At 43.1% G+C, this 71061-nt stretch overlaps 4 protein-coding genes, 7 non-coding genes and 1 pseudogene across 11 annotated transcripts; 10 read left to right on the top strand and 2 right to left on the bottom strand.

Moving 5' to 3' along the window:
- The first annotated feature begins 92 nt into the window (after nucleotides 1–92).
- Nucleotides 93–210, top strand: LOC125586475. The gene has a single exon (XR_007323005.1). It is a non-coding gene; the product is annotated as a 5S ribosomal RNA (ribosomal RNA).
- Nucleotides 211–584: 374 nt separating this feature from the next.
- On the top strand, nucleotides 585–703 carry LOC125586464. Its single transcript, XR_007322991.1, has one exon. It is a non-coding gene; the product is annotated as a 5S ribosomal RNA (ribosomal RNA).
- A 377-nt stretch (nucleotides 704–1080) lies between these two features.
- LOC125586473 lies at nucleotides 1081–1199 on the top strand. Its single transcript, XR_007323002.1, has one exon. It is a non-coding gene; the product is annotated as a 5S ribosomal RNA (ribosomal RNA).
- A 377-nt stretch (nucleotides 1200–1576) lies between these two features.
- LOC125586479 lies at nucleotides 1577–1695 on the top strand. The gene has a single exon (XR_007323009.1). It is a non-coding gene; the product is annotated as a 5S ribosomal RNA (ribosomal RNA).
- An 815-nt stretch (nucleotides 1696–2510) lies between these two features.
- LOC125586454 lies at nucleotides 2511–2629 on the top strand. Its single transcript, XR_007322981.1, has one exon. It is a non-coding gene; the product is annotated as a 5S ribosomal RNA (ribosomal RNA).
- A 377-nt stretch (nucleotides 2630–3006) lies between these two features.
- LOC125586459 lies at nucleotides 3007–3125 on the top strand. Its single transcript, XR_007322986.1, has one exon. It is a non-coding gene; the product is annotated as a 5S ribosomal RNA (ribosomal RNA).
- A 376-nt stretch (nucleotides 3126–3501) lies between these two features.
- Nucleotides 3502–3619, top strand: LOC125586488 (annotated as a pseudogene).
- A 376-nt stretch (nucleotides 3620–3995) lies between these two features.
- LOC125586471 lies at nucleotides 3996–4114 on the top strand. Its single transcript, XR_007323000.1, has one exon. It is a non-coding gene; the product is annotated as a 5S ribosomal RNA (ribosomal RNA).
- Nucleotides 4115–41656: 37542 nt separating this feature from the next.
- LOC106371486 lies at nucleotides 41657–43304 on the top strand. Its single transcript, XM_048755363.1, has 3 exons — nucleotides 41657–42137; nucleotides 42415–42617; nucleotides 42933–43304. Exons 1-3 carry the CDS (start codon nucleotides 42048–42050, stop codon nucleotides 43180–43182), a joined length of 543 nt encoding a protein of 180 aa, XP_048611320.1. The 5' UTR covers nucleotides 41657–42047; the 3' UTR covers nucleotides 43183–43304.
- A 144-nt stretch (nucleotides 43305–43448) lies between these two features.
- LOC125585731 (lactosylceramide 4-alpha-galactosyltransferase-like) lies at nucleotides 43449–45534 on the bottom strand. Its single transcript, XM_048755362.1, has one exon. It carries the CDS (start codon nucleotides 45526–45528, stop codon nucleotides 44212–44214), a length of 1317 nt encoding a protein of 438 aa, XP_048611319.1. The 5' UTR covers nucleotides 45529–45534; the 3' UTR covers nucleotides 43449–44211.
- A 2271-nt stretch (nucleotides 45535–47805) lies between these two features.
- LOC111205238 (protein RTF1 homolog) lies at nucleotides 47806–50545 on the bottom strand. Its single transcript, XM_022700761.2, has 2 exons — nucleotides 50330–50545; nucleotides 47806–49979 (listed from the first exon to the last, which is right to left on the bottom strand). Exon 2 carries the CDS (start codon nucleotides 49917–49919, stop codon nucleotides 47982–47984), a length of 1938 nt encoding a protein of 645 aa, XP_022556482.2. The 5' UTR covers nucleotides 49920–49979; nucleotides 50330–50545; the 3' UTR covers nucleotides 47806–47981.
- An 11169-nt stretch (nucleotides 50546–61714) lies between these two features.
- Nucleotides 61715–70768, top strand: LOC125585917. Its single transcript, XM_048755638.1, has 2 exons — nucleotides 61715–62283; nucleotides 70255–70768. The coding sequence occupies exons 1-2, from the start codon at nucleotides 61715–61717 to the stop codon at nucleotides 70766–70768; spliced, it is 1083 nt and encodes a 360-aa protein (XP_048611595.1).
- The last annotated feature ends 293 nt before the right edge of the window (nucleotides 70769–71061 follow it).

The raw sequence follows: 71061 nt of genomic DNA, 5'->3' as shown, positions 1-71061 counted from the left end.
TGTAAAAAATCTGAAAATCATGTGGGCCCCATGGCCTTACACTTGGATTGGCCGAAACAAAGGATATATGGAAACACGAGTGATGTACTAACGGGTGCGATCATACTAGCACTAATGCACCGGATCCCATCAGAACTCCGTAATTAAGCGTGCTTGGGCGAGAGTAATACTAGGATGGGTGACCTCCCGGGAAGTCCTTGGTTGCACCCCTTTTTATTTTTCTTTTATTTTTCGGCCTAAAACGAGTCTAAACTTTGAAACCTCATAACTTTTGAACCGTGAGGAACTACGTCGCCATAGAACCATTTCGGAAAGGCTCCAAAACCATAAAGGGCGGAGAATAGACGGCGCAATTTTTCAGGCCCAAATTCAGCCGTTTTGACCCTCAATAGAGCTGCAGAAAGTTATGGGACTTAAAAAAGGATCCGAGTCGGATTTTCAGGGTGTTTTTTATGCTTTCTTAACACCATTAACCTCGATGCACTCTTTCGCTGGAAAAAATTAGAAAATCATGTGGGCCCCATGGCCTTTAAATTGGATTGGCCGAAACAAAAGATATATGGAAACGCGAGTGATGTACTAACGGGTGCGATCATACCAGCACTAATGCACCGGATCCCATTAGAAATCCGCAGTTAAGCGTGCTTGGGCGAGAGTAATACTGGGATGGGTGACCTACTGAGAAGTCCTCTTATTGCACCCCTTTTTATTTTTTATTTTTTATTTTTCGGCCTAAAACGAGTTTAAACTTGGAAACCTCATAACTTTGAACCGTGAGGTACTACGTCGCCCATAGCACCATTTCGGAAAGGCCCTGAAACCCTAAAGGGCGGGGAATAGACGGCGATATTTTTCGGGCTCAAATTCAGCCGTTTTGACCCTTAAAAAGGCTGCAGAAAGTTACGGGCCGTAAACAAGGATCCCAGTCGGATTTTAAGGGTGTTTTTGATGGTTTCTTAACGCCATTAACCTCGACGCACTCTTTTGCTGAAAAAAATCAGAAAATTATGTGGGCCCCACGGCCTTACACTTGGATTGGCCGAAACAAAGGATATATGGAAACGCGAGAGATGTATTGACGGGTGCGATCATACAATCACTAATGCACCGGATCCCATCTGAACTCCACAGTTAAGCGTGCTTGAGCGAGAGTAGTACTAGGATGGGTGACCTACCGGGAAGTCCTCGTGTTGCACCCCTTTTTATCTTCTATTTTTTATTTTTCTACCTAAAACGAGTCTAAACTTGGAAACCTCATAACTTTTAAACCGTGAGGAACTACGTCGCGCATAGCAACATTTCGGAAAAGCCCAAAACCATAAAGGGCGGGGAATAGACGGCGCAAGTTTTCGGGCCCAAATTCAGCCGTTTTGACCCTCAAAAGATTTGCAGAAAGTTACGGGCAGTAAAAAAGGTCCACAGTCGGATTTTCAGGGTGTTTTTGATGCTTTCTTAACGCCATTAACCTCGATGCACTCTTTCGCTGGAAAAAATCAGAAAATCATGTGGGCCCCACGACCTTACACTTGGATTGGCCGAAACAAAGGATATATGGAAACGCGAGTGATGTACTAACGGGTGCGATCATACCAGCACTAATGCACCGGATCCCATTAGAACTCTGCCGCTAAGCGTACGTGGGCGAGAGTAATACTGGGATGGGTGACCTCCCGGGAATTCCTCTTGTTGCACCCCTATTTATTTTTTATTTCCATTTTTCGACATAAAACGAGTCTAAACTTGGAAACATCATAACTTTTGAACTGTAAGGAACTACGTCGCCTATAGCACCATTTCGGAAAGGCCCAAAAACCATAAAGGGCGGTCAATAGAAGGCGAAATGTTTCGGGTCCAAATTCAGCTGTTTTGACCCTTAAAAGGGCTGCAAAAAGTTACGGGCGGTAAAAAAGAATCCCAGTCGGATTTTCATGGTCTTTTTGATGCTTTCTTAGCGCAATTAACCTCGATGCACTCTTTCGCTGGAAAAAATCAGAAAATCATGTGGGCCCCATGGCCTTACACTTGGATTGGCCAAAACAAAGGATATATGGAAAGGCGAGTGATGTACTAACGGGTGCGATCGTACCAACACTAATGCACCGGATCCCATCAGGACTCCTCGTGTTGCACCCTTTTTTATTTTGTATTTTTTTATTTTTCTGCCTAAAACGAGTCTAAACTTGGAAACCTCATAACTTTTGAACCATGAGGAACTACGTCCCCCATAGCACCATTTCGGAAAAGCTCAAAACCATAAAGGGCGGGGAATAGACGGCGCAATTTTTCGGGCCAAAATTCAGCCGTTTTGACCCTCGATAGGGCTGCAGAAAGTTACGGGCCGTAAAAAGGTTCACAGTCGGATTTTCAGGGTGTTTTTGATGCTTTCTTAACGCCATTAACCTCGATGCACTCTTTCCCTGGAAAAAATCAGAAAATCATGTGGGCCCCACGGCCTTACACTTAGATTGGCCGAAATAAAGGATATATGGAAACGCGAGTGATGTACTAACGGGTGCGATTATACCAGCACTAATGCACCGGATCCCATTAGAACTCCGCAGTTAAGCGTGCTTGGGCGAGAGTAATACTGGGATGGGTGACCTCCCGGGAAGTCCTCTTGTTGCACCCCTTTTTATTTTTTATTTTTTATTTTTCGGCATATAACGAGTCTAAACTTGGAAACATCATAACTTTTGAACTGTGAGGAACTACGTCGCCTATAGCACCATTTCGGAAAGGCCTAAAAACCATAAAGGGCGGTTAATAGAAGGCGAATTGTTTCGGGCCCAAATTCAGCCGTTTTGACCCTCAAAAGGGCTGCAGAAAGTTACGGGACTTAAAAAAGGATCCCAGTCGGATTTTTAGGGTGTTTTTTATGCTTTCTTAACGCCATTAACCTCCATGCACTCTTTCGCTGGAAAAATCAGAAAATCATGTGGGCCCCACGGCCTTACACTTGGATTGGCCGAAACAAAGGATATATGAAAACGCGAGTGATGTACTAACGGGTGTGATCATACCAGCACTAATGCACCGGATCCCATCAGGACTCCGCAGTTAAGTGTGCATGGGGGAAAGTAGTACTAGGATGGGTGACCTCCCGGGAAGTCTTCGTGTTGCACCCCTTTTGATTTTTGATTTTTTATTTTTCTGCCTAAAACGAGTCTAAACTTGGAAACATCATAACTTTTGAACCGTGAGGAACTACGTCCCCCATAGTACCATTTCGGGAAAGTTCAAAACCATAAAGGGCGGAGAAGAGACGACGCAATTTTTCGAGCCCAAATTCAGCCGTTTTAACCCTCAAAAGGGCTGCAAAAAGTTACGGGCCGTAAAAAAGGTTCACAGTCGGATTTTCAAGGTGTTTTTGATGCTTTCTTAACGCCATTAACCTTGATGCACTCTTTCGCTGGAAAAATCAGAAAATCATGTGGGACCCACTGCCTTACTCTTGGATTGGCCGAAACAAAGGATATATTGAAACGCGAGTGATGTACTAACGGATGCGATCATACCAGCACTAATGTAATGGATCCCATCATAACTCTGCAGTTAAGCGTGCTTGGGCGAGAGTAGTACTATGATGGGTGACCTCCCGGGAAGTCCTCGGTTGCACCCCTTTTTATTTTTTATTTTTTATCTTTCGGCCTAAATCGAGTCTAAAATTGGAATCCTCATAACTTTTAAACCGTGAGGAACTACGTCGCCCATAGACCCATTTCGGAAAAGCCCAAAATCATAAAGGGCGGGGAATAGACGGCGTAATTTTTTGTGCCCAAATTCAGCCGTTTTGGCCCTCAATAGGGCTGCAGAAAATTACGGACCGTAAAAAGGTTCACAGCCGGATTTTCAGGGTGTTTTTGATGCTTTCTTAACGCCATTAACCTCGATGCACTCTTTCCCTGGAAAAAATCAAAAAATCATGTGGGCCCCACGGCCTTACACTTGGATTGGCCGAAACAAAGGATATATGGAAACGCCAGTGATGTACTAACGGGTGCGATCATACCAGCACTAATGCACCGGATCCCATCAGAACTCCGCAGGTAAGTGTGCTTGGGCGAGAGTAATACTGGGATGGGTTACCTACCGAGAAGACCCCTTATTGCACCCCTTTTTATTTTTTATTTTTTATTTTTCGGCCTAAAACGAGTTTATACTTGGAAACCTCATAACCTTTAAACCGTGAGGTACTACGTCGCCCATAGCACCATTTCGGAAAGGCCCAGAAACCCTAAAGGGCGGGGAATAGACGGCGCAATTTTTCGGGCTCAAATTCAGCCGTTTTGACCCTCAAAAGGGCTGCAGAAAGTTACGGGACTTAAAAAAGGATCCCAGTCTAATTTTCGGGGTGTTTTTTATGCTTTCTTAACACCATTAACCTCGATGCACTCTTTTGCTGGAAAAAAATCTGAAAATCATGTGGGCCCCACGGCCTTTCACTTGGATTGGCCGAAACAAAGGATATATGGAAACGCGAGTGATGTACTAACGGGTGCGATCATACCAACACTAATGGAGTATGCATACTAAGAATTTTGCTTCATGGCTAAAAGAACAGGTACATGATTTGTTATCTGGTTTTGGTAATATGATATAGGTGTTTTACTAGTCTTAACTTTTGTAGGTGCCTCTTGATTCTAAAGAACATGACGAAACACTCAAGTGGCTAGCTTATGGTCCACGTTCCTCACCAAAGTCATATACGGGCTATATAGTTAACGGTCAGAGGTTTCACACCGCATCAATTGATTGGAAAAGTCAGAATTCTGGGGTTTACTATGAGGCTACAGCAGTTTGTAGATCTAGTGTGAAAGATACATCACAGGTGGTTGATTGGGTTTCCTACTACGGCAGAGTAACTGACATTATTCTGATAGACTATAATTTCTTCTATGTTCCTCTGCTCCGGTGTCAGTGGGCTGTAAAGGGTAACGGAGTGAAGATTGAAGATGGTTTTACACTTGTTAACATGAATCATAGTTAAGCCTCTTTCACAAGTGACCCGTACATAATGGCTTCTCAAGTGAAGCAAGTCTTTTACTCAAGGGAAAATGAGTCTTCTAATTGGTATATTGTCATGAGAGGTCCTTCAGGAAGATATAGTAAAGAAGATATTCAAGAGGGAAATGCTGAAATTGGGCCACTGCCTACAAATATTGACATGGAAGTTGACAATGATGAAGCCGATAATGTCAGAACAGATTGTGAAGGCATATATGTCTGAAACGTATCCTCACTTTGTGTGCTTGTTATGTGCTTGTGTGCTTCTGTGTGTGCTTGTTATGTGCTTGGTTGTTTTTTTGTCTAGAGTTAACTTTTTCCTGCTCACAATTTGATGCAGGTAAATTGAGATGAAACGTGGAAGAAAGAAAGGAGTCAAGAAGTCAACAAAGAAAGTAGTATAAGAAGATACATAAATTGAGTTTGTCTATACTTTACATGTGAAGGGGCAGACCAACATGAAGTTGTTCAAGAGAAGGAAGGAGCTGAAGTTGTTCAAGAGCAGGAAGGACCTTGACTTGATCCAGAACAACAAAACCCTGAACAGAGAAACAATGAACAACAACAGACAGAAGAGCAGCATAACACAGACGAGCCTGAAGGTGAAGTCGAACTATCTACTAATGAAGAGCCTGAAGTTGGAACCAACCGTAAGATAAAGCGTGGACCAACAAGAACGAAAGACCTAGCCAAAGACCCAAATACCAGAGTTCATGTTGATTTCAATGCCTTGGGAGAAGCGTATGGTGAAGGTTCAGTGAAGTTGTCTTCATATCTAGGTCCATTGGTAAGGGAGCATGTTCCTGAAGACAGTTCTCTAGAAATCGGTGCAGGTAAAAACTTCTATACTATGAGAACAACTAGATGTTATGCAACTAGAGATAGATTACTGAATTGTTTTCTACATGAGTGCAGGAAAGGTTTGAAATTGATGAAGACTACCATAGGGATGCAGTGCTTAAGCAGATGGGAGCATTGTGGAGATCATCGAAGTCACGTCTTGTTACCCAAATCAATGAAGCAGATAATAACCAACAAAGGATGAAGCTCAGACCGAATAAATGTTCCTCCGGTTGAATGGCGCAAATTTGTGAAGTTGAAAACAAGCCAAGAATTCAAGGTATTAATTTTGAGTTGAGTAAGATATTTGTTGAAAGTAGATAACATATTAACAATCAGAGGTTATGATAGGTTGTGAGTGATAGCTACAAGGACAGAAGACACAAACAGATACCTCACACTTGTAGTCGGAAGGGAATGGTTAGACTAGCAGAAGACATGGTAAGTATTCTTTCTTCCCGTTGTTTCCTTTTAAATTGGTACGTTGGTATATTAACATACAATGTTTCCATAGAAAAACAGTTCTGATGACCCATCTCAAGTGACAAGACTTAAAATTTGGGTCAAGTCTCGTACCCGGAAAGATGGAACTCCTATAAACACAAATGCGGCTGAAAATATTGTAAGTGAAAAACATAAATTCTGGTTTGTTATATCAAATGCTTTTCATGTTAATCGTTTGTTGTCTGATGTACAGAAAAAGGCAGCTGAGCTTGGTAGTGGTGCCAATCCATTGTCTGCTAAAAATCAAGATGAGGATACACTCGTCAAACAGTTAGGACCTGATAATCCTGGTTGTATGAGAGTAATGGGCAGAAATATGAGTAAGAACAAGTTAGCTTGCTTCCAAGTTAAGCACAAGACTATTTCTCAAATGCAAGAGAAGCAATATGAACTCTAGGAAACGGTTAATCAGTTAAAGGCTGAACTTGCAGCAGTGAAAAACCAGGTCATATAATATTTCTGTTTATAAATTGAGATAGTAGGTGATAACAAAATAATAAGAATTGTTTTGGTTTTACTTACAAAGAGAAGAATATGAAGATGGCAACGTTGGTGAGGGCCGTATTCTCTCTTCAGACCCAAATGATATAGTCAATGACTGTCGTTTAGGACCTACAGATGTTAAAGTATTGGTTGACGCTGCTACTGAACCAGAAGCTTTCCTCTGGAGACCTACGAAGAACATGTGCACGATTCCGGAAGCTATTGGCCATATTATTGCATGTCCTAAGAGTAAATGTGTTGAACTAGGCCAGGGCCTCCAACCAGAAGACATTGCCCCACTGGTAAAGTATTTTGGTCCATTCTCTTATTAGTTATTGTACTAAGTAGTTAATGTACTGAGTAGGCTTTTACTGATATTGTATTGACATTGTCTGATAGGGCTCAAGATGAAATTCTCTCGACAAATGAAAACTATTGGATTTATCCGATGATAATGTAGTTGTTGGTGAAGGACGTTGGCAGACGCAAGAACCAAAAGCTTTGGTGAATGGACTTCCTCTCGGACCAAAGGCTGTAAAAGTTTTTCTGGATATTGTACATGAACTTGAAACATTTTTATGGAGGCCTATGTTGGAAGTGGCATACCTTGAGGACAGCGTAATGACTTTTCTATCATGGCCCGCTCACAAAGTTGTATTCGAAAACCCAGTAGAAGCAAGAAGAAAAGTGTCTCCGACTCCAAATACTACAGGTCTTAAAGTTCCTTCTCCTGGTTCTACTGGAAGCAGCGTAAAAAAAAGTGGAAAATCAAGAGCAACAGCATCAACTACTCCTACTCAGAAGTCTCCCTCAATGCCGGTAACATTTTCTTCCTTACGTTGTAAATAATAATATTTGTCTTACTATCTGAGTATTACAATGTTTTGTATTGTAAACATGACATCTAAATGATGGATCCCAAGCTATAAAAGTGAATCAGAAGTGCAAATTGATGGACATCAGTGAGAGGAAACAAGTCGTTGCCGAAGGACGTGTGCATTCAACAGACCCAGATCAGATGGTTCACTTTGTACGATTGGGTACGAACGCAGCTAGAGTGTGGGTAGAAGAAATGTTGGTAGATGATGCAGCCGTTTGGAGGAAATCTGATGAAATAGAGAGCTTGAAGGAGGCACATGGTTCTTCTATCACATGGCCAGTTGATAAATTGGTCATATTTTAAGAGGAACAAGTAAGTGTTGTGCTTTCTCTTTACAATCTTTCCTATACTGATTAGAGGTTTTGATTGTAGCAACTTGGGGAATAAAGAACTCTGGTCCAACCATTAAACAAGGCTACTGAACTTATAATTATCTTATGTCTAAGACTTTGTTTTCTGTTTTCAATCGGCTGTGTAAACTTTATGACTTATGTATTACCTACATATTCTATGAATGCTCTATGAATGCTTTCGTTGTTGTTTATGAGGGGTTTTTTCTGAAATCAATTCTGGGCAACAACATATCATAGCATAACCAACAAACCAGCAATAACAAAAAACGCTTGTTATAGTTGAAAATCATAGCATTTAAATTAAACTACAAATTAGACAAACAAATCTACAATAGCAAAAACAAAAAAGTTATAGTAAAATATAATAGCGTTTTAAATTACCTACGAATTGGACAATGATAACATATTACGAAGCTATACAAAAATAAAATGTTGGGGTCGAAAACGGTTACGACGAAGTTAATTTCCAAACCTCCGACAAAAATGAGTGTGAGCATCCTTTAACGAAAGTTATACTTCGTAAAAATATGTCTTTACAAATAACCTTGCAGTAAAATCTTGTTCTAATCTCGATCGAGCCAAGTACCGATTATCTCAAGGCAACGGACACGTATGCTAATCAGCCGCGGACAAACCGGACCACGGACAAGCTAAGGTCGGTCGCTACGCAGCGACCAAGCATGCACACGGCTCGGTCGCTACGTAGTCGAGCCAAGATTGGTCGCTATGCAGCGACCGAACACGCACACGGCTCAGTCGCTACGTAGCGACCGAGCACGCGTACGGCTCGGTCGCTATGTAGCGACCGAGCTTGGAACCAAGCTTGGTCGCTAGGTAGTGACAGAGCACGTGCACGTTTTGATTGTTACAAAGCGATCGAGTTTTCTCAAAACGTCGATACGACGCGAATCGATGCATTCTCATCTACTCTTTAATGCTATCTTCCGAAGACCGTAGCTGAACCATTTCATGTTTCTCGTCATTCGAAGTCATCAATCAAACTTTACGATAAAAACCGCAGAAAGTTCGTTTTTATCGAAGAAACCATAATAAATATTTTGAGTCAAAAGACGGCCCAAATAGACCTAAGACGTGACTCGAAGCCCACTTACGATTTCTTAACCAAAAGCCCATGAGCCGTATGACGGTTTATGCTTGGTTTGTAAGGAACGATAAATGTCAAGTTTCCGTGGATAAATGTGAAGTTTTCGAAGATAATCACGAAGATCGGGAAAAACAGAATATCTCCATTTTTGAGCTATGACGGCTTAAGGGCAGAAGGGGAAAATCGTAAACCAACCTAGGAGCGAGTATATAAGGAGTCCAAGGCGAGAGGCAAAGAGAGAGAACTTTTTTCAGAGCAAACTTAGCACTTAGAGCGATTTTAGGCAATTTTCCGTTTTTGTTATTCGAGCTGCGACTCGATTAGGTTTTTGCCGTCTTAGGGTTTTAGAACTAGGAATCTCGCCGAAATCTCTCGTAGCCCAGGCTTTTCCCTTGTTGTAAATGCTCAAACGCAGATTCGGAATAAGAACTATCTTGCTCTCTTTTACGATTTCTTATTTTATTACTATTCTTGCTTCATGTTCTGATTGCTTGGCGTGTGATATTAGCAGATATCCGAGACCTCTGGGAAACTAGGGTTCTCCTACTTTCCTAATTTAAACAGAAATCGACAGTGCGAATTTTGGTTCCCACAGTTTGGCACTAGAAGGAGGGGGTGCAGATCAATCTAACTCTCAGCCACAACACGCTCAACCAGACATGTCAACTTACGACGCAAACAACATGCAAACTCCTCTCAACGGAGGAAGCGACACCAATCTCCACAATCCAGCAGAGGATGTCTCCGCGGCCAATGCAGCAGCCAACGCCGCAACACTCGAGGAGTTTAAAAAGATGATCGCCACCTACGAAAAGAAGTCGGAAGAACAGGATAAGCTTGTGAACACCTTGACCAAACAGTTCGAAACCTTAACGGCAAGGACTCGAGTAATCCGTCCCCGCGGAACTATGAAGGTTTACGGGAAAAGACTCGACTTCGCAACCCCACTCGATAGGCCTGGAACATCGCGGGAATGACCTTCGGGCCAAAACCCTAGCGAAACGTCCCCTGCCAAGAAAAGGAACTCTGAGAGCCCTCCACCTCCCGCAAAGGGCTCGGAGGTCAATGAAGTCGAGCACGTCGACTTGGATCCCAGCGACGTCTCCAACGACACCGAGGAGGACGCCGACAGACATCCAAGAAGAACCAAAAGTCGATCAGCTCGGGAAAGCTCCCCGTTCGTTAAGCCAATGACGGAAGAGGAAGAAAACCTCTACTGGGTCGAACAGGAGGAGCTGGCTGAAAAACAAACTGAGATCACTCGCAACAGACCCAGACAAGCTCGGAATTCTGTTGACAAGACATCGGACATCCGCGACCTTCGTGATTACATCACCAAACCTGCGGCGGAAGTAAGGGCCGTGAAATTCCAGATCCATCATGCTACCAGCTGTGGAGATCGATAGACTGCTCGAGGGGGCTCGGAAGACGCCCTTCACTGCTCGCATCTCTGATACGAGGGTATTTGACCCGGGAAAAATAAATGTACCAAAGTATGATGGTACGACTGATCCTAAAGCGCACCTTCAGGCTTTCCACATCACAATGGGGAGGGCTAGACTGAAGGATAGCGAAAAATACGCCGGCTACTGCCGTCTATTCGTCGAGAATCTGGAAGGAGCGACGCTCAAATGGTTTGCACGCCTTATGCGAAACTCTATCAGAAGTTTCCGACAGCTCGCATCGGAATTTCTCAAGCAATACTCTACGTTCATAGATAGAGAAACATCCGATGTCGACCTGTGGAGTCTGTCCCAGAGGGAAGACGAAACCCTCCGCGAGTTCATATACCGGTTCAAGCTGGTAATGTCAAGGGTTAGCGGGATAAGCGACAAGGTGGCCATTGACGCACTCAGAAAAAAGCTCTGGTACAAGTCAAAATTCAGAAAATGGATAACCCTCGACAAACTGCGGACGATCCAAGACGCCCTCCACAAGGCAACGGACTACATCATAATTGAAGAGGAAACAAAAGTTTTGTTGCAAAAGCATAAACCGATAAAGCCGGCCTCGAAAGATGTAGACCAAAAAACGAAAAAGAAAAACTCGTAACGACAAGTAATCACGAGGGGGAAGAACTAAACGGGGAGTATAACAACGCGATCAATTCGGATCAAGGCCGAACCACGGGTAATACATGGACTCGCAACCAAGGATACGACAAAAACACCTTCTGCGAGTTCCACCAGTCCCGAGGTCACTCCACGACTAACTGCAAAGTCTTGGTGGCGAGGTTGGCCGCGAAGCTATTAGCTGGAGAGCTCTCCGAGGTGAACAGCGTAAAAGATCTCAACCTAGAGACCAACCGCCCTCCGAAGACGGACAGGAATCCGTTAGCGGAGAACTCCCCTCAAAAAAATCACTGGGGATAAACGCGGAAGGAGACCAGGCGATAAAGGAAACGATAACAATCGTCGCAGAGTCAACATGATCATCGGAGGATCACAGTATTGCAAAGACACGGTCTTGGCCATCAAAGCTTACCAGCGAAAGGCTGAATCAAGTGCAAACTGGCCTACGTGGTCTCCTCCCCGAGATGGTCAAAGCAACTCGATAACTTTCACGAAAGACGAAGCTGGCGGAATCGATCAACCTCACTGCGATCCACTCGTCATAGACCTTGTCATACGAGATCTGGAAGTCGCGAGAGTCCTCATCGACACGGGAAACATGGTTAATGTAATCTTCCGTGATACTCTCAAACGAATGAACATCAAACTCGGGGAAGTTACCCCGACGCCAGAACCACTGACGGGTTTTTCAGCCGAAGTATCGATGACTCTCGGATCGATCCAGCTACCAGTCATGGCCAAGGAAATCACAAAGATCATCGATTTCGCGGTAGTCGATCATCCTGCCATCTACAATGTGATCATGGGAACCCCATGGCTCAGCGCCATGAAAGCTGTTCCGTCTACATATCACCTAGGCATCAAATTCCCGACCCAGAGCGGGATCGCAGCCATCTGGGATTGTCAGAAACAGTCACGGCTTTGTTTTCTCGCAGAGCATAAGTTAAGACAAATCACGACTACCCCGATGGCAACCCGCAAGCACACGAAGTTAGCTCAGCCTTCGGCCAAAAACGCTTCGAAGAAAGACGATTCGACATCATCTACTGAAGCAAACGCTTCGGACGTCGAAACTCAGCGCGATTCCAAAGTCAACGCTATGACTCAACCGGAAGACCCGGACGTCGTCCCTGCCCCTATCACCACGATTAAGGCGGTCAGCACGGGTACAACCACCGAGTAAAAACACTCGCGGCATAAAACAGAACTACGAGATGGCTTGATCCTCGAAAGAGGTACGTAGGCAGCTCGTCGAAAAACGAGTTCAGCTATCCCCCTCTCTAAAAAGGGGGGGGGGGGGGGATTGGGTACATATACTCGTATACTCCTACATTTTAAAAGATGCATCATTGTAATCGAGCTTTTTTAAAACTGAAAACTTTTACTACAATACGCATTTATAAACTCTTACGCTTCAACTACGCAAAAAGTCTCAGGACACACTTAAAAATAAAAATGTCTACAAACTTTACACTCTTGTCAACGGCCTTATCTGGCCCAAATCGCAAAGCCTCCATTCTTCATCACCTGAAATATACGCAGAGTCTTCGAAACAACTGCGAGACGTCGCCAAGTTAAATTCGAAACTCTGCAAACAACTGTCTGAACGCGAGCATAAAATCTCAACAAATATTTACACCCGTTCGTCGATTGGCCCCGATGAACACGCCAGCCATCTTAAACAAACGCAACCTGATAATTCTTTTGATCCTCGAACATCCAACACAAGGATAATAGCGCGCTACAAAAAAAATCCAAAATTTTGGTCTAGCACTTCCAGTTGGCTTAAAAATTGACTCTGGAGAGACGCTCGATTCGTGCCATACAAGTCGTATAAGCCGAGAACCTATCGCGGACTTTAAATCGGTACGAATCAGGTAGAAATCGCAAAAGGAAAATTGATAGCTGGCTAGTCACCGCACAAACCTTAAAACCGAGAGTAAACCTAGGTCTTGCCCTAAACCCATCGCATTGGTCTCTAACATCTCAAGACATGATATCTAAAAAATACGAGATCCTAAAACATGTCTCTCCGTTCATATCTTGACTTTCTCGAAAGTTCGTAAGAAAAATATTTTTTACGAAAATTTACGTCTCGAGCAAACCAACAGATTGAACGTCTCAACATAATTAAATATGAGACGATAACTCATGTTTACTTCAAACACACTCGAAACAGAGTAGCTACAACAGACACCCGTTATATATATAAAAACCGCATAGCGGTAGGGATTCAAAGCCACCAACGGCCAGTCCCGATAAAGATAAAAGCGGCCAAAACAGGCCCGTACAAAGTTTAAAGGCCACACTCGGCCGGACATAGATAAACAAAGGCCACACTCGGCCAAAACTACAAGATAATGGGAAATCCTCTTCCCGACGAACGCACACTACACCTCTCACGGATCGAAGTAATAGTTCCCAGACATGGAAGCACCAAATATATCCGCGGGACGGTCCACTTCCTTGCCATCACCAGCAAACTCGGTCGTAGTCTCTACGATATCGGGAGAGACCGGGACGGGATCCCAGAATCCCTGGATCCTCCCGTCGATCGCGGGAATAAGCGTGTCAACATGGGCATGGTCTTTCATGCCATCTTTCATGTCCCTCATCTCCTCATCGAAAACGTAGTCGTCCGCCTGCGTCTTCCAAAGAGTCCCAACAAAACCGCGACACTCACGGTAATCGTCCACTAAGGAGTAAGCGTCCTTAAGGTTCCTGATATCACTCAAATTACCCTAAGGAGTGAATTACTCTCTCAAATAAGAGGTTCAGATGTAGTTCTTAGGGATCGAATCCACAAGGACTCTAGGATTACTCAACAGATCTAAGGGATTAGAAATAAAGATAGACTACGAGGTTTATTTGTTTAAAAGCAGTAAATGATGAGTCGATCAAGGTAATTGTTCGGCGGTTTAAGTTGAAGTTGATTTAAGGATGGGAAAACATCTAGACTTAGGCAAATTCTCAGGTATGAAAAGCATGCAACTTAGTTTAGACTAAAGGGTTTGATGGTTTTTGAACTCAAACAATGGTAAACCAGATAGGTTTTCTCTACTAGATCTCGGATCTCAACTATCGTCTATTGATCGCGAGAAAGAGTCGATCGATGTGACTTAATGCACATCATTCGATACACCTTTCAAACAATAGATCGACACAACGATAGTCGCGTCGATCGACTGTTCTTCTTGCAAGCTTTGCGAGCGGGTTTGAAGCAGTTCTCTAACCTTCTAGACCAACTCTCGTTGTTATCTATTCAGTTAGATCATGCTGGCTATTTCAGGTATTGAAGTTAATGGTTGGTTATCTCAATTGATCCTAAGATCTAAAATGACGGTGATCAATCCTAATTTTAGCATTAAGCTCAACAAGCATGAAAGAACTATCAAAACACCTTTCTAACAGTCTTATTAGCAACACATATTTTCAACCTTTATGAGAAACCTAAATCTAACAATTGGGTTTACTCAGACATAATCATGAGAGACAAAGTCATGATGGTTTGAATAAAACTCAAATGAAATATTGAACACCGAAAGTAAGAGTAATAGAAATAAAGGAGTTCAAGATCTTCTCTGTTATGCAGTCTCAGATCTATCTCTCCAATCCTAAGCTCTCCTAATAGTAGCCAAAATGCTTCTTCTCCAAACTAGGTCTTTAGGCAAGTCTGCCTCTAAAATGATACAAAACCCTAGTACATATAGCCTCACAGGCGGCTAAGGGCTTAGGTTGCAATTAATAAACTCTTAGGAAATGAAATCTTCTAATTTCGTGATTAATCCTCGGGTGATTCAACATCGATCGATGGCGCTCAACGGTTGTCGATCGATTTTAATTGGCTCTGGTCGATCGATATTGCTCTTCAAGCGTCGATCGATGCTGTACGGGTAAAAGTACTCCAAAGCGTCCTAAAAGCATCATTTCCTTCTATCAAGTAACTGAACCTGTACTTGCTTTGAAAAGACTCTAAAAAATAGTAAATAGATCTTAAAATACTTATATACCATGACTAAAAATGGGTGAAATCCATGGTATATCAACTCCCCCAGCCTTATCATTTTGCTTGTCCTCAAGCAAAACAAACGGACAGTCTCTCTGAAAGAGCTTTGAAAACATCAGGGACTCACATATTTAAAACATAGAAGTCATCACCTCTGCAATATTGCAATCCACATCTAAAAGGTCCTAATCACAAAGCACATCATGCAATATCCTAGTTTAGCAACCAAATTCATCTAGCCACAACTTAGTAAATCTTATCTGACATTCCCCTTGACTAACCTCATTTCTTAGCATAAATAAAAGTGTTGGTTTTACCTTGGGAGTATCGATCATAGGATGCAAGGATTCTCAAACAAGTATCTGGATCTGCAAGTAAAAGTTAGTTCCTATCTTTTCTCTTTACTAATTTCTATCTTTAGTCAAAGTCTGCTTATATTGCAAGATCATTGACCAAGATTGGACAAGCTTCCATGAATCAAGACTTAATGGTGGTTGCCACCAAGTCATGTTCACTTCTTTTTGATCTATATCCAAGAATTCATATGAATCGAGCCTTGAAGATTGCCGCCACCAAGTCTCGTTCGAATTCTTTTTGTTGGAATCCTTACGAAGCAAGCCTTAATGGTTGTAGCCACCAAGTCATGTTCGGACTCCTCCTAACTAATCACCTATTATAATTTATTTTTTTTTATTTTTTTTTTAATATATATTTCTACTTATAAATCTAGGGTCGAAATAGAGAGAGAAAATGTGATAAATCTACACAAGGCTTTACCTTCCAGACTTGTTTGAAGAATCCGATCCCATGTATACCAAGCCCCAAAACAAGCAGTAGTGTCACGTTAGTCTTGGCGGTTAGCTTTGGTTCTTTCAAACAAGCTAGGCAAGTGTGTATAGTTGACAAGTTGATCCACTTTAGCATCTTTAGTACTATCTGCAATCAGTAAATCTAGAATGGTGCTAAAAAGTGGTTAGACATTCAAGTAAAAATAATAAGTTCATAGTCCCCTTCTTGACTCAATAAAATTATTTTTGAAAAGATTTTGACAAAACTCAAGAAGATGGTGTTAGTACTACCTCCCCCAGACTTAAATTACACCGTCTCGGTGTAAAGTGTCCAAAGGTGGTGATAAGCAAAGTTAGATGTTTGAGATGTCAGAGCAAAGTTAGATGTTTGAGATGTTAGAGCAAAGTGTCGTACCTTTCTGTCCCGCACATCGATCGATACCATCCTCTCCGTATCGATCGATGGCGTAGAACAGAAAATTCTGCGTCATGTCTGGAATCTAACTCATATGATCTGTCAGTGTGGTTAGCTCTGTTTGACACTCCAAACATAAGAAATAAGCAAACAGTCTCAAACATAAAGCATAGATATGTCTAAAATATAAATCCTACAAGTTCAAAAAATAGAAAAACAAGTGCATAAGGGAAAGAGATAGAAATGGGAGGACTAGTCGGTGTCCTCGCTGGTCTCATCGTCGTCCTCGGACGAAGGGTCTCTGCGCTGCGTAGAACGTCCTGCTGCTGCTGGTGAGTGAGCTCTGACGGTCCTCCTGCTCGTGCAAGATACTCTAGCCCATATGGCACGAAGAGCATCCACAACTACCCTCTGGTGGTCCCTGTGTAGCTCTGGCTCGACGCACTCCGGGAGGTCTGCGCGGGATGGCCAGAAGATCGCGGAGGAGCTGGGCATCGGGCATGAACCGGAGTCTCTCGACATTGTAATCGAAGTCTGTGATCGTCATGTTCGGCATCTGCAGTAAACGGTGCTGGTTCCCGATCCTGAAAATCCAGAGAAGTTCCTCCTTGAGCCAAACTGAGTTCATCAGGTGTGGCTCGTCCAAGAAGCGGTGGGAGCGGTCAGCTGTGCTCGGGTCTAGACGGATGCCTAGATACTCAAAAATCGGTGTCAGCAAACTCCCAACCGTCTCCTTCTTCCTGCCTTTGCCCGTGAAGGGCTTTTTCTTCAACTCCACCAAGTGCGCAGCAAAAATGGCTCCAAGGTTTGGTGTCACCACTGCGTTGTTCTCATTGAGATGAGTCAGGTCCACCAAGCCGTTTACTCCACAGAAGAGTAGTGTAAGCTCCTGTATCCTTACCTTGTTGGGCTCCATCTTGCAAACCAACGTGTTTACAAGAGCCCGTAGAAAGTACCGGAGGGTAGGGTGACGGATGTCTGTCTGTGTAGCGGAGTTGGAGTCCCATGCTCCCGTGCCGATTATCTCCCAGAAACTGTTGAGGCCTAGGAAGGGTGGAAGCTTGCTCGCAGTTGCAGTCTCATCGAAACCGTAGATGCGGTAGAGCTCAGGGATGGAGATCCTGTATCGAATCCCCCATGCGAAAAAGGTCAGTGTACCATCTCCTGCTACCCTCACCCTCGAGGTGCTGTGGGTGAACTCGACGGTGGCCATAAACTGTCTGACCAAGTCGACGTGGAGATCGTATGAGCGAGTGGCCATGGTGCCAAGTCCGAGCTGCGTGATCATCTCTTCAATGTCTGTCTTGATCTGTAGCTTCCGTAAGATGTATGGATCGATGAACCGTGTGGGCTCGATAGAGACGCCAAGCCAAGCATTGTAGAACAAGCTGTCGTAGTCGTCCCACTCGTCTTTGAGCAAATGGTTGATGCACTCTCTGCTGTTGACCGCTTTCTTCGGGTCAGCGAACTCCTCGACTGTGTTGATGGGTGTTTTGTCGTCACGAGGCCAAGGGTCGCGGTGCTGTACGGAGGTGCTAGCTTCGTCGAATCTCCTCTTCGTCCTCCTCTCACGTCTCTCTGCGTCTGCGTCTGAGCTCATCTGAAAACAAACAGAAAAGAGAGTAGAAGTGAGATAGTGTTGTCGATATATTGTGATATCGATTGATGAAGTATGTGAGACATCGATCGATATGTCGCTAAGAATTAGTCGACAATAAAGATATCGATCGACAATATAGAGTTCTCGTCGATCAACGTCGAATCGCGAAACCTGCAAAGATCACTCAATTCCAAATCGTACTTTCAAGGTATTAACAGCATAAGATTCACAATCCTAACACTAGATAATCGTTAGAAACTTCAAAACCATCCCAAATTCATGCCTAATCTTAGGTTCTAGTTCATCTCAAAACTCAACTCTAAAAATTCCTATCAAAAGAGAATTTCGAAGTCAAACCTTGTAGATCAGATGAGTGAATGAACTAAACAGATAGAGAATGAGAAATCGAGTGGATTAGGGCGAGAAACAGAAGAAATCCGTCAAGGATCGAGAGAGAAAAGAGAGGTTTTGATTTCGTTAGGGTTTTGCGAATGAGAGGAGAAAGAGGCGGATGTCGAGTTAAACGCGGTTAACCCTCGATATGTCTGCATCGATCGATGGCAATACAGCAACATCGGTCGATATTTCTCCAAATAAACTACTCCTAATTCTTATTACTCTTAATATTTTACTAATAATAAGATATAGATATAAATAAAACGACAAGAAAATAAATTAATAATTTTAAATTTTTTTTTTTTTTGAGAAAATGAAAATGGGTTTCCTCCCATTCAGCGCTTAAATTTAAACTCTTTAGCTCGACTTCCTGAATAAACTAGTTATCAGGGGTTCTTAGAATAATGGGCTGATTCGCTGGCCGTTTTGCCCAATAATGTTTCACTCGTTGGCCGTTCACTGTAAACACGTCCCCTTTATCACTTTTTAGAGTTATGGCTCCGGAGGGTTTTACGTCTGTTACTGTGAATGGTCCGGACCAACGAGATCTAAGCTTTCCAAGAAATAACGTTAGCCGAGAGTTATAAAGAACGACTTGATCATCCGGTTCAAAGTGTCGGGATAAGATCTTCTTATCGTGGTACGCTTTAGTCCTTTCTTTATATAGTTTCGAATTCTCATAGGCTAAAGGTCTGATTTCATCAAGCTCGTTAAGCTGGATGAGTCTCCTTTCAGCAGCAGGCTTTATATCAAAATTCAGAAGTTTAGTGGCCCAAGCTGCTTTGTGCTCCAGTTCAACCGGTAAATGACAGGATTTGCCATAAAGGAGGTGGAATGGTGTTGTTCCCAATGGTGTTTTATAAGCGGTCCTGTAGGCCCAAAGTGCATTATCTAGTTTCCTAGACCAATCCCTTCTGAAAATTCCTACAGTTTTCTCTAGAATTTATTTGATTTGCCAATTAGAGACTTCTACTTGTCCACTGGTTTGTGGGTGGTAGGCCGTAGCTACTCTATGTTGAACACCGTTCTTTTTAAGCAATCCATCAAAGACCTTATTGATGAAATGGGTTCCACTGTCACTGATGACTATTCTAGGAACTCCAAACCGTGGAAAGATTATGCTTTTGAAAAGCTTAATAACAACAGATGCGTCATTAGTTGGGAAGCTACTACTTCAACCCATTTGGATACGTAGTCTACAGCGACTAGTATATACTTCTTTCCGTATGAGGATGGGAAAGGACCCATGAAATCTATCCCCCAGCAATCAAAGGCTTCTACTTCCACAATGAACTTCTGTTCCATTTCGTGTCTTTTGCTGATTTTTCCTCGTCTTTGGCATCTGTCTTATTGTGTTATAAATGCATGGACATCGCGAAAAGTCGTCGGCCACCAGAATCCTGCTTGAAGGATTTTCGAAACCGTTTTGTAGGTGGCAAAATGTCCTGCATAGTCAGATCCATGACATTGGTATATAATGTCCGGAATTTCAGCTTCGGATACGCATCGTCTGTATATCCCATCAGAGCAATGCCTGTAGAGGTATGGTTCATCCCAATGATATCTTCTAACATCTCTGGAGAATTTCTTCCTCATATATCCCTTGAGTTCTTCAGGCTCGACTTCGGCTGCCAAATAGTTGACTATATCAGCATACCAGGGTCGATCTTTTTAGTTTCTAGCAATTGTGTGCACCTCGTGTTACGATTCTTCATCAGGTGTGAGATTTATCTTATCACCCGCAATGTTAACCGTTATGTCAATATTTATTTTTATAGACGAGGTGCTGTGAATGTGGCTATTGGGGAATTGAGGTGTTGTGATACTGTCATTATCGATCGATGTATCACTACTTAAATCGATCGATATGTTTTCTTTCGCATCGATCGATGTCTCATCGGAAGTGAGAGATATTTGACCTACGAAAGCTGTGCCTATGTGTGCAACGTTCTCTGTTGGGAAGAAATCGTCTATTGGGACGTTATCCTCTATTCTGATTCGAGAAAGATGGTCAGCGACTCCATTATCTACTCCTCGTTTTTCTTTAATTTCATTATCAACCTCTTGGAGTAGTAAAATTCAGCGTATGAGTCGAGGTTTTGCATCAAAAATTTAATGGCAGCGTGGTCAGTGTGAACTATCACATGTGTGCCAATTAAACATTGACGGAATTTTTCAAATGCATAAACTACGGCGAGTAGTTCTTTTTCTGTTGTTGCATAATTCCGTTGTGCTTCATCAAGCGTACGACTGGCATAGTAGATGGCATGCAGCTTTTTATCTTTCCTTTGGCCCAAAACTGCTCCTATCGCAAAATCACTCGCATTGCACATGATCTCGAAAGGGAGATTCCAGTCGGGGGCTTGAACGACGGGGGCAGTTATAAGGGATTTTTTAAATCATTGAAATCTTTCATGCATTCTGGGGTAAAGTCAAACTTCACTTCCTTGCACAAGAGGTTATTTAAACCTCCTATAAAATCCGACGTGTCCGAGAAAACTTCGCACGTCTTTTACATTATTGGGTACTGGTAGACCGGTCATCACCTCGATTTTAGCTCTATCTACCTCTATACCAGTGGCGGAAACCTTATGTCCTAATACGATGCCATCGTTAACCATAAAATGGCATTTTTTCCAATTTAGGACAAGGTTCTTTTCTTCGCATCTTTCCAATACCTTGCATAAATTATCGAGACAACTCTTAAAATTTGATCTGTAGACTGAAAAGTCATCCATAAATACTTCCATAAAGTCCTCGATCATGTCTATAAAGATTGACATCATGCAACATTGGAAGGTGGCGGGAGCATTACAAAGACCAAATGGCATTCTGCGATACGCAAATGTTCCATAGGGGCCAATAAAGGTCGTCTTTTCTTGATCATCCGGATGTATTGGAATTTGAAAGAATCCGGAATATCCATTAAGAAAATAGTAATACTGGTGATTGGCTAAACACTCCAGAATTTGATCAATAAAGGGCAGGGGAAAGTGATCTTTCCTAGTAGCGGCATTTAATTTCTTATAGTCGATACACATCCTATGTCCAGTAACAGTAGGGTCGGGATGAGTTCATCGTTTTCGTTCTTCACTACTGTAATACCTCTCCTTTTGGGTACAACATGTACGGGGCTTACCCATTTACTATCCAAAATAGGATAGATAACTCCAGCATCTTGGAGTTTAATGATTTCCTTTTTGACTACTTCTTTTAGATTCGGGTTTAATCTCCTTTGTTGTTCTACCGACGTTTTTGCGTCGTCTTCCAAATGAATACGGTGCATGCCAAGATCAGGAGAAATACCAGGAATATCATCGAGAGAATACCTGATTGCTTTCATGTACTTACGTAGTTTATTTAATAATAACGCAAGTTCTCCGCTAGTGAGATTGGCATTGACAATAACAGGATAGGATTGGTCATAAAGAAATCCATATTTAAGACCACTGGGGAGGGGTTTTAATTCAACTTTTGGTGCTTTGTCTTTAGACCAATTAGATAATGAAGATGGTTGTCGATCGACGGCCTCTCTGAGGTATCGATCGACGATAATGTATGAGTCATCATCTTCTTCGATGTTCGCAACCTCGATACTTGCATCCATCAGTTGCACGTAATCGTCTGTTCTGTTATCCATGCTGAAGATCTCCCTTTCTACATGGGTAAGAGCATTTTCTAAGGGGTCGTCTGAGCACATGTCTATGAAAGATTCCTTTTCCAGATCAGAAACTTCTTCCACATAGAAGGCTTGGTCATCTATCAAGGGTCGCTTGATTAGCTTTTCCATATCAAAGATCATCGAGATGTCCCCGATGTTCAAATTTATTCGTCCTTCTTTCACATCAATGATCGCTCCAGCTGTGGCTAGGAATGGCCGACGCAGAATGAGGGGGTCTTTTGGTTCCTGTCTGTATTTTAACACAACAAAATCCGTAGGCACGAAGCAATTATTAATTTTCACGGGAACGTCTTCGAGAATCCCTTCAGGTACCCTGATAGATCGATCAGCTAGAACCAAGGTTACTGTGACGGAGTAAGGCATAAGATTTACGCTAGAGCCAAGATCACATAGTGATCGAGGAAAACGTGTGTTCTGTATATTGCAATCCAGGACGAAACTACCAGGATCAGGTCTCTTAGTTGGAGTTTCTCCTTGAATCATTGCACTTACTTCTTCTGACACCATCATCACGCTTTGTTCCGCAGTTGGATAGTTTGGAGACGTCATATCCTTCACATACTTCTTTATCGAATGTGCTATTTTCATAGCATCACTAAGGGACATCGCCACAGTAATTTTATCTAATGCTTCTTGCAGATAGCATATTCTAATGATTTCTTAGTCTGCGATTTAGGAGGATAAGGGGGTAGGTTTCTATAGACTCTTTCAATCGTTGGTTCGGGTTGAGTAGAACGTCGATCGATAGGGTTATTCGAATGTTGATCGACGACAGGCTCCACCGGTCGATCGACGTGGGTACCATACTGTCGATCGATTTCGGCCTCAATTTCCGAATCGTCTTCTACTTCTAAGTCTATAGTCTTTTCCTTATTATTTTCAGCGGTAGACTTCCCGTTTTCGCGAGAACGTTTTGGGTCAGGGTCATGAAGAAGTATAGGCTGAGAATTGCTCTTGCCTGTCTCATCAGCATTGGCAGAATTGCCAATTCCGGTCTTGTTCTTCGTATTTGTCGCGAGATGTTTTCCGCTACGCAACATTACGGCACTGACTTGACGTCTCGGGTTTAAATCAGTTCTCCCGGGAAGACGTCATGTTTCTCTTTAGATGGCAGTCGCGATTTCAGCTACTTGACTTTCTAATTTTCGGATAAGTTCACCCAAAGAATCTGCTTTCTCCATTAACTTTCCCTAAACCATATTTATTTTTCCGTAAAAATCTGACTTTGCTTTACGGTTGCCAGTAAGTGGTTGTCTGATATTGAACTTTTCTTTTCCAATGCGTGATTTCACAGCAATGTCATAGGTTTGGGTGAAACTATCAATGTTAAACACAGAATAGGGGTCTGAATAGCTTGTCTCTTCTTCTAATTGATTTTCCATATCAGACAAGGCATCATCTTTGATATGGGCTATATCAGATCAGTGTTGATTCTGAAGAAAAGAGTGGAGCGAAATGAGGGAATTTTTGATCTCTTCCAAATCTGAATTATCTTTTGAATTTATCGAATTTCCTATTTCTTCATCCATCTTTTCATAGGATTTTCCCGTCGCTACATTTTCGATGAGGCGTCTAGCATCTTCGGGGCTCCTAGTGACGAAATTTCCTTCACTCGCCGTGTCGAGTGTGGTTTTGTAGCTCAAGTTAACACCTCCATAGAAGATGTTAAAGAGTTGTGGTTTTGAATAACCTTGATGGGGACATTCAAGTTCATAGCTCATGAATCTTCCCCAAGCGTTTTTAAACGATTCACGTGGATCTTGGCGGAATGTAAAGATTTGTCTCCTTACTTCCCAATAGCGATCATCATCGAAAAATTTCTTAATGAAGGCGTTTCTAATCTCTTCCCAACAAGTAAGGGATCATGTTGTTAAACAGTTTAGCCATCTGAGAGCTTCTCCCTCTAGGGAAAATGAGAATAGTTTGCAACGATTGTATTCATCTGGGATTAATTCTTCCAAACCTTCGATGTGATCTTGTGGATGCTCAGAGAGAGATCCACGGAATGGGTTTCGACGAACCATACAGTAGTAATCTGCGTTAAACCTAGATTTCTTGGTATCGTCTCCTGGTATTTTAATAGCGGACCTATTGGAATAGGTTCTACCAAGGTCTAGGTAGTCTTGCAAAGGCAATTTTATCTCTTCACCTTTTATCAAGGTGGGATTTATCTTAACAGGGATTTCAGTCCCCTGTTTAGTTTGGCTAGTTTCATTGCTCAATTGACCTATTGGTTCAGTTTGGACTACTTCCTCATTAATAAGCTCGGTAAGAGAAGACTTACCTGCTTCCGGCTGGGCGGTGTCGATCGATGTCGGGAGCTCTGTGTCAGTCGATTATTCGGTCTCCACGTCGCTCGATAACATTACATCTTCGTCGATCGATGCTTGGCCGAGTTCTATGTTCTCCATTCTTAGTGTCTATGTAGACAGAGAAATAAAGAAAACTTAGCAAGTTTTTCGTAACTAGTCTATACTAAATTCTAAATTAAATCTAATGGTAATAAGAAAGAGTCCCCGGCAGCGCCGCCAAATTTGATATCACTCAAATTACCATAAGGAGTGAATTACTCTCTCAAATAAGAGGTTCAGATGTAGTACTTAGGGATCAAATCCACAAGGACTCTAGGATTACTCAACAGATCTAAGGGATTAGAAATAAAGATAGACTAAGAGGTTTATTTGTTTAAAAGCAGTAAATGATGAGTTGAACAAGGTAATTGTTCGGCGGTTTAAGTTGAAGTTGATTTAAGGATGGGAAAACAGCTAGACTTAGGCAAATTCTCAGGTATTAAAAGCATGCAACTTAGTTTAGACTAAAGGGATTGATGGTTTTTGAACTCAAACAATGGTAAACCAGATAGGTTTTCTCTACTAGATCTCGGATCTCAACTGTCGTCTATTGATCACGAGAAAGAGTCGATCGATGTGACTTAATGCACATCGTTCGATACACCTTTTAAACAATAGATCGACACAACGATAGTCGCGTCGATCGACTGTTCTTCTAGCAAGCTTTGCGAGCGGGTTTGAAGCAGTTCTCTAACCTTCTAGACCAACTCTCGTTGTTATCTAGTCAGTTAGATCACGCTGGCTATTTCAGGTATTGAAGTTAACGGTTTGTTATCTCAATTGATCCTAAGATCTAAAATGAGGGTGATCAATCCTAATTTTAGCATTAAGCTCAACAAGCATGAAAGAACTATCAAAACACCTTTTTAACAGTCTTATTAGCAACACATATTTTCAACCTTTATGAGAAACCTAAATCTAGCAATTGGGTTTACTCATACATATTCATGAGAGACAAAGTCATGATGGTTTAAATAAAACTCAAATGAAATATTGAACACATAAAGTAAGATGAATAGAAATAAAGGAGTTCAAGATCTTTTCTGTTATGCAGTCTCAGATCTATCTCTCCAATCCTAAGCTCTCCTAATGGTAGCCAAAATGCTTCTTCTCCAAACTAGGTCTTTAGGCAAGTCTGCCTCTAAAATGATACAAAACCCTAGTACATATAGCCTCACAGGCGGCTAAGGGCTTAGGTTGCAATTAATAAACTTTTAGGAAATGAGATCTTCTAATTTCGTGATTAATCCTCGGGTGATTCAACATTGATCAATGGCGCTCAACGGCTGTCGATCGATTTTAATTGGCGCTGGTCGATCGATATTGCTCTTCAAGCGTCGATCGATGCTGTACGCGTAAAAGTACTCACAAGCGTCCCAAAAGCATCATTTCCTTCTATCAAGTAACTGAACCTGTAATTGCTATGAAAAGACTCTAAAACATAGTAAATAGATCTTAAAACTCTTATATACCATTACTAAAAATGGATGAAATCCATGGTATATCAGTTCTCATACTCAGTCTGGAACTGAAAGGCACGACTTCTCATCACCTCGACGATCTCCCTCTTGCCCTTCTGATCCGCTCGACGAACAGCCCTCTCATGATCTCTAGCGAGTTTTAGATCTCGCTCCAAAATCTCTTTTTGCATACGAGCAAGGTCCTTCTCCGCCTTCTCCGCTTTAAAGCGATAGACCATGGCCTCCCTATGACTCGCCTCAAGGGCAGATCCGAGCAAGTTCAGGCCCTACGAAAGCGACCAACGTGTAAAAAAGAAAAAGAAGAAACGCACGATCATATTCACAAAGTCCTTAAAAGAAAGAAACTAACCCCATTGATGATGCGAGATCCTTCCGCGACAACTTTCGACCTTCCCGATTCATCCACGGGCGGGGGAGGATCGAAACTCGAGGGTAGACCGGCGAAGAAATCATCGAAATCTGGGATATGGACCTCGCTCGTGCCGCTTCCATCACCATAAGCAAGGTCCGGGTCCCATCATGGGAGGATGGAATCGTCCACGGAAGACTCTATGTCGCCAAGGTCGATGTCCTTACCCTTCGAGGACCTCACGTTCGCCTTCCCCGCAGGAACAGCACAAGGATCAGGACCATCGGGCTCAGACAGCTGTCCGTGTCCACGCCCACTTCGGGACAGGGATGCGCAAGCCTCAACGCCTTCCGAACTCTCTTCGGCGTAAAGGAGGTCCAGAAAAACGGACCGTTCTTGAGAAGATCCCTCACTTTGATCGTGTCTTCAGGAAACGGAGGGATCGGATTAATGAAGGGACCGTCGTTCGGCTTACTTCAGAACAATGGAATGCAACTTTCTTCAACGGACGCCGCGCTTATGCGGACAAACAAGAAAAACTTCTTCGACGAATTGAAGTTGGAGACACTTGACCACCGACATGAAGGTCCGAGGAACCAACCGGAAATTGTCCGGCTTCGAGACAAGCTGCAATCTGAAGAGGGCTTCAAAGTGGTCAGCGGTAAGGGAGAGACCGTGCTCGTAACTCAAGATCACGACTCCTATGAGGTGCTGGATACCGATGGGGTTCAACTGGCTTATCGATACCTCAAAACGATCCACCACGCGGACAATGACTTCGGGGATCGGAAACCACAAACGGCAACGCACTACGAATGCCTCGTAACAAGTAAAGTAACCCTCTGGGGGACTGTCGGCGCTTTCTCCACAATGAGGAATCTGAAATTCCACCGTGTCCGGAATTCGGTAGAATAACCTGATTGTCTGAAGAAAGTCGCTAGTGCTTCTGCTCGGCGCGCCTCCTTCGACCGAACAATGGATCATGACAGGAAACGATTTATCGTTAGGAGGTGTGATCGAACCGTATCTCGCTGTCCACCACGCCTCATTTCAGTTGGATCTATCGAGTGAGGCACAAACTTGATCTTCGGCACGAGGAGCTCGTCGTGAACACCTTCGGAAGAGGAACCACGGGAGGTACCTCTTTTCGAAGTCTTCTTTCTACTTGACATCTCGTAAACTTCAAGGAAAAACAAGAAAGAGAAGATAGAGAGGGAAGAGAAATTTTTTAAAAGAACTTCTTATGAAAGTAAGCAAGTGAAAAATTATGAAGAAGTTACCTTCCTTCTTATAGGCATGAGAAGTTACTATTAACCCGCAGACTTTTGGATATGAACTTCGTCCAAATACGCCAATCTCGTCTAACTTGCCATACCGCACGCTAGAATCTCGTCAAAAGTCCACGATTCTAACGGGCTGGGGGGCTAACTGTTGGGGTCGAAAATGGTTGCGACGAAGTCAATGTCCAACCTCCGACAAAAATGAGCGTTAGCATCCTTTAACAAAAGTTATACTTCGTAAAAAGATGTCTTTACAAATAACCTTGCGATAAAATCTTGTTCTAATCTCGATCGAGCCAAGTACCGATTATCTCAAGGCAACGGATACGTATCCTAATCATCCGCGGACAAATCGGACCACAGACAAGCCAAGCTTGGTCGCTACGCAGTGACCAAGCATGCACACGGCTCAGTCGCTACGTACTCGAGCCAAGCTCAGCCGCTACGCAGCGACCGAACACGCACACGGCTCGGTCGCTACATAGCGACCGAGCTCGAGCCAAGCTCGGTCACTACGTAGGCCTCGGTCGCCACGTAGCAACCAAACCCGAACCAAGCTCGGTCGCTACGTAGCGACCGAGCAAGTGTATGGCTCGGTCGCTACGTAGTGACCGACCACGTGCACGTTTCGATCGTTACGAAGCGATCGAGCTTTCCCAAAACGTCGATACGACGCGAATCCATGTATTCTCATCTACTCTTTAATGCTATCTTCCGAAGACCGTAACTGAACCATTTCATGTTTCTCGTCATTCGAAGTAATCGATCAAACTTTACGATAAAAACCACGGAAAGTTCGTTTTTATCGAAGAAGCCGTAATAAACGTTTCGACTCAAAAGACGGCCCAAAGAGACCTAAGACGTGGCTCAAAGTCCACTTACGATTTCTTAACCAAAAGACCATGAGCCGTATGACGGTTTATGCTTAGTTCGAAAGGAAAGATAAATGTCAAGTTTCCGCGGATAAATGTGAAGTTTTCTAAGATAATCACGAAGATCGGGAAAAATGGAATATCTCCATTTTTGAGCTATGATGGCATAAGGGCAGAAGGGGAAAAGTGTAAACTGACCTAGGAGCGAGTATATAAGGAGTCCTAGGCGAGAGGCAAAGAGCGAACTTTTTTCAGAGCAAACTTAGCACTTAGAGCGATTTTAGGAAATTTTCCGTTTTTGTTATTCGAGCTGCGACTCAATTAGGTCTTTGCCGTCTTAGGGTTTTAGAACTAGGAATCTCGCCGACACCTCTCGTAGCCCAGGCTTTTACCTTCTTGTAAACGCTCAAACGCAGATTCGGAATAAGAACTATCTTGCTCTCTTTTACGATTTCTTATTTTATTACTATTCTTGCTTCGTGTTCTGATTGGTTGGCGTGTGGTATTAGTAGATATCCGGAACCTATGGGAAACTAGGGTTCTCCTACTTTCCTAACTTAAACGGAAATCGACAATGCGAATTTCGGTTCCCACATTAAATATAAGAATTCTGAACAGATATTGTAGAAGGACATATCATAACTCGAATTATGAATCGTAAACAATTTGTGACAAAATTAAAACGTGTTATAGTTACGTTAATAATGGCATTCATTTATTGCTATCGTATCGGAATATTAGTAGCGTCAAAGAAAACCGCTATCATAGAGAAGGGACCTACGATGGTTGCTGATGACATAACATATGAGAAAATGCTATGAAACCCCTATAATAGCGTTTATCGTGAGCTAAGAATGTACATATTTGTTGTAGTACCAAGGTTCCCCAAACAATTCCGGTGCTATGCATAAAATCTAAGGAAGAACCTCCGGGTTCCCCTATAGCCTTCGGGTTCCCCTATAGCCTCCGGGTTCCAATCAAAGATCTCAGGGTCTAAGGAAGAACCTCCGGGTTCCTATATGGCCTCAGGGTTCCAAAGATAAAAAAGAAGCTAGAACCCCTGTGCAGCCTAGGACGCATCGGGGTCATTACAATTTCAAAGAACCTTCGGGTTCCAAACAGTGATCTCCGGATCCAAACCTCCGGGTTCCAACACGGCCTCAAAGGCCTAATACGATTTTCGAAAAAAGGGCAGAACCCCTGTGCAGCCTAGGGCGCATCGGGGTCACTACATCCCTAAAGAACCTCCGGGTTCTCATGCGACCTCAGGGTCCAAATACACCAGGGTCCCGATACAACCACGATCTCCGGATCTATCATAGAATCTCCGGATTCCTACACCGCCTCCAGGCTCCAGTCTCGGTCCCAGGATATAGAGAAAAGACCTCATGGTCCCGAACGAACACCTCATGGTCAAGGGGAACCTCCGGGCTCCTCCACGACCTCCGGGTCCCCAGATGACCCCTGGGTCCTCATGCAACCACCGGGTTACGAGATAATTCTCCAGACTCCAAGAGTCCGTATGTTAGCCCAAAAACCCCAGGATCAGAGCCCATATCTTCGGGTCCACTAGTGATCTTTGTGCCCCCAATGACAACCCCATGATCCTCACGGAATTTACGGGTCTGGCGCAACCTCTATATCTAAACAAAGGTCTGGATCAATTCCTCAGGGTTCTAATTCCTGAGCCCACAATTCTAAAAGACGCACCCTGCTACCTCTCGAGAAAGAGATCATCGGCGAAAAATCTTACTTCAGAAGTGAGTCTAATACGCAAGTAAAAATCCGAAGGCGTACTTAAAAAAGAAAGGGGGCCACAGCAGGGCCATCGTCTTACAAAATAAAAGGGCACGAAGGCCGAAAAGAGTTTTAAACCCTCGCAGAGGGCAGGTACAACAAAAGAAACCCCGACAAGGGGTTAAGGGTTCAGAAAGAAAGACTAGGGCTCAGACGGAGTCTTCTTTGTTGCAGCCTTGCTTGGAATCGCTGGCTCTCCCTCAAAGGAAGGAGCTGGGTGACCCCGATACTCAGCCTCGGAGGTCTTCACCATCTTGTATCACTCTAACGCACCTTCAAGATCCCATCTATCGGTCTGATGGTTGAGCCATTCCCTCATGAACTCCCAGCGAGCCACCACTATGGCGCCGCTCACCGCCATAGTCTTCTCAGCATCAAATGTCTCTGTGGCGCATCTCAAGTCGCATACCTCCTCCTCCCGCGGCTCCAACTGCTCCCTCAGAGACACGTTCTCCGCTGCAGCCAGCGCCCCAGCCTCATCTTGGTTCCTCACCTTAAGCTTCAGGGCCTTGATCTCCTTCTCCTTGGCCAAGACGTTATCCTTCTCTTCACGCAGCTGGGAAGTCAACTCAGCTAGGTCAGCCTTAAGTGAAGCATGATCACCCATCCTCTCACCAAGATGGAACAGCTGGGACATCGCCTGCAAAAACGAATTGATCGTTAGTAAAAAACGAGATACCAAAAGAAGTAAAAAGGAGGATAACGTATTACCTGGAGGAGATCACCCTGGATGAAGTGGATGGAGGCTGAAGAATCCCCCTCGGGAAGAACCACCGGAGTCAATGGAAACACCTTAGTGTTGAGATTAGCCAAAACCGTGGCTGGATCGCTCGACGATGACGGAGAAACCTTCGGGGTAGATCCCGAAGCCCTAGACTTCTTTTTATAAGAAGAAGCTAGAGCAGTCGCGGCCTGGCGTTTGTTGCTCTTGATGAACTGAACCTCATCGTCATTCTCACTAAGGGTAGCCTTCTTAGGAGCAGCTTTCTTCGCCGACATGACTTCCAAAGCCCTCTTATACTCTGCCAACGCCTCTTCACCTTTGGATCCTGACATATTACCTGAAGCATGGCACTAATACATCTCAGCGAGCAGTTCGCAGTAAACAAATTGAGAGATCAGAGCTTACCCAGATGCTGCAATGCTCCAAGGCTTCTTTTCTCACAAGAAAAGGGACCTGACGACGTTCGATGGGGAGCTCCAATACCTGCTTGATTGTCTTCTTTCCCAAAGAAGGATCCACACTCGGAATATCTGCAAAAGGAAACAAGAATCGTTAATCTCATATGACAATAACAACCCTCACGACTTTTATTACCCACCAGCTGTGCACCAAACAATGGAGAAACCCGGGAGGTACATAAAAGCAAACTTCTCAGTCCAGTGACCGTCGAAAACCGGGAGACGTTTTCTCTCCTTCTTCGCGTCCTCCTGAACAGGAAGCTCTCCGCCGCGAGGGTGCAAATGGTATCTCTGTTCCCCACCATTCGAGGGGGTAATAGCATGTGAGTACATAACCTCGGCAACCCCAATGGTGAGACCTTCGAGATCACCTAGGTTTTGCAGGGCTATCAGAATTCCCGGGAATATCTCCAACGCTTCCGACAGCTTCGCCACCAGCGAAGGAACTCGATCTCTGAAGCCTGACTCAAAGAATCCCTCGTACACAGGGACCTCATATGCCTCGAAGTCCGAGACCCTATCTATGGGACCCGGGATTCTGATGAGGACATCGTCGGGAAGGTGATACTTCACCCGCCAGCTTGCGACTTCTTCTACTCCTACTGACGAAAGAGAGCCCACCGGGAGAAACCTGTTTGTCCTCGGAGACGGCGAAGCAACGCCGGTGACTGCGCGGCTCGGGTTTTCAACCTCCGCGGTAAGATCTAGCGAAGAACCAGAGGAGTCCATCGATTCTGACGGACCAGCACCAGATCTCTGCTTCTTTGACCTAACCCTACCGCCTATAGAAAAAGAGTCTATGGCAAAATCGGGCTTGGATTTCGTCCAAGAGATCTAAAAGGAGAATCTGGAGGAAAAAAGTCGAGAGAAAAGAGAGTGTGAAAGAGAGATAATACCTGTAATGGAGAACTGAGCTTGAACGAACGAAGATCACGGAGAAATGCTAAGAGAGAGAAAGAAAATAGGAAAGTTGGAAAGCCGCTAGGCGGCAAGAGCAGAAAGAAGGGTAGTAAACCCTAGGAAGATTCCCACGCACCACAAAGAGGACGCCACGCAAGGGAGCGAATTTTGAGGCTTCATCATGGCCGTTCCCTTTTTCATCACAAACGAGGACCTAAAGACTCTAGGGAACCCGTAATTCATCCGAAATCTCTCCACAATAGCTACGACAGCATCAAGGCCTGCTTCTACACCAGCTCCTCCTCAGGAAAGATCAGAGCTCCAGGCTCCACCGTCTCCAAGACGCCATCAGAGGCCCAGAGCTTCCCATCTCCGACAAGAAACCAGCAGTTCAGTAGCGCCAGACCCCGGTCTAGAGAAAGGGAACCGGTCCTCCCCCGGGTTCAGAGAGTGGTTCCGGCCTGAGTGGAACCCGGGATCGCAGGATTACTGGAGCGATATCCTGCCTAAGGGAAGCCTGCTGAGAATGAGCAACTCCGGTTGACTTGAGTTCACAGGTTATTCCCCGAGTTCGATGACGAAATCGAGCAATAAGGGGAAAATTGTTTGGGAAAAATACTCAGGTATTGAATTCCTCGAGACCCCAGGCAGGACACCGGCCTTTGGGTCCCCGCTAAGAGGAACCCCGGTTCCCCACTATGGAGTTCTCCGGGTCCGGTCCCCAGGACCTCCCCCTTCCCCCGGAAAAAGGAAAACTTCCGATAAGGATAACCTTTCATATTTCCGAATATGGAAGAGTTTAACCTACTCTAACCGACTAAGGCCCGCCTTAAGGAGATTATATAAAGGGAACCTAAACCCTAGATCAAGGGATCGACACTTCGAGACTTAGAGATTATAACTAGGCGGCTAGAACTAGGGTTTATACGCCAATCATTGTAGTTCCAGCTTGTTCTATCTAATAAAACATCTCTTCAAGTCTATTTCTCTCAAACACATACGAAATCAATACAAACACAAGCCTTGTCCATCGTTCCATGGTACTCACAAAAGTCCTACACAAAAATCCCCTAACAACTTTTATGGTAGGAATCGAGCATCTCTTCGAGGACAATTTTTAATTCTCCCGAAAGTGCTGACCGAAATTTCGGATTTCTTTTAAAGCGCGCTATTTATCCTAGTCGGAAGCAAGAGGATTTATCCTTAGGATGGATCTAAATGCGTTTGTTTAGGACGGCTAACGTGCTCACCGGGGCCAATCGACGAGAGTTTGTAATTTATAGTCGCAAACGGATTGAGAACATGTTTTCGAAGATCTAGGCGATGTCTCACTTTATTGTTTCGAAAACATACTATTCATGATATTTTGAGTATCTGAGATCGGGGTCTCGTGTTCCGGTCGGGAGTCGAAATTGACGGTGCGACCGAGATATGTTTGTGAAAGAGTATTTCGGGTTGGCGGAATCTGTTGATTCCGTAAATGCTTTAGTTGATGCGACGAAGTTTCTTTGTTGGATAAGCTAGTGTGGAGTTGATATGTTTTGAGGTGGGACGATTTTTCGCGAGTTTCCGTTTTTTGGGTTCGTATGATAATCGTTTTGATACGGATGTTTTCCGAAAATAAAACAAGCTATTTCTCGAGATAAGAGAGATTTCAACGAAGTCTTTATTACCGAAAAAGTTTCAAAAATATTGAGTACAAGACAAATATTTCAGAAAGCAGGAATATACAATTATTTGTATATGCACCCACTCCCCCCCCCCCCCCCCCCCCCCCGCCCATTTGAAGAGGGGGGATAGCTGAACTCGTCCTTCGATGAGCTGCCTATGAACCTTTTTCGGGGATCAAGCCATCTCGTAGTTCTGCTGTTTGTGAAAGTGTGTTTACGCGGTTATCGCGTTTGCATCGATCGCCTTAGTTGCAGGACCGACGTCTTCTACCCGGTTTTTCTCCTGCGGTTGGGTTGAAGCGTTGGGCTCTGAAACTGGTTGTTTCTTGGTCGTTGCTTAAGGAGACGATTCTGGACTGTCTTTTTCCGAAGCATTTTCAGTTAGTGCCTGAGTTAACTTCGCCCATTTGGGTTTCACCATTGCGGTGGTAGTGATTTACCTTAGCTTATGATCGGAAAGGAAGAAACGTCATGACTGTGTATGGCATCTCCAGATCGCTGCAATTTCGTTATTAGTCGGGAATTTGATGCCTAAGTGATAAGTTGACGGGATTGCCTTCTTGGCGTTTAGCCAAGCCGTGCCCATGATGAAGTTGTAAATGGCCGGGTAGTCAACGACTGCGAAGTCGACAATCTTCGTGACTTCTTTCGCAGCAACGGGCAGTTTGATCAATCTGAGATTCATTGACGTCGTGCCCTCAAAACTGGTTAGCGGCTTGGGCGATGGTACGACTTCTCCTAGCTCGACGTTCATCCTCTTGAGAGTGTCTGGGAAGATGACATTGACCGTGCTACCCGTGTCGAAGAGAACCCTTGCGACCTCGAGATCTCTTTTCACGAGATTGATCACGAGCGGATCGCAGTGGGGCTGGTCGATCCCGCCGGCCTCTTCTTCAACGGAAGTGATCGATCCTTTCAGGAAGTCACTAGGAGCGGACCAGGTTAGTGAATTTTTGCTTGTCTCGGCCTTGCGCTGATAAGCTTTGATTGCAGAGACAGTATCGCTGCAGTATTGCGATCCCCCGATGATCATACTGACTCTGCTGCGACTATTGTCGTTGCCCCCCTCGTCATGCCTCCTCCCACGCTTTTCTCCCGATTGGTTCCCTTGGAGAGAGTTCTACGTTTGAGGGGGCTTCTCATTTCTTGGAGGCCGGTCTGAATCGCGGACGAGATCTTTTTCGCTAGACACTTTGGCAAGTTCTCCCGCGAGCACCTTTGTGGCCAACCTAGCGCCGAGAACTTTACAGTTTACGGTCGAGTGGCCGCGGGCCTGGTGAAAGTCGCAGAAGGCGTTCTAGTCATAATTTGGATTACGTGTCCATGTATTGCCCCTCGTCCGGCCTTGCTCCGATCAGGAGTTGATGGCGTAGTTATGCGCTCCTTGGGTCTCTTCTTCCCTGTGATGGAAGTTTTTGTGTTTCCGAGGGTTTTTCATTTTAGACTTCTGATCCGACTCAGGATACTTTGACGATGTCTTTGTCAGCTTCTACTTTTGCAACAAGACTTTCGTCTCTTCCTCGATGATTATGTAGTTTGTGGCTTTGTGTAGCGCATCTTGGATCATACGCGGTTTATCCAAAGTTATCCACTTCCTGAGCTTCGACTTGTACCAGAGCGTCTTTCGGAGCGCGTCTACGGCTACTTTGTCGCTTATTCCACTGACTCTAGCCATAACAGTCTTGAACCATTGTATGAAGTCGCGGAGAGATTCGTCCTCTCCCTGGGACATGCTCAAGAGATCTACATCGGAGGTTTGTCGATCTATGAACATGGAGTACTGCTTGAGAAATTCTGAGGCGAGTTGGCAGAAACTTTCGGTGGAATTTCTCCTCACACGAGAGAACCACTCGAGTGCTGCTCCTTGGAGGTTTTTGGCGAATAGGCGGCATTCGTCGGCGTCTATGTCGCTTTCTCCAAACTTGGCATCGCGATCTGGAAAGCCTGTAGATGTGCCCTTGCATCGGTTGTACCGTCGTAAGGTGTTACCTTGATCTTTCCAGGATCTGAAACCCTAGTTCCGGTGATGCGAGTAGTGAAGGGTGTTTTTCAAGATTCCTCGAGCAGTTGATCGATCTCGGGTGCGGTGTTAGTAGCGTGATGGATCTGAGATTTCACTGCTCTAACTTCTGCAGCCATTTTCATGAGATGATCGCGAAGATCGCGAATCTCGGATTTCTCGCTAGCAGATTTTCCGACCTTGTCGATGTTTGCCGCGAGTGTTCTGATTCGTCCCAGAAGATAGCTTCCTTTTCTTCGGTCATAGGGTTATCGATTTGGGAATCGTCTTGAGCTGCACAGCTCCTTGTACGACGCGGATGCACGTCTGCGTCTTCATCCGTAGGTTCGGACTGACTGCTAGAATCCACATCGACGCGCCCGATTTCTCCTTCCTCTTTGTCTTCCACGATAGGGGGAAGATCTCCTGGGTTATTCCGTGTTGGCGCAGGAATGATTTCGTCGAGGTTTTACCCGAATGTTTTCCCCTGCGTGTTGCCGGACCGGTCAGAAGGAGTCGCGAAATTCAGTCTTCTTCCGCAGACTCGGGTTGTTCCGCGCGGAAGAACAGCCGTGGTTCTCGCTGTTAGGTTTTCGACCTGTTTAGCGAGAGAACTCATGGCCTTGTCCCGTTCTGGTGACTTCTTTTCGAAACTCGACAACATCTTCTGGACCTCCTTGAACGCTGCGGTGTTAACATTAACCGCGGTAACGTTCGCTGCTGAAGTATACTCAACGTTGTCGTCGGCAGTGTTGCCGTCACGAGTTTGTTGGTTATTGAGATCGTCAGCTGACATGTCTGACCGAACGTCGGTGGCTGAGAGTTAGATTGATCCGTACCCCCCCCCCCTCCTTCTAGCGCCAAACTGTGGGAACCGAAATTCGCACTGATGATTTCCGTTGACTTAGGAAAGTTAGGAAAACTCTTATTTCCCAGAGGTCCCGGATATTTGCTAAACCACACTCCAAGCAATCAGAACACGAAATATACAAACGAAATAAAATATGAGAATCGAAAAAGAAAGCAAAGGGTGTCTTATTCCGAATCTGCGTATGAGCGTTACAACAAGGTAAGAGTCTTGTCTACAAGAGCTGTCGGCGAGTTTCCTAGTTCTAACAACCTAAGACTGAAAAAACCTAGTTGAGTCGCAGCTCGATAACAAAAACGAAAAGTTACATATTGCTCTAAATGCTAAGTTTTGCTCTAAGTAAAAAAATTGCGTCCCCCTGCATCTTCAACCTCGACATCCTTATATACTCCTCTAGAGGCGGTTTGCTTTTTCTCTTTCTACCCTTGGTCAAGTTTATCACTTCGTGGAAATATTCCATTTTTCTTCGATATTTGAAACATCTTTGTAAACTTCATATTTATCCTCCGAACTTGACATTTATCTTCTTCTGCATAACAAAAGATAAACCATCATAACGATTGGGCTTGATTTCGTATAAAATCGTAGGTGGGCTTCTAGCCGCGTTATGGGCCCTTTCGGGCTGTTTTCTGACTTAGGCGTTTTTACGATTTTATAGAAAGAGCGCTTTCAAAACGACGTCGATTCCGAGGAACATTCAGATTCTTCATACAGCGTAGGCAATTCGAGGTGTTCAGTAAACCGTTGCCGTTTTATACGATCGAGTTGGACGGCTTACTCGATCCAACTCGCCCCTTCGGCGAGTTGGACGATGGGTGTTTCGCTGTTCGGGATCCGTTGTCCGAGGCCTTTGGTAACCTTTCTCGAAGACTTATCGTGTGAATCATTTTCGGAATTGCTACGAATCTCGATTTAGGTTCTTCCACTTCTCTTTTCTTTTGAATTTTACTTCTTTTTTCAAAGAGGACATTTCTTCGGAAGTTTCAAACGTTGATTTCGTCGTGACCGATTTTGACCCCAACAATATTCCTCTAGAATCATCAATCGACATTTTCTAATTGGTCCGACCTACTGTTGAGACCATTAGATCTGGTCAATAGACAAACCTGGAGAGCGAACGCCGATCGGTTTGTTCTCAAGTGATTGAGCTCTATAATATCATGCATACAACTGTTAAGCATCTGTAGGATTATAATCATGATTACTTGAATAGAAACCCTAAGTCTAGCTATTTCATTTAAGTGTCAAAAACCCAATCAAACCAACCGAGCTTAACTACCTTGCTCACAACTTGCTATTTACATTTAAACATAATCAACCTAGCTTAATCACTCTGATTAGATTTATTAGGTTTTCTAGCTCCTTGTGGATTCGATCCCTAAGTACTACAATTGAACATCTTATCTGAGACAGTAATTCACTGCTCAGGGTAATTTGAGTGAGATCATACAGTTCTACTAGACCACAGAAATTTGCTATCAGCTAGCTTAGCAATTATTCCAACGGGAAACTCCTTCAGGTGATCCCACACATCACGTCCTATTGCTTCTCTGACATTAGGGAACTCTCCCATATGGCAGCTGTGATTAATCTCTTTATTTTCTATATTAGAAGTCCTTTCTGCGTAAAGTCTTGGAGGGTAATCTCATTAGGAACATCCATCTAATCATAAAAACATATATAACTCAGCCGAAATAGATTATAAATCAGCCGCAATTGAAAAATAACTCCGCCAAAACATATAATCTAACTCAGCCGCAAATGGTACCTAACTCAGTCAGAACATGATATATAACTCAGCCGCAATGAAAATTAAACTCAGACACAACATAAAACAAACACAGCCACATCATAAATTATAAAACTCAGACACAACATAAATAAAACACAGCCACATCATAAATCATACTCAGTCACACCATACCGTAGAAGAAGATTTCGGGAGATTGCGAACAAGGTGATTTCGGAGAAGAAGAATACGATTTCGACGAAGATGACGACAACAACGACGCAAACGATATCAGTTAAGACAGATTCAACTGTAACAGAAGATGAGAAACAACAATGTGTTAGGGTTTAATCAAGAGAACAAAGAAACTTGTGGTGTTTGATAAACCCCTCTCTTTTGATCACCGTTTAAATTACGTGGATTACATATTTAGTGACGTGGCATAGATAATTAAAATTACTCTCAATTAAAAAAAAATTAAACAAGGGTCTTTAGTGTAATTTACTATGGGTTAAAAATATTCTAGTAATTAAAAACTTTTCTATGATACTCTAGTAATATAACAATTTTTCTGTGCTATTCTAGTAATTTTCTCTTTAATTTTCTAAACAGATCTGATTTATTTTCTGGCAAAGGAAAATTTTGCAATTAATTTTTTTGCTACAACTATACAAAAAGGTAGTTTTGACCAGAAAAATATTCAAGTAACTTTTTTAAAATATGAGTTAGAGAAATTGCACTCCATATACAAACATAACTTGATAATTTGCATCGATGGATTTCTACCTTTTATGCTTACATGTTTTTTTTAATGACCCATGTACCCCTATTATTCTTATTATACAACCTAAGAGCATGCGCAACGGTGAGACTCATTGAAGTCTTTAGCGACAAGGGAATTTCGGATTAATCCTGGATTTTTTGGATTTTTTTTTTTTTTTTTTAAAAAAATGACCATTCACGGGCCGCCACGTAGTCGTGGGGACCCGCAAATAGTGCAAGGATTCACTAAGAAAGAGTTTTTATTTAGAAATTTTAATGATTGAATCATTAGTTTTTGGTGGAGTCCACTGATTATTTAATTATTTTTTTTTTAAGGACTCCGACTTAAGAATTCCCGTTGCGCATGCTCTAAAGCCTAACTCATCTACAAAACAAATTTATGTATATATCCCGCGTGACAAAAATTGTCTGCAGAGAGAGAGTAATTGCTTTTATCACTATAACCGATACACGGCTTTACACATTTTATTTCTCTAAAATCACAACTTCTCTCATCATTCCCAACAGCATTGTTTACTCCGTCCGAACCCTTCATAACCAAGTCAAGTCTCACTGGATTCTGTACTCTTGATTCTTTGTAAGTTCATTCCCGTAAAACTTGTCCTAATCCGTTTGTGTTTTTGTCGTTGTGAATCAATGTTCGTTCAAATTTTGATAGTTTTGAATTATCTATCGAGCATTTTGTCGATCATTTTTGTGTTTCTTCGTTGTCAATGTCACTTCTCATACACTCTTCCTTCATCGTTTCTATTTCAAGTTTCCATATTTTCCTCTGTATCACAAGCATCAATGGAGTCCGTCAATTTTGCTTCTCAGATTTTTCGCTGCCGGTGTGGAACCTGTTGGCCTCAGAGTCACCCCTTACCACAAACCTGACGATTTAAGGCATATTTTAGACACACTGGAGCCACACTCCAGGCCCAAATCCCGCCAACGCGACGTTCCTTGATGCTTCCGACAACGTAAGTGTTTCCCACATTCAAACTTTTTTTGTTTTTCTTTTCTTTTGTTAATCATAATATATCTAAACCGGATAACAAGATGTTGGACATGAGTTTTATAAATTAGCCTTTCATTTTTTTAAAATGTTGTATTTTGCGAAGACACGTTTAAAAACCGGATAACAAGGGAAATATACATGAATTTTAAAAAAATAGCCGTCTAACTCATATTTTCATGTATTTTATGTTATAGGTACGTGTTACTCCTATTATTCCTTAACACATAGACTTTGATGAACTACGTGATTCATTCAGTCAGATGCAAGATGTCATGAAGAAGCACATTTCATATAATTCGTCTCAGTTGCTCGCCTTCCAGCTCATTACAAGAAGATTATCGATTCAGTTGATGTATCATTATAACCGGATAACTATATCAAAAAATGTATGTGGCCGGATAACGATAATCGAGAAACCATATGTAGCCGAATAACTGTAATCAAAAAAGTAAATAATTTTCTATTTGATATATGATTATAGCCGGATAATTGTATGTTTATAGATATATCCGACCATTAACTTAAATAACCGACCATTAACTTAAATAACCAGCAACTATTGGAAATAACCTAATAATTGTATGTTTATAGATATATCAATAGAGACACATATGTGTTATATTACTAGAGGCAAAAGATAACCGACCACTAATTTAAATAACCAGCAACTACTGGAGATAACTGGATATCTGGTATACATTATAAGTTTGTTATACAATGCAGCCGAATAAATATATTGCATTAGTATATTATAAAATTCTATATTATGATATTTCATGTGTTTGTTTTCCTAACCGGCTAACTATAACAAACAAAGATAAGTAAAATCCATTAACCGGTTATTTCACAGGTTATTTCACAAATTACATCATTAAAGAAAAATGAAAAACATTTTCAAGAACTATGGTAACAAACTAAAAAAACACGACTCGAGTACTTTATCCTTAACCAACTATGTCTCCTGAACTGACCCACCGACAATGATACCTGGCGACAGTAATATAGCAGGAGGCGGCGGTGGATGGTGATGGTTTTAAAGGAAGCATTTTATGGAGCATGAAGCGAGAAGGAGATTTGTTTTACCGTAAACCTAAAAAATCTGATGGAGAGCAGTGGACGAGACAGCGGTTCTAATATGAACACCTTAAAGAAAGACACCTTGGATTGGATTGGATTTTTTTTTTTGAAATATACAAAAAAAACCTGAGATTCGGACATGCAGAGATGCAAGAGATAAACAAAAATGTGTAAAGAATAACATGAGAGAGAGAGAGAGAGAGAGAGAGTACACAAATATAAACGAAGTGTGTGTATAGCTTTACTCATGATTACAAGCTTATAATCATTGCGCAACTACTCTAGTTCGTAATGTCAAAGAAAGAAGTTATAGGGACATCGCAGTATTTTCTCGCTGGTAGGAGTTGGGCTTGGAGTGTGGACCACATGTTTTTCCATTCACGCAAATTATTGAATCTTTATATATTTTGTGTGCAAATTGCTCTATGAGTTATTTAGTAATAAGAAAATATATTTTTGTGAATCTTGTAAACTTCCTAAAATATTCCTCTTCTCGAAATGTGGGTTTGTTTGTCGATGAAGTAGAAGTAGATGAAAAGGAAGAAACTTTGTGGGTTTAGATTTTGATTTATTCGACTGCTATGGCTTCCGTGATGCTACTGTTTGTAGTGTTCGTCTTTGATCTCATAGCTTTTGGTCTTGCCGTTGCTGCGGAACAGCGAAGAACCACCGTTAGTTTCCCTTTCTCTCACTCGTAAATTTGACTAGATTATTGTTATTCCGTGTATGTTGCTTCTAAGTGTTTCTTCAAGCTGTGAAAATTTCTGTGTTTTGTATTAGATTCTCATTAAGCTTCATAGAAAGCTGAAAACTTTGGGCCAAAATTTATCGAATGAATAGAAACCCTTCAAATGTTTAATTTGTGAAATATGGAGATTTGTCCTGCTTTGTGGTTCTTGTATTGTGTTCTTCCTAATTTTTGTTTGTGTTGCTTTATGTTGATGATAGTGGCAAGTTGTTAATGAATCAAGAGATTCAAGCTACTGTGTCTATGAGAAGGATATAGCAACGGGTCTCGGAATAGGTTCTTTCTTGATCTTACTAGCGAGTCAGCTCTTCATGATGGTGGCGAGCCGATGCTTATGCTGTGGAAGAGCCTTGACACCAAGTGGGTCTAGATCCTGTGCTATTCCTCTCTTCATCACCACCTGGTAAAAAAAAATTATCTTCTCTTTTTGCAGATTCTAGATATGATGAAGAATATCATCAAATATTAGAATGGAGATTTAGTCTAAACTTTCCTTGAGTTCATAACTACTCGCTCAACAACTCTCTAAGATCAAATAACTTAACTTTCCCTCAGGTTTCATGTATCTATGGTTGATTGTTTAGTGTCTTACAATGGCAAAACTTCAATTTCAATTTGCTCTAGTTGCAGAAACTGTTGGTGAACTTCAAACAATATCTCTGATCTCTGCTTCTTATAAATGTCAAATATTTCAACTGAATAAGGATAATTGTTGCAGGGTCTTCTTCTTCATAGCAGAAGTGTGTTTATTTGCGGGATCTGTGCAAAACTCTTACCATACAAAGTACCGTGTCTACCTTGGGAACACTGCTCCTTCTTGTCGATCAGTAAGGAAAGGCGTGTTTGGTGCTGGAGCTGCGTTCATAATTCTCACAGGGATTGTCTCCGAACTTTACTACGTGTGCTTGACACGGGCCAAAGACTTTGAGGTTCCTAAAGATCCGGGTATTCGTATGAGTAGCTTGTAGAACTTACAGACACCCTCATAGTTGATTTAGAATTAGAAAAGCTTTAGACCATTGTTGTTGTGATCATATTGTATGAATTATATGTGTACTTCTTCCATGTCTATGAGAAATAGATTCAGTTACTAAGCTGTTCGTTTATGTGTGACACAGGCACAACCTGCTACTAAGATCATGAATGTTTACATGTTGTTCATCATGTTTGTTACATGTTGCGCGACCTGCGACCAAATATTTTTAGTTTCATTCTCGCAGGCTCTTCCGACTGCTGCGATATGCGATCAGTTGTCTGACACAAAAAATAATAATTTTTAATCACTATTTTTCTCAGCCAGTTGACATCGTGACCTGTAATTGGTCGAGCGACTGATAAAATAATTTTTAATCACGATTTTATCAGTTGCTCGACAGCAACAAACTGCGATCAGCTACTTACAACCAGTCGCAGAATCAATATTGCGACAACAAAACGAATGACCTGTGCTAGTCGCAAGTCTTAGATAGAAGGTCACGCGACACTTAATGAACAGGAAGTTGTTGCGGTTTGCGTCTCTTGATTACTTGTTCTTGAAGATTTTGTTTATGTACACAGAACCAGACTTCTGATGTACACAAACTACGCATAGCCTATTTGTACGCCTCCTCAAAAGGGCAGATAGATAAGCAAATATGTAACACACACACAGAATATACTTTGGTCAATTCTCTCAAATAGTTATTTTTTAGTTTTTGTCACAAAATATCGCTCAAAGAAAAAATACTAAAATAGTCTATTTTTATTTTGAAAATTTTAATTTTTAATTTTAATTTTTAAATTTTAATTTTAATTTTAATTTTTAATTTTTTTTTAATTTGAAATCTTATCACAAAACTTCACCCCTTAACTCTAACCCCTAAGTTTAACTTATTTTGGTCATTTTTTTCATTGGAGCCAATTTTTATGACAAAAACTTAAAAAATGATATACTAGGAAATTTTTCATATACTTTGTGTGTAGCTCTATCTCTTGTAGAAATTTACTCTACATTTTTTTTAATAACTATAATGTAAAGAAGAAGAATTACAGAAGATACAAGATTCAGACATGAGTCGATGAATGATGCTTCCTTCTTCAATCCTAAGCTTCTTACTCTCTCTGTTCCAAAGATGAACAGCAAAGCTATGTTTACGTAAATGCATAAGTCTCTTGCGCGACCAATTCGCCTCACTCTCATTCGTGGAAGCTCTGTGAAATCCTCTGATTCTAGTCCAATCCACTGGATAAAACGCAGATGGTGGAAGAACAGAGAATCCCAACTCCAATGAAGAACTATTGATTCTTGCAACGACTCTTGATACTAAGTAGGGACCGTTGTGCCCCCATTTGTTACCGTTGAAGGTTCTTGTGAATTCGTTGATGAACCTTTCAAGCAGAGGATGGTTCTTGTCAAAGATGAGCACAGCGTTATTCAGCCTGCTCCATTTTCTTGTAACCAGGTCAACTGCTTGTGCTCCGATTACGTTGTGGAGATTGGTGAGAGATTTGAGGATTATGAAGTCCGTATCTAAGTAGATTCCTCCAAATTTGTAGAGCAAGACTAATCTTAGAAGGTTAGAGAGGTTTTGCTCAAATGGAATCACTCCAGGACTGAACATTCCTTTCTTCAACCTTTCAAACCATTTTTCTGCTGATGTGTCTTTGAAGATGTAAGAGAAGTCAGGTGTAATCGCTAGCACTTTAAGCCCTTTGTCCGTAAAGGGTTTCAAGATTATTGTTCCTCTCTCACAGTCAAGTGAGTTTGAGACCAAGATCAAACAGCTATTTGGGTGAGAATTGAAGAGACTCTCTATTGTGAAACGTTCTCTATCTCCAAAAGATTCGATGGAGGAGATCCAGGTCATGAAGAACAGGGACTCACATGAGGATTTATACAAGAATGACTTGATCCTCGTCTTGAATCTCTCTTTTGATTTTCCTTGTGGCTTCTGTGTCGTCACGGGTGTTAACTCGTCTCTTCTCTCTGCATTCGTCGACGAAACGTTCTGCTTCTGTATGAACCCTGAAGAGGTTTCTTTCACCGCAAGCAACAACAAAGAATCTGACTTAGATGATGATGTCAGTGTTGCTGTTGATGGTAATGATACTGACGGATGATGATGAAGAACCTGGTGATGATTAAGTGAAGGAGTGGACTTAATTGGTGGGACTAGATCAAGATGAAGACAGAAGACAGAGAAACTGTTGTAGATTAAGAGAAGCATGATAAGAAGACCTAGAAGAGACATCGGAAGACAACAAACAAAAGAGACGATCAACCTTTTCAAGCTCTGCAATAACACAGCTTGTTCTGTTCTTCTGCTCTCTTCCATCTTTTGTGTTTTCTTCAAACAATGTTTGCAAAAAAAGAATAAGAGATTTTTGTATTTCTTAGGACAAGAGGGTGTTATGTCTTATGTTGGATAATTCAAAACTTGTGGAAACTTAACATATTATTAGATGTTTAATATGTTAAGATAAACATAATAAGGAAACCTAGAAATAGGAAAAGGAAGTTTCTATTTAGGTTAGGTTTGTGTTTTCCATATCCCACACGTTAAAGGGAATTGTCTTTCATATAAATATGGGTCTAATGGAGAGGTGTTCCATATGATCAAGAGAAACACATTGAAAGGTTTAGTTTTGAGAGAGTTTCTAAATCTAATAAGAAGAGAAATTCTTATAATCTTTGTGTTTGTGCAACTTTAATTGGTATCAGAGCTTGCCTCACATGAGTTCAATCTATTCGGTGAAGAGAATAGATTTGAAGCTATGGCAGCTGAGGTGGATTCTATCACAAGAAGCAAGACGTGTGAGCATGTGGATAGATCGGCTGGTGTTAAATATACACGGGTATGTGACACACGGATGGAAGCGTGTAACACGACTCACGTAGGAGTGTGTGACACAAAGGTGGAAGCGTGTAGCACAACGAACATACCAATGGAGTCAAGGTTCTCAAAGGCTGAAGACGAACCAGAGATCAAATTGTTGGGTGTTGAGCAGAAGGCCGACATCCTTACCAGAGCTCACGTACGCAAGATGGCGGACGTGACCAGAGTTATCGTCGCAGTGAGCTTAAGCCACAAGACTCATCGCAACTTAAGTGAAGAGGTCAGGAGAAGGTTATACAAGAACCAGGCCGATTCTAAGAAGAAGCGGTACGGAAGCGAGGAGAGCATCCGGTCTAACCTTGAGAAAGATGTGAATTCAATGGGTGGATTCGCATACCATGGTGTGGTGAAGGAGGATTACTTGATGATTAAGTTCAAGCAAATGAGAAGCTTAATCAGAGTTCAAGAAATTGATCTCCCTAATTCAAGTTGGAATTAAGGGGGTAAATGTTGGATAATTCAAAACTTGTGGAAACTTAACATATTATTAGATGTTTAATATGTTAAGATAAACACAATAAGAAAACCTAGAAATAGGAAAAGGAAGTTTCTATTTAGGTTAGGTTTGTGTTTTCCATATCCCACATGTTAAACGGAATTGTCTTTCATATAAATATGGGTCTAATGGAGAGGTGTTCCATATGATCAAGAGAAACACATTGAAAGGTTTAGTTTTGAGAGAGTTTCTAAATCTAATAAGAAAAGAAGTTTTTATAATCTCTGTGTTTGTGCAACTTTATCTTATGTGAATGTGATGATAATTGTTTGTTGAATAATAAAGTAAACAATAATTTGGAATACCTATATGTATCATATATGTAAATATCAATTTAAAATGGCGAAAGAGAAAGACTACTAGTAAGTGCGAAAGATTAGTACTAAACTATTCATTTAAAGAGTGTTGTTATATGTTGTTTGATTGTTTCTAGTGACACGGGCAAGCTACTGTCCAGGCGTGGTCAAGACTTTATTCGGTTTCTTGTGCAATTTGGTTGTGCTGACAGCGGTTTCTTGTGCAATTGAAACACTAATCATTGACTATCGGTATGCAATAATATGGTTGTTGGAATGTATTTTAAATTTTAAGCTATATATGTTCAGCTGCTCTAGTGTGGTCGATTGATACTATACAAAGGATTTTATCTGTATGAAATATAATAAGAATGATAGAGATTTTCTTGGCTTTAATGAAAAGTCAACATTCCGCATTGCATTGAAAATTGGAAGCCAAGTGCGGAATGTTCAAAGAGTGGTCCGATTTATAGACTCTGCATGGTGAAGAATGTAGACGAAAAAGTATATGGTATAACATTTAACTTGGGATAGACTACAAAGACATGATCACCATGTTTAAAAGCTTCACGCATAGCCAAATTTCACAACATAAATGGAAGGTGATAAAAACTCTTCAAAGACGATTCTAAACATTCGAGATTTCTTAATATTTCTCGGGGTCAAAATGCAATTTCAGATTTTCGAGGTAGAACTACAAGACTTTTTCATAGGGAACTGTCTCATTAGTGTTTTATTATGTCTGGTTGTTACCTCTACTTAGAGTAATATAGTGACCTGATGTTAAAGAAAAAATATGAAAAGTCAAACATTTTTATTAATTTTTGTTGCAACTGTTTTAACAGTATACAATTCATTGCTGAGACCTGCTGATATATTCCATGGACAAGCCATCATCTGCTTTGTTAATTTACAACAAATCCATGAAACTGAAGACTGGCATAATACAGTAGTCAGAGAACGAGCACAAAGTATCTTATGGAAAAAAAAACAATTAGCTCTAAACATTTTAAGTACAATCAAAAGATGAAGAAATGAAGAACCAAGCAGAAGTTTTTATAAGAAGCTGAAAAAGACTTTTGAGAGTCATAATCCGACAATCAGAGAAGACCTCTCCTTCTCTTGTAATCACTAACAGTTAACGTAAGTCCATGTCTCTTACCATCATTCACAACAACTCTGCATCCCACTGTTGCTTCTGTCATCTGTTTCCTCGCCATGAACGCTTTCTGTACTCCTTGAGGTCCTCCATACTTCTGCAATGCCGCTAGCGATAACGGCAACTCAAAGTTATGCATCAGATTGTGTTCTGCTCCTTGACCTATTGGAGCTCTTGTGTCTATTAGCTTCCCTGCCTCTGCAGCCGCTTCTAAAGCTGCTTCTGTCGCTTCAACACCGTTCTCTCCTTCTGCATCTGCTCCATTGCTCTTTACCGCTGCTGCAACTGCGGCCTCGTTCTCTCCTCCGTCTTTCCCACTGTTTTTACCATTGTAGTAGTTCGATGATCGTGTCCACCTCCTTGAAAACGGATCATATCCAGCTTCACCAGCCTTGAGACTAGCAGTGATTGATTTCACCTCAGATGCGTTCTTGAAATTCTCAGCTCTGTTCTTCTTGTTCATCTCGTAGAGTTTGAGCGCTTTTTTATCTACTCCTTTCTTATTCCGTGACACATCGAGCTGCTTGATCTTAGCTTTGATCCTCTCCACACCTGCTTGATCGTTTTTGCTCTCTGCAATCTCCAACTCTTTTCTAAGCCTATCTTTCTCGGCCGCAACATTCATTGGCCTGACGGATGCAGACTTTTTCTCCTGCAACATCTGCTTAACAGTCTCCGCCGAGTAGACAAAACTGTTGATTCTTCTGATCGCTTCTTTCTTCTCTGATACATCTTGCTTTGAAGGCAGGCGACCATTTGTTCTCTCAACCTCTCTGATCCATTGCCTATACTCTTCCTCCACAGGATGCCCATCTGAGATCATTGCCATTTGCCAACGAGCAGCAGAGGTTTCATTTCCCCAGAACACGTTAAGGTACTTGTGTGTAGTTTTGTTCTCTAGCTTGTATGCCTTGTCTGGATCAGCTGCATCAACATTCTTCACCATGCAGAGTCTATAAATCGGACCACTCTTTGACCTTCCAATCCCAACCCTCACAAAGCAACCAACGATAAGCTCTTCAAAGAAAGGCTCCATTAACCATTTAGCAAGCTTAGACCTCCTAATTGTAATCTCCTTAATATCCTCATACGTAGGCACATCTGACCTGTCGTCATCACTGTCCACCATTCCTCCATTGGAGCCTTCATCGTCGCTCTGAGACCTATCACTGTCACTTGAGCTACTAAACTTCGAGGAAGCTAAAGGTTTCCTCTTCATCGATGAGAAATCTCTGCTACCTGAACCGCCTTTTGATGCATCTCTCAGTTTCTTGAGAGCCGCAGGGTCCTGCTGCTTCATACGCTTTGCCCTCAACTCGTTCAAAGCATCATCCTTTGCAGCTGCTCTGTCTGCAGATCTAGCAGAAGACCGAACACCACGAGATGCCGGAAGAGGCTGAGTGTCCTTTTTGGAAACAGGGGTGGTGGTCTTCTCGTTTTCTCTCTTGGACCTAAGCTTTTCAGTAAAGTTCTTATCACCTTTCTTATCAGCACGTTCAGCAAGAATCATCTCTCTCTGAAACTCAGTCATCCCAGCAAGCTTCTGCCTGTCTTCCTCATTCTTGTAAAGATCATCTCCAAAATCAGACTCCTCGCTGCTGTCGCCTTCACGATCAGATGTGCCGTCACCATAACCTCCTTCCGCTCGAGCTTCTCTCTCTGCCTCTAATCTCTTTTTCAAAGGAACTTGAGAAACAGAGGGTTTCCTACTTGCTGGGTAGCCACGGTCTTCATCAGAATCGTCTCTCGAATCGCTGCCACCATCAGAGAAAGAACCTTCACGTCTCCTGGATGATGAAGGATGAGAATGACGGCGCCTTGTAGCAGCTGCGTTTGTTCTACCAGCAGCTTCCAAAAGCAAGTCATCTAAATCAACCATAGCTTCTTCTAAGGAGCCTCACGAACGATAAAGGCTTTAAATTGGTTTTGGCACTACCACCTGAGAGAGTATCAGAAGAAGTTGATAGTTAGGAGTTGAATGAATAAAAAGAAGTCAACTTGGTGCAATCATCAGACCACAAAAAAGACAAATTTTCCCAATTAACCAATAGAATTTGGGATCTTGAATTAGGGAAATGGAGGACTAAAGCCAATCGTAGTTTTGCGAAACCCGTCTGAGCTTAAATATGGAAAATTAAGAGGCGAAAAAGGATCGATCTCTCGTATGGGTATTGAATTCGATTCGAATAGGAGAGTTCGGTCAAAACCGAGAGCTCGAAGTCACCACTTATGGTTCTCGGGGCGGAGAAAGAAATAAAAGAAAAAGGGAAAAGTTGAAGGGAAACTTACTTGAGACGAGAAGAAGAAGAAGTCGCCGGGAACTATGCAGATATCGACGGGCGGCGGAAGTGTCTGTCGATTGTCGAGGAACAAGAAAAGAGACAAAAATGTAAAATTATGGAAGACTTGCGGGATATTTTAGTATTTTCGGTATAGTCGGTATTAAATTGTTTGTGTTAAATTAAAAATTAATTTTCAAAATGTTTTTATCGAGCGCATATCGCAGTTGATTACTGTGTCTGACCTCAAATCAAAATGTCGTGGGTTCAACCCATCGTGGTTTGGTGTTTTTTTTATGTTTTCTATTCCTCAACAAACTTTTACAGTAAAAGATTCAAAGATGTGCTCAATTTTACCTCAAGAGTGTGTTCCTTCCACACTGTTCTGAGTAATTCCTCCCTAGGAAAAGAGAAAGAATCGAAAAATGGCTTCGTCTTCTATTTCTCTAAAAAAAAAAAAGAGCAGCCAATGGGTATCGTAACTCTTTTAGGCGCCGGCAACGAAGTGGGTCGCTCCTTCCGAGGCAAAAACATCCTCCTCAGTTTCCGTCAATTTCGAATTCACCCATTGTGCAAAGTTGTTTGCTTTTGCTTGTGAGGATTAATCATGCGTACTTTTCTTTTTTTGAACATTTAATCATGCGTACTTAATATGTTTATGAAATTATTGGCGTACTCGTGAATGGCTGCGTTGTCTTACTTCTATGAAATTTATCCTTCAACCATCGTTGTCCTCTTGATTACTCAATATGTTTATTATCTTGCTCTTTTCGCTAATACCCATTATCTGATTTGACATATGTTTAATTTTTCTCATCTAAAGAGATAAATTGGGACGTCTCCAGCAAAAATCTTCAAACTTTTTTAATACAAAATCTAAAGCATGGTGTGTAGTGGAAACATGTTGGATTAGGATGTAATTATTGGTGTTGACATTGATTACCTCAACGTGGAGTTTGTAATTTGTGTCTGTCTACTTGAAGAAGTTTGTTTATTGTTCTTTTGTCTTATGTTCTCGTAAGAGGTTTTTTTTTTGGACAAACCTCTAATTTATAGATTTTTACTTTCCATTAAAAGAAAAAAAATTCACATTACATAATAAAAAGCTATCATGGCCAAACAAACTATTACAATTAAGCAGATAAAGATAGGGGCAAACAAAACACATGAACAACTAATGGTATAGAGGGATCCTATACTCTCAGCGACCAAGATACAAAGTGATTGGGACTAGAGACCACAATCAGTGAAATAGATCCCGAGATTGAAACAGTATCAAGTGCACAACAATTTATAATCTTTGAAATGGCTATACACATAGGCGATTAAACACCATTTTGATGAGCCTTTGATTAGAACTTCAGTAACTGAAGTATATGTAATCTTCAACATTTTATTCCCTGCACCAAAACCACTAAAAGTAGATAATGACATTCCAAGGAGAACAAACTCCAAAGAGTAGGAAGACAGATAGTTACTCTCTCTCTGTTCCTAAATATAAGATGTTTAGGTAAAATAACAATATTAAGAAACTTACTTTTTATCTAGAAAATATCATTAAAAATATAAATTAATGAATTTCAAACAATTACAAAATGGATTCTTAAATATGATTGGTTGTATAGTTTTTAATAAAGTAAAAGTTACATAGAAAACTGAAAACATTTTATATACTGAAACATCATTTTTTTTTAAACATCCTACATTTAGGAACGGAGGGAGTAATGTCCAAGCAGACCACATTAACCGGAAGACTGAACATGTTAGACATAAATCCATCAAACTCCCATAACAAATCACAAGTGAACTTGAATATACCCAAGGCAGAATTGCATACTGCAAGTAAAGGGACTGCATACTGCAGTAAAGGGTCGCATTAAAGCTAGTAATAAACCACTCCTAAGAAATTAACACATCACATGTGATTAAGTTTGAAAATCTCAGAGATAGGAACCTGTATTGATGGGCGAGGACCAGAGTAGTATGAAGTGGTGATGAGGTTTGAGCAATCCGTACACGAAGCTACAACCAGAGTGACAGGTTGTGGGACAAAACGCACAGATCCAACCAGTGAGATAGGAACGAGAGGTGATAAAACACAGGAGGGAAAGAGACTGCATACTTGATAGGCCATGGATTTGACCCACTTTTACCCATGGTTTATAAGTGTTTTAACTATTAATTATTATATTATAGAGTCTATTTAGCATATTTATAGGATCAGAGTGATTTGGAGATAAATGATGATTTTGAAGCATTTTGGAAATATTTGGAGCAAGCACCCGAGATGACCATCGAGCTCGACCATCGGTCAATATTGAAGAGGAATAATCGATCGATGTTCATGTCTTGACATCGATCGACAGCGAAACGCCCAGAAAGCCTGTTTGGTCACAGCCGACTTAAAGCCCAAGTCTTCACCAATTTACAAGATTACCCTTGACGAGTTTTAACCTAATTATATAAGCTATGCCACCATGTTAGAGGCAAAGTGTGTTTTCTTGTTTATTATTTTCACAGCAAGGTTTCCTAGGAATTTGATAGATTGGAGAGAAGATCCAAAGTTATAATTTGTGATTAGAACTCCATTAATATCTATTTACTATTCTAATGAAGTTTTCATACCTAAATGATGTTATGAATTGCTAACCCATGTCTGAGTAGTTCCATTGTTAGATTTTAGGGTTTAAATAGGTTAGGAGGGATTAGCCCCAACTATAAATTGTTGAGTTGTGATAATTGTCATTAGGATTGTCATTAATGCATGTTTCTAGATTAGCTACCTAGAACTTTCCCTAGGATTGATAGATAAAAGCGAGAGCTTCATTCTCATCCAGAAACCATTCTAACTGAGCTAAGTTTCTTGCTATGAGTAAGGCGAGAGCTGATCTAGTGAGCTTAGTAAGCTACCATTCAACCCGTGCATAAATCTTAACTAGAAGCGCGTCGATCGATATCATTATTGAATAATCAACGGAGTGAAAGGTGAATCGATCGATATCCCTATAGGATCATCGATCGAAACTTTTTAATTGATCGACAAACGATAGTTGAGATCATTAGATCTAGTTAATAGACAAGTCCAAACATGCGAGAGCTTATTGACTTGTTGATTAAGTAGTTGAGCTTATCATGCATGCAACTCATTAGGCATCTGTAAGATTATAATCCCAAATTTTCTGAATAAAAACCCTAAGTCTAGCTATTTCCTTTTAAGCAAAAAAACCTCAACCAATCAAATTGAGAAAACACTTGCTCAATAAAACCTGCAATTTACATTTAAATCATTAAACCATCCTACTTAACAAATCATTTTAGATTTCTTAGGTTCCCTAACTCCCTGTGAATTCGATCCCTAAGTACTACAACTCGACCTCTTATTTGAGAGAGTATAAATCACTCATTAGGGTAATTTGAGTGGTATCAAATTTGGCGCCGTTGCCGGGGAGCTTTGATCGCCTATTCGATCTAATTTTTGTTAAGTTTCTGACACAAAATTTTTTCTTGGATTTTCAGGTACATGCCCAGCAGTACTAGAAGCAACAAGGAAACTCAACTGCTATTCTCACCAGATCCTGCAAGTTTGGAGCGTTCGATCCGCAAAGAAGCACGCTCCTCATCGATCGACAACAACACCTGTTCGTCGCTCGATTTCGTTCAACCACCGTCGACCCAGACACTAGTCCCGTCGAACGATACTCGCTCACCACCATCGACCGAAGACACTCATCTTCTGTCGACCGACATCTTTCATCCGACATCGATCGATACTCCATCCTAAACATCGATCGATACTGAGCCGCAAGACATGGTTGCGACTTTGATAATTGTACGAGGTGATAGAGGAGACCTGCATGACCAGGAAGGTCATCTGCGTAATGCAGTAGGTCAGAGGATAGATGCTTAGGGGGCTGCAATCCCTGAGTCTGATGCTAATGCTACAGGAACTACTCTACCTGTAGATGAGGCTGCGCACCCCAAAACTTTGGCTGACTACAACCGTCCAGATCAGTTCTACACCAACAGATCAGCCATTCGTCCTCCCGCTATTCAGAGGGATTTCGAGTTGAAGGCGCAGTACTACACACTCGTGGGACAGATACCCTACTATGGGTTATCTCACGAGCATCCTATGGACCATCTGGAGAGGTTCGAGGATCTGATATCTGCTATTAAAGTCAAAGGAGTCTCTGAGGACTACCTCCTATGCAAGCTCTTCAAGTACTCACTTGCTGGAGAAGCTCTGAATTGGCTAATTGACTTGTTGATTAAGTAGTTGAGCTTTACATTATCATGCATGCAACTCAGTAGGTATCTGTAGGATTATAATCCCAAGGTTCCTGAATAAAAACTCTAGGTCTAGCTATTTCTTTTTAAGCACCAAAACCTCAACCAATCAAGTTGAGCAAACACTTGCTCAATAAAAACTGCAATTTACATTTAAATCATTAAACCATCCTACTTAACAAATCATATTAGATTTCTTAGGTTGTCTAGCTCCCTGTGAATTTGATCCCTAAGTACTATACCTCGACCTCTTATTTAAGAGAGTATAAATCACTCCTTAGGGTAATTTGAGTGGTATCAAGTTTGGCGCCGTTGCCGGGGAGCTTTGATCGCCTATTCAATCTAATTTTTGTTAAGTTTTTGACACAAAATTTTTTCTTTGATTTTCAGGTACATGCCGAGCAGTACTAGAAGCAACAAGGAAACTCAACTGCTATTCTCACCAGATCCTGCAAGTTTGGAGTGTTCGATCCGCAAAGAAGCACGCTCCTCAACAATCGACAACAACACCTGTTCGTCGCTCGATTTCGTTCAACCACCGTTGACCCAGACACTAGTCCCGTTGACTGATACTAGCTCACCACCATCGACCGAAGACACTCATCTTCTGTCGACCGACATCTTTCATCCGACATCGATCGATACTCCATCCAAAACATCGATCGATGCTGAGCCGTGAGGCATGGTTGCGACTTTGATACTTGTACGTGATGATAGAGGAGACCTGCATGACAAGGAAGGTCATCTGCGTTATGCAGCAAGTCAGAGGATATATGCTTATGGGGCTTCAATTCCTTAGTCTGATGCTAATGCTACAGGAACTACTCTACCTGTAGATGAGGCTGCGTGACCCAAAACTTTGGTTGGCTACAACCGTCCAGATCAGTTCTACACCAACAGATCAGCCATTCGTCCTCCCGCTATTCAGAGGGATTTCGAGTTGAAGGCGCAATACTACACACTCGTGGGACATATACTCTACTATGGTTATCTCACGAGCATCCTACGGACCATCTGGAGAGGTTCGAGGATATGATATCTGCTATTAAAGTCAAAGGAGTCTTTGAGGACTACCTCCTACGCAAGCTCTTCAAGTACTCAATTGCTAGAGAAGCTCTGAATTGGCTTAAGCAGTTACCACCAAGATCTTTCACATCCTGGAGCGACATCAAGAATACATTCTTATGCAATTTCTTTGATGAAGCGCGTGCTGAAGACTTGAGGAGCAAGATTGCTACATTCACTCAGGAGCCTGCAGAATCATTCAGAGGCTCTTGGATCAGATTCAAGTCTTATCAGAGAGACTGTCCACACCATGGATACAATGAAGTACAACTGCTCAGTACTTTCTACAGAGGCATCACGGTGCAGTACCAGATGGCTTTTGATGCTTCCAGCAATGGGAACACCAGGAATCCAGAGGAGGCAGTAAAGGTTATTGAAAATCTAGCATCTAGCAAGAGCACCAAGAACACTGATTTAGAGAGGAAAAGATCTGCCACCATCCATAGGAATGATCAGATGGATGAGGTGAAGGCAAAGCTGGATAGTGTTCACAAGCTTCTCAAGAAGCAGGTCTGCTTGGTTGAAGATGCAGAGGCTGTAGACACAGAGGGTAGAGCAGAAGAAGAAGAAGAGGTGAACTTCATTGGTGGAACTGGATTCCAAGGTTCTGGAAACCAGGGTGGAAAAAGAAACTCCTATGGAAATAGTGGTAATTTCAACCAAAGTTAGTACGAGAAACCCTACAATAACAACATAAGCTATGGAAATTCCTACTACCAGAAGCCACTGCCGCCTACTCAAAAGAGCAAGATTGAAGAGATGCTTGATAGGGTTCTTGAGGCACAGCAGCACATGACAGTGGACTTCAATGGGAAGATTGATTCTGTCTACACCAACCTGAACACAAAGTTTGAAACTTTGAGCACTCATTTGAAGAAGCTGGAGATGCAGGTTGTTCAGACATGAGAAGCTGTTAAGAGGCAGGAAGCCTTGACAAGAGGGGTAGGAGATGATTTGAAGAAACACCACGTTAATGCCATCATTGGGGATGATTTCTGGCAAGTGGTGAAAGAGGAGAAGCTGCAAGAAGGCGATTTCGAAGTAGAAAGTCTGATGAGTTTCGGCGGATCGCATTGGTGTCGATCGTTGCCAGACTATGAACATCGATCGACCCAGTCTAAATTGATCAACAGGATCTTCAGGGCATCGATCGATGGCACCTACGGAGTCAACTGCATCTTGCAATGTCGTGAAGATTCTGAGTCACGAGGAGTTCATAGCAAAACACCCACATCCGCCCAGCCCTGTTTACGTAAGAATCGATCGACATGCTGACACCCCCATCGATCGACAAGCAGATGCCGACATCGATCGACAACCTCCAGCGTCCATCGATCGACGAGCACCTATTACATACCGAGTTCAGATGCTAAAGATAGATGTTGCACGTCTTACTGCACTCAGGCCCAAACCTAAATCTTCAGGCAACCCACCTAAGGAAAAGAAAGGAAAAAGTGGAAAAACATCTGAAGAGGGGGGCCAATGAAAAGGAAAATTTCCAAAAAAGAGTCTTCAGGATTCCTCTAGATAAGCCATTCAAGGAGGCTTATTATACAAACAGATTGTGGATGTTTTTCAGGGAAACAAAGGAGAAAGAAGAAGACATCAAGAGAATGTTCTGTGAAGCAAGAGAAAATATGAGGAAGAGGGTTACAATGAAGAAGAAGAGTGATCCTGGGCAATTTGCAATACCATGTACGGTGAAGGGTATTGAGTTCCCACATGCCTTGTGCGACACAGGAGCATCAGTCACCATTCTACCTAGGGTTATGGCAGACCAACTGGGTCTGCAGGTGGAGCCTTCCAACGAACTATTCACTTTTGTGGATTGTTCTCAGAGAAATTCAGGAGGGATTGTGAGAGATCTAGATGTGCAGATTGGTAATGCCCTAGTTCCAGTTGATTTCCATGTCCTGGACATCAAGCTAAACTGGAACTCTTCTCTATTGCTTGGGAGAGCCTTCTTGTCAACAGTAGGAGCAGTGTGCAACCTGCAATCCAATCAGTTGTGCTTGACGCTCATAGATCCTCATACCCACTACGACCCCATTCCAGTCAAGAAGCCACAGACGTCCTCCAGAAGAATTAATGATCCAGGAATCATTGCAGCTTGCCACTGCGGAGCTGAATACGAGACTAAATACTCGGCGTCGATCGAAACTCACACTGAAACATCGATCGATAGTGCCCACAAGAAATCGACCGACACACCAAAGGAAGAATCGGTCGACAGTAGTCCAGATGATTGGGAGAACGACTACTTCAACCCCATCATGGCAGTATACGATGCACCACCTAAGACCCCTGATGATTTGTATGATGAAGAATACATAAAGAAAGGAATTCTAGTCTAAAAATTTCGTCCTCTAAGACCAGAGATTCAGGCACAAGCGGAAACAGATTCACTTCTTGCCGAAGCCTGTGGAAAAGGAACTCGCTTCAGCCGAATCAGTGAGGCGATCGACAGAGAGATACGGGAATCGATCGACGGAGCTAAGAAGAAATCGTTCGATGTTAACATGCCACCATCGATTGACAGACGTCCAGAATTCGGCAGAAGAGCCTTCGACCTTTTTGGAGCCAGAAAATTCTACTGGGAAGACAAGGACGAGTATGGAATCTACAGAGATGATCAGGGATGTGCAAGAGATATGGATGGACACATCATCAGTGTGTCCAAGGAGGAGATCATAAATCTAATGGAAAGAGCTTCGAGAGATGAGCAAAGCTACATATGTCTTCCTGAACATGCTAGCTCATTCACACAGACCAAGCTGCTACCAGAGATCTACACCAAGGATGAGATCAATGAGATGTTCTATGGAGTCTGTGGATCCCAAGAGAAGTATGAAAGTGATTTCCAGATGAAGCTTGATGGTGTCTACCATCCACTAAATGATAGCATCGGTTGGTTAATTACATGCATGGAAGAGATGAGGCAAGACATAGCCAAAATTCAGCAAGCGACCGACGTTTCTCGCCATACATCGATCGACATAAGGCATCATGCATCGATCGATAGTCGCTTACCAACATCGATCGACCAACGCTTACCAGCATCGGTCGACAACATTCCACCACACTCACCTCCGATGAAGTATCAACAAGATTTTCACAACAGAGAAGAGATAGATCAGTTGGTAGAAGAGATCTACAGAGCTCTGGACACTACGGAAGATAGGCTTGATGGGAGATGTGATGACATCTATTTCCCAATAGATCTTAGCCTTAGTGCTTTGACTTCCAAGATTAAAGCTATGCAAGGGGAATTGGTGGGGATTCAGAGTTACATTGCCCGCCGACCAGAAACATCCGCATCGATGGACAGACGCAACAACATATCGACCGACATTCGTAGACAGACATCGGTCGACGACGCTACAAACCGAGGCCGGCTAGTACCAAAGGTGACATCAGACATGTCTGACACACATTACCATGGAGAAGAGATCTCAGCTGACACTTACATCACACTTAGAAGACATCAGTTCAACCTTAAGAGTCTTGGAGATAGATTGCAGAGGATGGAAAACACAACTGCAACAATGATGGAAAAATGGCGTAGAGGGGATGAAGCAATGAGAGACTTCACTGGTACATGGTTCAACAAGCGCAAAGAAGAGATGGATACTTGTTTTTCAACAAGTTCCAGTTTTCAACACTACTAGCCCAATCACCTCCAAAGTCAAGCTAAAGACTATAACAAAGCGCTGAGTGAGAGGCAACCCACTATTTAGGTTTTACTAATATACTATTTATGTTGGTTTTTAATTATTGCAGGTCATTAAAAAAAAAGATCCGAGTAGACGATTGTCGTGAGTAGACCGACGAGAACCTGTCGACATTGATCGACATTGCCTTACCTGCCGTGACCGATATTAACATCCTTACATCGGTCGACATCCATTCCGGTCTGGTATATCGTTCTAACTTGTTACATTGAGTCCTTATGATTTAAGTTATCACCATAACTTCGACTGAATTTACACTGGGGACAGTGTAGTTTAAGTCTGAGGGGAGGTTTACTGATAGTAATTTACTTATGAGTCTTATTTACACGTTTAAAAAAAAAGAAGTTTTTATTGAGTCAAGAAGGGGATAATGAACTTTTACATTTTTGCTTGTTATCTAACCACTCTTTAACACCATTTTAGACTTACTGATTGCAGATAGTACTAAAGATACTAAAGTGGATCAACATGTCAACTATCCACACTTGTTGAGATTGTTTGAAGGAACCAAAGCTGACCTCCAACACTAAACTTGACACAACTGCTTGTCTTAGGGCTTGGTATCATGGGATCGAATTCTTCAAACAAATCTGGAAGGTAAAACCTTGTGTAGATAGATTTATCACCCTTTCTCTCTTTATTTTCGAATTATAGATAGATAGATAAAAAAAATTATTATGATATATATCTATTAGAGACTTATTAGGAAGGAATTCGAATAAGACTTGGTGGCTACAACCATTAAGGCTTGCTTCATAACAATTCTATAGGTAAAGGTTTAGAAAATGACTTGGTGGCTACAACCATTAAGGCTTGCTTCACAAATAATCCTAGGATATAGGTCAAAATGAAGTGAACATGACTTGGTGGCAACCACTGTTGGACCCAATTTTGGTCAAGACCAAAATGGGCCCCGATCAAAGACATGGGCCGAGACATGTCGAGGCCCACAACCAGAATCGAGCTCGAAGAAGGAGTCGCAGAGGTCGCAATGATCGCGCAACAAGAAGCTGAGATTGCGGAGCTGGCACGGAGATCTTGGAGTCGACTCGCTATAAAGGAAGGAGAAGAATCAAGGAAGAGGACTCGTTGAAAACCCTAGAGAGAGCTTTACATTCACATCGATCTTATTGTCTTCCCACTTTTAGATTCCTTCTTTATCGAACTTGTTTGTATCATTCGATCTAGTTCAACTCATTGTATTCGATCCCAGTTGTCACTAAAGTTTATTTTCGCCTACTGGAAACTATTTAACATCGTTGTGTTCTAAAGATATCGTTGCCCACATCATTTATCTTCCCTAGATCAACCCCGATCACTATCAAATACTTTGTGTAGAATTTTGGTTCTACATTTTGGCGCCGTCTGTGGGGAAGATAAACGAAAAAACATCTTTGCTAAGAAACCGATCTAAGTTTTCTAAGCGCGACTATGGATCCCAACCAAACATCAGGAACCACTCCTTCGGGAATCAACGACATCGATCTTATCGGATCCAACTCGCCAGCCGGAGTAACCCCGGTTGGATTGACGGGAACCACTGATGCGACGGGAACAACCCCTATGCAACACATTCCTCCAATTGGGACTTCGAGTCAAGATCGATCTCTTCCGATCAACCAAACGACAATTCCATAACAAACTGGATCTCGAGTTTGGAACCGACCCGGAAAAAAACCACCCTCCGACGATCCAACTCGACCCCAATCCAGACCGATTTCGCCAACTCTAATTGACGAGATCCAAAGTCAAAGGATCACCAATCAAGCCCTTGCTAATAGGCTGGATCAAGCCGAAAAGGACCTCGCAGAATATCGAGTTGCAAGCGCTCGAGAAAGAAACCGAACACCCTCGATCCACTAAGGTCAACATCCAACGTACAAAGTACCGGATTGTTCGGCACCCCAGAGATCCCAAGCGCCCGATCCAGACTTTACACGAGAGAAAATTTGGAATGACCCCCACTGCAGGGCATCGCCCACCGAAGTTTAAGCTACAGCGGATGGGACGAAATCGAAACAGAACTCCAACGACCGCGGAGCACCCCGACCCAATTCCATAATGGTTCAACAGAGAGGCAAGGGAAGCCGAGGACGAGAATCTCACCATCAAACCTTTCCGTCCCTGAGAATCGTACTCCATCCGCAGCAAGGACCTTCCGTCAAGCATGGCTCGATTACTTAATAAAACAAACTCGGAGACACGATCTCCGCGGTCCCATCAATATCGACCCCCAAAGCGAAACTGGAACCTTCCAAAATTATATTGAAAGGAAAGACGCCGAGCTCAAAAGAATACACGCAATTGTACACATGGCAACGAGCTCTGCCCCCGACATCGACATGGTCATCGAAGAAACAAGAAGGACCCCATTTACAAATAGAATCGCCAGCGTAAGACTACATCATGTCGGGAAACTGAAATTCCCCGAATACGCTGGAAGCACAGACCCAAAAGCCCATGTGCGAGCCTTCCGCCTAGCAATATCAAGGGCACATCTCACCGACGACGAAAAAGAAGCAGGGTACTGCCGTTTCTTCGCCGAAAACCTCACCGGAGCCGCATTAGAATGGTTCGCTGGATTAGAAGAAAACTCTATCGACAACTTCACCCAGTTGATGTCTACGTTCCTAAAACAATACTTAGTCTTCATAGAAACAAAAGTCACCGAAGCAGACCTTTGGAATCTCAAACAAGCACCTTTCGAACCACTGCGAACCTACATAAACAAGTTCCGAGAAATCAAGGCCAAAATTTCACACCCAAACGAGGTCGTCGCCCTAGCAGCATTAAAGAATGGCGTTTGGTTCTCATCGAAATTCAGGGAAGAACTGGCGGTTCGAACACTTATGTCATTAGACGACGCCTTACACAGAGCCTCGTACTTCACCACCCACGAAGAGGAGGTCGCAGTATTAAAGGAACACTGTTGGGGTCAAAAACGGTTACGACGAAGTTAACAGTGTTAACGTCCAAATCCTCGAAAAAGAAAAACGTAGAAAAATTCTTCGACAAATACTTTTTCGAAATAGATTCTTCTTTACGAAAAACCTTTGCGGAAGAAACACGAATCATCGGACAAGAGCTCGAGAAGGATCGTTACGCAGCGACCAAACACGTGCTCCGCTCGGTTGCTACGTAGCGACCGAGTTCGAGCCAAAGCTCAGTCGCTACGTAGCGACCAAACGCCCATTCCGCTCGGTCGCTACGTAGCGAACGAGCTCGAGCAGGAGCTCGGTCGCTACGTAGCGACCGAGCTCGAACCAAAGTTCGGTCGCTACGTAGCGACCGAGCTCGAACCAAAGTTCGGTCGCTACGTAGCGACCGAGCTCTTCCGAAACGTCGATACGACATCAGTCTGTGCATTCTCGTCTACCCTTCGATGCTATCTCCCGAATACCGTAGCGAACCCAACTCACATTCTCCGCCATTTCTAAGTTATCAATCAAACTTTACCGTAAAAACAGCGGAAAGTTCATTCTTTATCGAAAGAAGCCGTAATAAACGCTTCGAGTCGAAAGACGGCCCAAAGGGACCTAAGACATGACTCGAGGCCCAACTTATGATTTCTTAACCAACAGCCCGTAAACTGCATGTCAGTTTACGCTTGGTTCGCAAGGGAAGATAAATGTCAAGTTTCCGCGGATAAATACGAAATTTTGAAGATAATTACTAAGATCGGACAAAGTAGAATATCTCCATTTTTATGCTATGGCGGCTTAAGGGCAGAAGGGGAAAAGCGTAAACCAACCTTGGAGCCAGTATATAAGGGGTCCTAGGCGAGAGGCATGGGAGAGGACTTTTGACAGCAAACTTAGCACTTAGAGCAATTTTAGGCAATTTTTCGTTTTTGTTATTCGAGATGCGACTCAATTAGGTTTTTGCCGTCTTAGGGTTTTAGAACTAGGAATCTCGCCGACAGCTCTCGTAGCCCAGGCACTTACCTTGTTGTAAACGCTCAAACGCAGATTCGGAATAAGAACTATCTTGCTCTCTTTCTTTATTTCTTATTTCATTACTGTTCTCGTTTTGTGTTCTGATTGCTTGGCGTGTGGTATTAGCAGATATCCGGGACCTCTGGGAAATTAGGTTTTTCCTAGTTTCCTTATTTAAATGGAAATAGACAGTGCGAATTTCGGTTCCCACAGTTTGGCGCTAGAAGGAGGGGGGGTACGGATCAATCTAACTCTCGACCACATCACGCTCAACCAGACATGTCAACTGACGACACGGATAACGTCCAGACTCCTCTCAACGGAGGCAGCGGCACTGATCTCCACACTCCCGCAGCGAACGTATCCGCGGCCAACGCACCAGCCACTGCCGCGTCGCTCGAGGAGTTCAAAAAGATGTTCGCCACCTACGAAAAAAGATCGGAAGAACAGGATAAGCTCGTGAGCACCTTGACCAAACAAGTTGAAACTTTAATGGCAAGGACTCGAGCAATCCGCCCCCGTGGAACCACTAAAGTCCGCGGGAAAAGACTCGACTTTGCGACCCCACTCAACAGGCCTGGAGCCGCCTAGGAACGACCTTCGGGTCAAAACCCTAGCGAGAAGTCTCCCGTCGAAAGGGGAAACTCCGAAAGCCCTCCGCCTCCCGCGAAGGCTTCAGAGGACAACGGAGTCGAGCAAGTCGACCTGGATCCTAGCGATGTCTCCAACAATACTGATGAGTACGCCGACAGACAAACATAGGTCACTCGCAGTAAACGCCGACAAGCGCGGAAACCTGCTGACGAGACGTCGGATATACGCGATCTTCACGACTATATCATCAAGACTGCGGCAGAAGTAAGAGCCGTAAAATCTCAAATCCATCATGCTACAAGCGCGGCCCCTGAGATCGACAGACTGCTGGAAGGGGCTCGGAAGACCCCTTTCACCACTCGCATCTCGGATACGAGGGTATCCGATCCAGGAAAAATCAAAGTACCGAAGTATGATGGTACGACCGATCCGAGAGCGCACCTTCAGGCTTTCCACATCACGATGGGAAGAGCGAGGCTGAAGGATGGTGAGAGAGACACCGGTTACTGCCGCCTGTTCGTCGAGAATCTAGAAGGAGCAGCCCTCGAATGGTTTGCGCGCCTTAAACGAAACTCTATCGGGAGTTTCCGACAGCTTGCATCGGAATTTCTCGAGCAATACTCTATATTCATAGATAGAGAAACTTCCGATGTCGATCTCTGGAGTCTGTCCCAGAGGGAAGAGGAACCCCTCTGCGAGTTCATCAGCCGGTTTAAGTTGGTGATGTCCAGGGTCAGCGGGATAAGCGACAAGGTGGCCATCGACGCGCTCAGAAAGGCGCTCTGGTACAAGTCGAAATTCAGAAAATGGATATCCCTTGAAAAACCGCGGACGATCCAAGACGCCCTCCACAAGGCGACGGACTACATCATGATCGAGGAAGAAACGAAAATCTTATCGCAGAAGCATAAGTCGGCGAGATCGTCCTCGAAAGATGTAGACCCGAAAACAAGGAAGAAGAACCCTCGTAACGACAAGTATGTCCATCACGAGGGGGGAAGAACTCCAAGGAGCACATATTTACGTGATCGGCTCGGACCAGGGCCGAACCACGGGTAATACCTGGACTCGCAACCAAGGATATGACAAAAACACCTTCTGCGAGTTCCACCAATCCCGAGGACACTCCACGACTAACTGCAAGGTCTTGGGAGCGAGGCTGGCCGCGAAGCTACTAGCCGGAGAACTCTCGGAAGTAACCAGCGTAAAAGATCTCATCCTCGAGGCCGATCGCCCCCTGAAGCCAGACAGAAATCTTCCTGCAGAGAGATCTCCCCAAAGAAACCAATCCGGGGATAAACGCGGCAGGAGGCCAGACGACAAAGGAAATTATAACAATCGTCGTAGAGTCAACATGATCATCAGAGGATCACAATTCTGCAACGATACGGTCTCCGCCATCAAGGCTTACCAGCGGAAGGTGGAGTCGGGCGCAAACTGGCCTACATGGTCTCCTACCAAAGATGATCAGAACTGCTCAGTCACCTTCACAAAGGAGTAAGCCAGCGGGATTGATCAGCCTCACTGCGATCCGCTCGTCATAGACCTCGTCATACGAGATCTGGAAGTCGGAAGAGTACTCGTTGACACGGGGAGCACAGTCAATGTAATCTTCCGCGACACTCTCAATCGGATGAGCATCAAACTCGGAGAAGTAACTCCAACTCCGAAACCGCTCACAGGCTTTTCTGGCGAAGTATCGATGACCCTTGGATCAATTCAGCTACCTGTCATGGCCAAGGAGGTCACAAAAATCGTAGAGTTCGCGGTAATCGATCATCCTTCCATCTACAACGTGATCATGGGAACCCCGTGGCTCAACGCTATGCAAGCCGTTCCATCGACGTACCACCTGGGCGTCAAATTCCCAACCCAAACGGAGTCGCAGCTATCTGGGGATGTCAGAAACAGTCGCGACTGTGCTTCCTCGCAGAACACAAGTTAAGACAGATGACAACCTCTGCAACGGCAAATCGCAAACGCACGAAGATCGATAAATCTTCGACCAACAACATTTCGAGAAAAGACGATTTCACATCGTCTGCCGACGCAGACGCTTCGGGTGTCGGAACTCGACATGAGGCCGGAGCCGACACTACAATTCAAGGCGGTCAGCAAGGCGACAAATGCCGAGTAAAAATGCTCACGGCATAAAATAGAACTACGAGATGGCTTGATCCTCGAAAGGGGTACGTAGGCAGCTCGTCAAAGGAAGAGTTCAGCTATCCCTCTCTCCAAAAAGGGGGGGGGGAGTGGGTGCGTATACTCGTATACTCCCACATAGAAAAAGATGCGTTATTGTAATCGAATTCTATCAAGATTTCGAAAATTTTTACGAAATATGCGTCGCTCTTTTTAAGACAAAATCGCAAAACAATCTCACTTCAGCAATATACGTATAGTCTTCGAAATAACTGCGAGACGTCGCCAAGTTAAAAATTGAGATGATGCGAACAAATTTTCTGAACGCGACCACTACAACCCTTACACTCCGTTCGTCGATTGGCCCCGATGAACACATCAGCCGTCTTAAACAAACGCAACCTGATCACTCTTTTGATCTTCAAACTTCCAACACAAGGACGAAAGCGCGCTACAAAAAAAAATCTGAAATTTTGGTCTAGCACTTCCAGTTGGCTTAAAAATTGTCTCTGGAAAGATGGTCGATTCGTACCATACAAGTCGTATAAGCCGAGAACCTATCGCAGACTTTAAATCGGTACGAATCAGGCAGAAATCACAACAGGAAAACCGATAGCCGGCTAGTCACCGCACAAACCTTAAAACCGAGAGTAAACCTAGGTCTTGCCCTAAACCCATCGCATTGGTCTCAAACATCTCAAAGACATGATATCTAAACAATACGAGATTCCTAAAACATGTCTCTTCGTTCATAACTCAACGTTCCCGAAAAATCGTAAATAATTTTTACGAAAACTCACGTCTCGAACAAACTAACAGATTGAACGCCTCAACGAAGATAAATATGAGACGGCAACTCATGTTCACTTCAAACCCACTCTAAACAAATTAACCCAAACAGACATCCATTATATAAACCGCATAGCGGTAGGGGTTTAAGGCCACACTTGGCCAGACATATATGAACAAAGGCCACACTCGGCCGCTAAATACTAGATAAAGGGAAAAACTCCTTCCCGACAAAACACTCACAGGTCAAAGTTAAAACTGTCGGACAAGGAAGCCCCGAATGCATCCGCGGGAAAGTTCACTTCCTCATCATCACCGGCAAAATCAGCCGTAGTTTCTACGGTATCAGGGGAAACCGGGATGGGATTCCAGAATCCCTGGATCTTCCCGTCGATCAGAGGAATGGTCGCCTCAGCGTGAGCATGATCCTTCATGCCACCCTTCATTAACTCCATCTCCCTCTTGAAAACGTAGTCATCTTCCTGCGTCTTCCAAAGGCTCCCGACGGAGCCGCGATACTCACGGAAATCGCCCAGCGAGTTGAAAGCACCCTTAAGATTCCCGTACTCAACCTGGAATTGAGAAGCGCGAGTCTTCATCACCTCGACAATTTCCCTCTTGCCCTTCTGTTCTGCCCTGCGAACAGCCCTGGCATGATCACGAGCGAGTTGAGCGTCTCGCGCCAACATCTCGTCTCACATGCGAGCAAGATCCTTTTCCGCCTTCTCCGCTTTAAAGCGATAGATCATGGCCTCTCTATGGCTCGCCTCAATGGCCGATCCAAGCAAGTTCAAACCCTGTAAAACCGATTGACACGTTATAAGCAAAAAATAATAATAACGATCGTCAGAATTCTTAAACTTTATACCCCGTTAATGATGCGAGATCCTTCCGCAACAACTTTCGACCTCCATGACTCGCTCGTGGCCTGAGGAGCGTTAAAGCCCGACGGAAGACCAGCGAAGAAATCATCGAAGTCTGGAATAGGGACCTCGCTCATACCACTTCCATCTTCAAAAGCAAGGTTCGGATCCCACCCTGGAAGCATGCAATCGTCCACCGAAAACTCCAGGTCGCCGAGATCAATATCTTTCCCCTTTGAAGAATTCGGCCCCGTCACAATAGTGCGAGCAGCGTGGGGACCGGCTTTGGGACCTTGGTCTTCAGGTTTGGAATCACTCCTTGTTTCTCCGCCCAAAGCTGGACCGGGATGCACAAACCTCAACGCCTTTCGAACTCTCTTCGGCGTAAAAGAAGTCCAGAAAAAAAGACCATTCCTGAGCAGATCCCTCATCGCAATAATATCCTCAGGAAACAGAGCAAGAGGGTTGATAAAGGGACGATCGTTCGGCAACCTCCGAAACAGTGGGATACAACTCTCCTCCACGGACGCTGCGTCTACACGAACGAATAAGAAAAACTTCCTCCACGAGTTGAAGTTAGAAGTGAACCCCTTTACCACTGACATGAAGTTCCAAGGAACCAGCCTGTACGTGTCTGTTTCCCTGATGATCTGTAATCGAAGAAGCGCTTCGAAGTGATCAACGGTGAGAGAAAGATCATGCTCGTAGCACAGAACCAGGATCCCTATGAGGTGCTGAATGCCAAGAGGATTCAGTTGGCTTATCGCCACCCCGAAACGACCCAACACACGGACGATGATCTCGGGGATCGGAAACCATAAACGGAAACGCACTACGAATGCCTCGTAACAAGTAAAGAAGCCCTCCGGGGGACTACTAGTGCATTCTCCTTGACGAGGAACCATGAATTCCACCGCATCCGAAATATGGTAGAACGACCGCATGACCTCGAGGAATCCACTAGTACTCCTACTCGGCGCACCTGCCTCCACCGGGCGATGGTTCACGACCGGGAATGATTTTTCTATGGGAGGCGTGATCGAACCGTAACACGCCACCCACCATACCTTGTTCTTGGCGGGGTCTACCGAATGAGGAACGAATTCCATCTTCGGCACTCGAAGCTCTTCAGAATTATTCGCGGGCAAAGACCCTTTCTTCGAACTCCTCTTCTTACTCGACATCTCGTTTTTTTTTTCAAGAAGGAAATGACAGAGAGAAAGAGAAAGAAGTTTTTAAGAAAAACCTCACTATGAGAATGAGTAAGTGTGAAGATTGTGAAGAAGTTACCTTCCCTTCTTATAGGCATGAGAAATTACTATTTACTTGCGGATTTTTGGACACGAACTTCGCCCAAATACACCAATCTCGTCCAAACTCGCCATACCACGCATTGGGACCTCGCTAGAAATCCACGTTCCCAACGAGCTGGGGGGCTAACTGTTGGGGTCAAAAACGGTTACGACGAAGTTAACGTCCAAATCCCCGAAGAAGAAAAATGTAGAAAACTTCTTCGACAAATACTTTTTCGAAATAGATTCTTCTTTACGAAAAACCTTTGCGGAAGAAACACGAATCATCGAACAAGAGCTCGAGAAGGATCGTTACGCAGCGACAAAACACGTGCTCCGCTCGGTCGCTACGTAGCGACCGAGCTCGAGCCGGAGCTCGGTTGCTACGTAGCGACCGAGCGTTTGCTCAGTCTCTACGTAGCGACCAAGCTCGAACCAAAGTTCGGTCGCTACGTAGCGACCGAGCTCTTCCGAAACGTCGATACGACATCAGTCCGTGCATTCTCGTCTACCCTTCGATGCTATCTCCCGAATACCGTAGCGAACCCAACTCACATTCTCCACCATTTCTAAGTTATCAATCAAACTTTATCGTAAAAACCGCTGAAAGTTCATTCTTTATCGAACGAAGCCGTAATAAACGCTTCGAGTCGAAAGACGGCCCAAAGGGACCTAAGACATGACTTGAGGGCCAACTTACGATTTCTTAACCAACAGCTCGTAAACCGCATGTTGGTTTACGCTTGGTTCGCAAGGGAAGATAAATGTCAAGTTTCCGCGGATAAATACGAAATTTTGAAGATAATTACGAAGATCGGACAAAATGGAATATCTCCATTTTTATGCTATGGCGGCTTAAGGGCAGAAGGGGAACCGACCTTGGAGCCAGTATATAAGGGGTCCTAGGCGAGAGTGACAGCAAACTTAGCACTTAAAGCAATTTTAGGCAATTTTCCGTTTTTGTTATTCGAGCTGCGACTCAATTAGGTTTTTGCCGTCTTAGGGTTTTACAACTAGGAATCTCGCCGACAGCTCTCGTAGCCCAGGCACTTACCTTGTTGTAAACACTCAAACGCAGATTCGGAATAAGAACTATCTTGCTCTCTTTTTTTATTTCTTATTTCATTACTGTTCTCGTTTAGTGTTCTGATTGCTTGGCGTGTGGTATTAGCAGATATCCGGGACCTCTGGGAAATTAAGTTTTTCCTAGTTTCCTTATTTAAACGGAAATCGACAGTGCGAATTTCGGTTCCCACAAACAGTACAGTGCGAACAAGAATAATGCAATCAAAAAGCCGGCGACCCCCAAAGAACCAACCACCAAGGGACAACACTCCTACTCAGTAAATAACTCGCCGCAGAAGTCGTCGACATATGACCTCAGCAAATACTGCGCCTTCCACGACCGCAAAGGCCACTCAACCGAGGAATGCCGAGCCGCACTTCGCAACCAAAACGAAAATAAGAAAACTAACGAAGAAGCCAAAGAAGAAGAGGAGCCAATGACTCCAAAATCCAATCGAAAAGCAAAATCCCCAACGAACAAACAAGGTAGGGAAATCGAGCAGGAATCACCAAGCTCTCCACCCCCGGCTCCAAATAAAAGGGTCGACATGATTTCATGGGGGCAAAACGGCAACTCAACCTACGAAACCAAGAGCCAAACCGACGAGGACACCCCTCCTCCCCAGGTCATGAAGTACAACCCAAACACAAGACCTCCTAGCATGAGATTTTCCAACTTCAAGTGAAAGAATAAAATGAACAAAATTCGCGAGCTCTTGGAGAAACCGATTCCGAAAAAGACAGAATGTAAACCATCAATCGCAATCCGACTGGGGGGCAGAGACATTACCGACCAGCACTGATTAATAGATGGAACTTCCCGGCCCATAACGAGGGTAGGAAAAGGATCGATTTCATTTATGGAGGCTCGAAGTTCTGCAACTCAGTCAACTCAATCAAAGCATACCAAAGGAGAGCTGAGAACAATGTAGGAATTAGAGAACCCTTAACAGGTCCTGATCACGAAATCACCTTCAAC

Source organism: Brassica napus, chromosome C4, assembly GCF_020379485.1.
Source record: "Brassica napus cultivar Da-Ae chromosome C4, Da-Ae, whole genome shotgun sequence".
NCBI lineage: Eukaryota > Viridiplantae > Streptophyta > Magnoliopsida > Brassicales > Brassicaceae > Brassica > Brassica napus.
The sequence above is the reverse complement of the archived record's forward strand: the minus strand, read 5'-3'. Positions and strand labels throughout refer to the sequence as shown.

Coding starts and splice junctions, on each gene's coding strand:
- LOC106371486 (XM_048755363.1), top strand. CDS start 42,048: ATGGCTTCCGTGATGCTACTGTTTGTAGTGTTCGTCTTTGATCTCATA. Junction 42,138..42,414: donor CGGAACAGCGAAGAACCACC/GTTAGTTTCCCT, acceptor TGTTGATGATAG/TGGCAAGTTGTTAATGAATC. Junction 42,618..42,932: donor CCTCTCTTCATCACCACCTG/GTAAAAAAAAAT, acceptor TAATTGTTGCAG/GGTCTTCTTCTTCATAGCAG.
- LOC111205238 (XM_022700761.2), bottom strand. CDS start 49,919: ATGGTTGATTTAGATGACTTGCTTTTGGAAGCTGCTGGTAGAACAAAC.
- LOC125585917 (XM_048755638.1), top strand. CDS start 61,715: ATGGCAACGAGCTCTGCCCCCGACATCGACATGGTCATCGAAGAAACA. Junction 62,284..70,254: donor GACGCCTTACACAGAGCCTC/GTACTTCACCAC, acceptor GGAAATCGACAG/TGCGAATTTCGGTTCCCACA.
- LOC125585731 (XM_048755362.1), bottom strand. CDS start 45,528: ATGGAAGAGAGCAGAAGAACAGAACAAGCTGTGTTATTGCAGAGCTTG.